The sequence below is a fragment of the Leptopilina heterotoma genome, unplaced genomic scaffold, assembly GCF_015476425.1.
Source record: "Leptopilina heterotoma isolate Lh14 unplaced genomic scaffold, ASM1547642v1 Lhet_276, whole genome shotgun sequence".
In the NCBI taxonomy this organism is placed as follows: domain Eukaryota; kingdom Metazoa; phylum Arthropoda; class Insecta; order Hymenoptera; family Figitidae; genus Leptopilina; species Leptopilina heterotoma.
Genome location: NW_025110985.1, coordinates 88,136 through 160,224, shown reverse-complemented (window position 1 = coordinate 160,224; position 72,089 = coordinate 88,136). Strand labels below are relative to the sequence as shown.

Sequence of the window (72,089 nt, the reverse complement as noted above, 5' to 3'; positions counted from 1 at the left end):
ACATTCTTTCTATTATATCATTCATATGATATAAGAATGAGAATTATCGAATACGTATGTGTGAGATAGTTTTCATGTTTTGAAACACGTGGGTTACAGAATATCACCGTGCAGTGGGCTATTTAATCAAAATAAAGGAAAAATATATAGATATACACTTCCATCGGTCTGTTAACCGATACACTTATGTTTCAAGTATCATAACGTAAAAGAAGTAGTAAATAGTAGGTTTCAGTAGATGAGTGCAAAGCCTGACATACGTAAATCGCAAAAAAATTTTACTGCACACGATTAGAGTTTATTGTTACGAGCTAGAGAGAAGAAAAATAAGTCCTTTTCCGAATAAACCTTAAATAACAAAATTATTTAAATTCTTTTCCAATTTTGGTAAGAATTCCTGAAGTGGGCCCCTATTTTTCATTGGGTCAGTGGATTTTTCTCATTCTTATATGTTTCGATAGCCTACGATAATATAAAAAAAAAATCTGTCCGCGCAAGCGCGGACACATTCTCATCCGCGCTTCGCGCGGGGGCTCGCTTCGCTCGCAAGTTTCAGCGCGCCTCGGGGCGCGCGAATATTGATCGTCGCGCTTCGCGCTCCGGCGATTATTTCGCACGTCGCGCTTCGCGCTCCGTGTGATGTTGCGCGCTTCGCCCGCAAATGGCTCGCTTCGCTCGCGGTGGTCTGCAACTGTTGTGCATTATTTGTGTTCTTGTTATTATTTCCTATTATATGTTTAATAAAACATTTTTTTCTTAAAGTTACTACGACTTTAAGGATTACATTCTCATCACATGTTTTTCTTTGCTGATGATTGCGAGATTAAGTGGATTAAAATGTATATTTTTGGTAGAGATGTGCAAAAAGCTCGAAATGTCGATCCGAGACAAGCCGAAATTTTTTCGAGCCAAGCAAACTCGATGTATCAAGTACTCGACATTTTCGAGTAATTGACTGACTTCAAGTAGTCGAAAAATTCAAGTACTCATGTAAATTCGAGGACTTGATTAAATTTGAGCACTAGAGTGAATTCAAGTACTCGAAATTATTCGAGCTTTTTACACAGCTCGGCTCAGCTCAAACTGATTAGGCCCGGCTCGGCTCGAAAAATGAAATGCTCGAAAAAGCTCGATCAAGCTTCGAGCTTCAAGCTTTTTGCACAACTCTAATTTTTGGTCTCGATGATTAAAATTGTGAAGTTATTTTTAATTACACTAACTCTCTTAGCAGAAACATGATTTGCAGAAGCAGCTAAAATATTTTTAAAGTATTATTATCAAGTTGTTGATAACAACGGATTTTTATAAAAGTTATAACATTTTACAAAATCAATAACAAATTTTTTAACACAGTTAAGGGAGCGTTCACAAATGATGTCACGCAATTTTTCGGGATTTTAGACCCCCCTTCCCTGTCACGCAATTTCATGCAATTTCACATGCAAAAATACAGTAGAGTATATAGTAGAGAACCCCCCCAGCCCCCAAAAACGTGAAATCATTTGAGAACGCTCCCTAAGCTGACTGACCCAAAAACTTAAAAAAAAAAGTAGTTTCTGACGAAAATAGCTGGTTTACGAACTTAGCCTTCATTTTTGCACCAACTTTAAGTGTGTTAAATTTAAAAACGATCGGATAAGTTTTTCAAGAGTTATCGTGGGAACAAAATTTTTGGTCTACAGACAGACAGACAGACGAACAGACAGACACCATCGCCGGACCATGTTTTTTGGGTTCAGGGGACCCCAAAACGTCGAGATTTCATGAAATTAGCGAAAGTCAATTTTCGACCAAAACTAATACTTTCTCATGTGATGAGAATGTAATAAAAATTACTTTTTTTGAAAATAACTCGAAAAGTATAGAGTTTGGCGAAATGGTGTCCACAGCAAAGTTGTAGCTGACGATGATACGAGAAAAAAAGTCTCTGGTAGCTAGTACCCATATGTAATAGATTTGGAGATAATTGAGTCGGAAAATCGATTTTTTGCCAAAAAAATAATAAAATATATATATATATATAGAGTGGTTTTTCGAGAAATTGACAGTTTTATGTCTATAAATATGTTTCATGGGTGTATTTGGGAGAGATTATGTGAAAATCGTTGAACTTACTTTTATTTCTTTGAAAAAATGTTGTTTTTTGCGTTATTTTGAAATTTTTAAGTTTTTTTGACCATTTAAAAGCTTATAACTCTGAAATTTGACTTTTTGACGAAAAAAGTTGTAGAGAAAAGTTGTTTGTATTTTTCTAATCTAAAATAATATAAAGTTAAAAATTTGAAAATTTGAAAAAATTGAATTTTCAAAATTTTGAAATTACTGTAGTTTTTGTAATTTTTGACGAAAATGTCTGGCTAACGAACTTAGCCTTCATTTTTACACCAAGTTTAAGTGAGTTAAATTTAAAAACGATCCGATAAGATTTTCAAAAGTTATCATGGGAACAACATTTTGTGTCTACAGACAGACATACAGACAGACACCATCGCCAAACCATGTTTTTTGGGTTAAGGGGACCCCAAAACGTGAAGATTTCATAAAATTAGCAAAAGTCAAAATTTGCATAAAACTAATACCTTCTCATATGATGAGAATGTAAAAATAAAGTCATCTTTAATTCATATGTAATATTATTTAAATGATTAGAATATAGCGAGAAATTTTACTTTTAAAATTGTTTATTTTAAGAAAATAATATATATTTATTATTGTGATAGAAGAATTCACATGAAATATATAATATTTAGAAATAATTTTATTAATTAAAGGACTCTATTAAATATAAAATAATTTATTCATAGGATCATTTTTCATATTTGAAAGAAAATTACTTATTTTGTTTGTTTATTAATTCCCAGTGGGAAATTTCCAACCGGCGCGGATCCTCGCCTGTACCGACGCCGGAGTAGTGGTACTGGCTGGGAACCGCCTGCCTACCGCCCGAGAACTGGTATTCTACCGAAAGATGACTTGGCCAGGAGCTGGCTGGCCATCCGTCTCGGAACTGGCATTCTACCGCCAGATAACCGGCCGCGAAGAGCCGTTCCGTGTATAATTCAACCGGCTGGGACCCGGCACTGTACCGACTGCGGATCTTTCATTTCCTAGCCAGATGTGCGCTGGCAATGCTGGCATTCTACCGACTGACAACCGGGTCAGATTCAAATGATAATTTCAACAAATATCAATAAAAAAATAATAATTAATTGCAAAAGATAAATACGGATGACAATTCATTGACAGTTCACTTTACACATTTTTTATTTCTTTATACACTTAAACGCAATTTTTTATTACATACACATTTGAAAAATCCTAACGCTTGGGGGTAAGAACCTACGCCTAACCGAATATTTACGCACCGAAATCTCGCACGCTAACCACTATGCTACGCTCGCATGGAACTCTCAAACCTTAAATGCTTTCAAGTCTCACTAGCTGAAATAAAAATTGTAAAATTACTACGCGGCAATAGGCAAATTGGAAATACGAACTGATGTAATACCGGTATATTTTCAATACTTTACTGAATGTGTATTTATGAATATTTCAATATTTCGTTTAAAAAAAATGTTATACTTTTATTATTATGTTTTTTAATATTTCATTACATAATATATCGAATAATATGAAGATAACTTCACTGCAAAACAATTTATAACATATAAGTAATAGTATTAAATTGAATAAAATTTTAATGCACAACACATTTTTTTAATTATTTAATTTGCAGAAAAGAATGAAATCTGCAGGTGGAACAAATCCAGTACCGCGCCAGTACTGACGAAAGTAGAAAGGCGGATCCAAAAGTCGGAGCCTAATCTGTTCCGCGCCGGTTGCATTTTAGGATCCGAATCGGTACAGAACATCGGTGCTGGCGGTCCGTACGGGCGCGGATCCCAGGCGGTTGTATAATCCGACATTCGTCCGACTTTTCCTCCTGGGTTAAATAGTATTTTATACATTTTATCAAATGGGATAGAAATCAATTCAAGTACTTGTAAATTTAAATACCTACTTGTTAATAGTTTTACAATTATAAAATCATATTTAAAAATAACAGATTTGAATATATCAATCATTAAATCGGTTTATCAGATTTGACTCTAAAATATTATTTATTTGTTTCAAAATTGTTAAAAATCATTGAGCAAGTAATTCTAAATGATTTCCGTTCTATTAAAATCAAGTTGTAATTCTTAATATTTACCGAAAAATTTTGTAAAACAGTAAAATAGTCCCATCAGCACTCAATATCACCTTTTTATTACTGTAATTTTACAGTGAAGATTTGTAATATTATACTATAAATCTAGAATGTCCGCCTGATAGTAATAATACAAGTACACCGAAAAAAATAATTCTCAAAATGAGAAGAAAATTACGCTTAACAATTATTTTTAAATTTTATTTTTAATATACGAATATTCATCTACAAAAAAGAGGAATGTTTGTTTATATTTGAAAGTTTTTTAACTAAAAGATGAATTTTAATCTTTCTTTTTTTATTGAAATTATTCCTCTCAAATTGAAACAAATTTATACTAGAAAGAAGATTTTTAAGTTGTTTTTTGTTTGTCTGAACACAACTTCAAACTGTTTAAAAAGTGACATTTAATAGAAAATATAAAAGAGGAAAATCCTCTCAATTAGAAAGAAAAAATTTAGTGCCCATATGTAAGAGGAAAAAATGCTGCAAAAGAAGAGAAATCGTCTAAAATTGAAAATATTTTTTTTCGGTGTAATAATATTTCGGTACTCGTGTAAAAATTTTAATTTTGTCCATAAAATTAGTAATATTACATCTATATTTTGTGGAATTACTCTGTGATTTTAAGTTATAAAATTAAAATTGTAGTTTAATGTGAAATATAAGACCACACAAATTTCCATCAATTTAAAATCTCTATTCATGGAAAAAATAAAATGTTTTAACACTTAATTTTTTTCGAAATTTTTTAGTCTACCATATTTAAATCTAAAGATAAAATTATGACAAGGACTGGTACTCCTGAAGTTTACTATTTTCATTTTTCGAGAATATTTTTAAAGAATATAATTTTAAATCTTTTGAAAATCCATGAGACACCAGATCTTCAAAGGGCAATTTTACCATTCAAAATCAATGCCGTAAGTGCTTTTTTAAGATCCAGAGCCTCAATTTATACAATTTGTATGTAAACTCAACTATTCTAAAATTTAATTAGGTATTTTTTAATTTTTAAGTGAAATTATTCTTTGAATATTTTATAAATACTAACAATTTTATGAAACATTACTTAAAATAAAATCAATTTCATATTCTGTAAAATCCAATTTTATTGTTAGAAATGGAAAAAATTTAAAATTTAAAAGCAGAACATGAAAAATAAAAAAAGAATTGATAAAATATCGAGACTTTGTTCATCTTGACATTTCAAGATGCGACGAAATTAAAAAATATCTCGTCTTGCGGCAACACAAAAAATTTCGATTGTGTTAAGATTTTTTCACTAGAGATTCTTATACGATTATGATCTTAGTTATAACGACAATGGCCATGTACTTTCTTCCTCTAGCGCTCACAGTTTTCCAATGAGAGAACTAAAAATTGGTACACGTATGTATTTTCACGCTTAGATTTCAGGAAAAATATAACGAACATGATTGGAGTTGGTCTGCATAGAGTTTTCCGTGGAAAACATCAAATTTTGATCGATTTTTGTAAAAAAAGGCATATACCCTCCCCCTAGCGCTCACACTTTTTACCTAGAAAGATTAAAATTGGTTTTTTATCTAGAGACTTGAAAATTGGCATACTTATGTATTTTAAAGCGTAGTTTACAGGAAAAACATAGCGGAAATGATTAGAATTTAGGAGTAATTTTTCAAAAATCGATAAATCCATTTTTTAAAAAAATTGAGTTAAACACATATTCAAAATATTAAAATCCTTAAAAAAGACTTATCACTGTTCAATTTAAGAAAAAAATGTATTACAAAAGAATTTTCAATTTAAAAAATATTTTGGCCTAGCGTTGATGAATTTTAATTTTTTTATTAGAAAAAATTATTAAAACCTTTAAGTTCCCTTATTACAATAGACTTTGATTACAAACAGAGCGTTTTAAATAGAAAAATTGTAATTTAATCTGTATTTAAGTTCATTTTAATGGTTATGTAAAAATGGTCTTTTTTTAAATTTCTCGAAATGACAAAATTTGGATTTATCAGATACTCGAAAATACTTTAACTCTTGTTGGTGCTCACAATTCTTAATCTAGTTGACTGGTCTCAGGGTGTCTAACAAGGATTGAGAAAAAAATTATCTAACTTTTCTCTGACTTTCTTGGGACAAAAGTATTGTAACTGACATATTTAACAATAAATTAATATCTAATGATAGAAACAAACGGTAATAAAATTTTTTAAAGTTTTGTTAAATTAAAAAAATGTTAATTTTTATAGAAATTTCCCTGACTTTGAATTAAATTCTCTGACAAAAAAAATTCCTTGACTTTTCCATGACTTCCCTGACCGTTAGACACCCTGGGCGTTATACATTATTATTTATTTTTTGAAATTATTCTTTACACTTTTTGCATCTGCTTTTGAGGTGGTGTAAAAGTGTACCTATTCTAGTGAAGGTAGTGAGTACAGACCTATTACAAATCTTTAATGTAGTTTAACAGTGATATCAACGAAATTATAGGCTTTGTTTGAGAACATAAAAAAAATAATTATAAACATTACAATAATCAAACCAAAATAAAAATTTGTAATATTTAATGAATTTTACATAAGTGAAATTTTTGTTTTAAAACGCGAAATATATATAAAAAAAATATTTATATTTACCACGTTAGTTTTCTGAAATTTTTGTTGTCGACGCTTATATTTTGATTGATTAACAGAATCATAAAGTGGAGGAAAATTTTTATCTTCATACAAAAAACCTTCACGTTTTTCCTGAATCATAAATATAAAAATTTTTATTTTAAGGATTGGTTTATTTTAATGTTATTTTCAATTTACATAATAGAAAAAAAGAAATGGTGCAAATTATTTTTTTTCTGAATACCATACCATTTCATCTGTGTTTAGAAAAACTTACCATTTTGTAACTGTGTTGAAAAACATACAATTTCGGATTCGTGCAATTTTTTAGTTTCCTTTGACGTTGACAACTTTAAAAAAAATTATTAGGTCAAAAACTCATAAAGAAACATGCGAACATTGTTCATATTTTGTTATAGTTATGAAGCTACAATGAAAATTTGCACATCTCTAAAATTGCATGTTTTCAGATTTTACAGTTGAAACGGCATGGTTTATCATCAAAATGACGAATTTGTGTTTTATTTCAAAACTAAAAGTTTCCACTCGAAAGAACAATGAAATTATTTAATACTTAATACTTACTGAGTTAGTTGAGGACATTTTTAAAAAATACTTGTCAATTTTATCCACTTTCTATTTTATTTTCGTTATTAGTCATGAAGTCTGTTATACAAAGAAGATTGGTTTTCATTTAATAAAGCTGCTTCTGCAGTAAAGGTACTTTCATAGCCAGCTGTTGCTTGCGCAGGCAGCCCGCAGCTGGATGTTATAGGAGTAAAGGCCAACGCACAATAGTTTCGCGAAAGTAGTTCGCCAACAAGGTGCATGAGATAGAAAAGGACACAAATATACCTCTGTCCTTTTTTGACTCATATTTTGCGTTCGCGAACAACATTCGCGAAGCAGTTGTACTTAGGGCTTAAGGCGGTGTTTACATAATTGCGTTCGAACGCTGCGTTTTGCGTTGGACAGTGAGTATAACAAGGACAGAAATATATGAACACAAGCATGTAAACACTGCCTTAAGGTACTTTAAACTGTTTTAATTAATACCTATATGTATAATTACAATTCATTTAATTTATAATTCATTTAATTTTAAATTCATTTTAATTTACAATTCATGTAAGTAAATTAAGTTAAACTATTACGAACAGTATATTAAAGTAGGGAATTTTAAGAATTATAGGTTAGGTTTCAAAATTACATACTTTAATATGATTTTCGTAAATAGTTAAGCTTAATTTATTTAAATGAATTGTTAATGAAAATTATTTGTAAATCAAGTGAATTACAAATTAAATGAACTATAAATTATATGAATTGTAAATTAGATAAATTGTAGTTTTATATATAGGTATTAATTCAAACAGTTTAAATCAAAACTGGCTAACTTTTAAAATAAAACATGTTTAGTAACATTATTTTCAAAACAATTTCTAAGATAAAACCATTTTTTAAAATAAATTTATATGCAAAAACCTTTTCAACATTTACTTATTAAAAAATACCCGCCATAAAAGTACATTTTCCGACCTTGAAAATTCATCTAGCCGATTGCTTGACCGATCCGTCGGAGGTATAGAAGCACCTTAAGTTAGTCTCTATTTTCCGTTTTTGAAAAAAATAAGAAAATATACAGTAAAGGAGCATTCAGACCTCTGCAGGCTGCCTGCCTGCGTAGGCAGGAGCAATAAGAGTAAGAGAGAAAGTGCATTAAATTTGAATTCACTTACTCCCTTACTCTTATACGTTACTATGGCAACCTGCAGGCAGGCAGGTTGCAGAGGTCTGAACGCTCCATTAAGGACATGTTATTCAGGGGTTAGATTTTCCAGTTTAAATTTTTTTTTCGAAAATGAAATAAAACTATTTACCAAATTAAAAGAAAACTTATTTTAATTCATTTTATTGAAAAAAAATGAATAAAATCAATTAAAAAACAATATTTTAATTAAAAATCTTCATTCTTGATTTATCCTACGAGTCTCCGATTATGTAAATGAACTGTAGAGTGCGGACTATGTATAGTGCTCGGCTTCTTGTACTGATTCGAGCGCCGCCAACTGGGTCCGTGCGACTGTTTTTAAAACTTCCTCCTTCCTCTTGTAAAATTAAAGTGCGGGAGATTTGAAAATATATCCAAAGGCAAAAAAATTGAGATTGCCTGTCACCATCATATTGTGCAGATAATATTTTTAATTAAAATTTAATATTTATTGTGTATATACCAACAATACACAATAAAGATAATTAACAAATAAAAATTTAACCTTCCAAAGCTAAAAAATCAGAACATTATAAAAACATAAAAATCTTTAATTGATTATAAAAATGGTTTTTACCAAAAAATTTAACAACAAATTAATTCAACTAAGTTTACAATAAATTTTTCAGATGTTTAAAAAAATTATTGTCATCAATTTTTTTCACATTTCTGTAAAACGACGCAGTTTTTTTCTAATTTTGCAATTGATCAAGCGCACCTAAATACAAAAGGAAAAATTAACTTAAAATTATTATAAAAAAAGTTGTTTAAACAATTTATTATAGTTATTTGGCAACTTTTTTCGTATTTCCTGTAGAACGACGCACTTTTTTCTAGTTTTTGATCAAGCTCACCAAAGTAGAATGGAATAAACGGTCTTAAAATTGTGATGAAAAATGTTGTTTAAACAATTTATTATTGTTATTTAGCAACTTTTTTCGCATTTCCGGTAGAACGACACAGTTTTTTTTTCTAATTTTGCAAATTATCAAGCGTACCAAAATACAGAAGGAAAAATTAACTTAAAATTATTATAAAAAAAGTTGTTTAAACAATTTATTGTTGTTATTTAGCAACTTTTTTCGCATTTCCGGTAGAACGACACAGTTTTTTTCTAGTTTTTGATCAAGCTCACCAAAGTAGAATGGAATAAACGGTCTTAAGATTGTGATGAAAGAAGTTGTTTAAACAATTTATTATTGTTATTTAGCAACTTTTTTCGTATTTCTTGTAGAACGACGCAATTTTTTCTAGTTTTTGATCAAGCGTACCAAAATAGAATGGAATAAACGGTTTTAAAATTGTGATGAAAGAAGTTGTTTAAACAATTTATTATTGTTATTTAGCATTTTTTTCGTATTTCCGGTAGAACGACACAGTTTTTTTTCTAATTTTGCAAATTATCAAGCGTACCAAAATAGAATGGAATAAACGGTCTTAAAATTGTGATAAAAAAAGTTGCTTAAACAATTTATTGTTGTTATTTAGCAACTTTTTTCGCATTTCCTGTAGAAAGACGCACTTTTTTCTAGTTTTTGATCAAGCTCACCAAATAGAATGGAATAAACGGTCTTAAAATTGTGATAAAAAAAGTTGTTTAAACAATTTATTATTGTTATTTAGCAACTTTTTTTGCATTTCCTGTAGAAAGACGCACTTTTTTTCTAGTTTTGCAATTTATTAAGCTCAGAAAAATTGAATGGAATAAACGGACATAAACATTTTATAAAACGAGTTTACGTGCCAAAACTGATTCATTTGCGCCTGAATTGACAGTATTGGTATTATTTGTTATTGCTTTAATTTATTAAAATAAGCAATTTTTATAAAGTTTTTATAAATTTTTTATTATCATAATTACACGATCTTACTTTAATAAGCAGTAAATTTATTTATTTTCTTAAAATTATTGCATTTGTTAAGTCAAAGGCGTCTGAAGCAGAATATTTGTTTTATTATCACTTTTATTTTATTTTTAGAAGTTATAATAATTGTTTATCAATGGAAGCCAATAGATTTAAAACTGTTTTTTTCTTCGTGTTTGGTGCTAAACATTATAATGTATCTCAGGCTAAATTTGTAACATTCAAGAAATTGATTGTAACTAACATACATCACAAGTTAATAAATATTGACTTGAATGGAATCATTTTTACATGAATTAGGTCAATTGTTTTCCAACCAATCAACACATTTTTAGAAGCAAAACCATTTAATTTATTGAAATAAAAATTACTGGAATCAAATAAATATTTATATTTGACAATAGACAAGTATTTGGTTATTTTAATAAAATCAATTTTTTTTTGTATTATGTTAAAGTTTTACTTTTGTCATATTAGATGTAAACACATTACTTATAATTATAATAAATTTGTTAAAAATATTTACATTACTACCAAGAGTTATTAATTAAATAAGAAATTAAAGATTAATATTTTTTTAAACATTATAGGATTTTTTAGTTTAGGAAGTTTAAAAAAATTTGTTACAATTATATTTCATCTACAATACACTGTAAAAAAATGGAGTTTAATTTTAACTCTCTATAAAAGTCGCATCCATTAAGAAGTTAATGTCAGTGCTGTATAACGTTAAAACCAGCGTTAGACTTTGAAATTTTAACTGTTACATACAGTTAGAAACTGTATTTAAAGCAAAAGAAATTTAAATTGTCTTTTTTATTGTCTGTTTTTTTCAAAACTCCCTCGCTGCTGGATATCATTATATTGTTATTTTTTATGACAATATATTCTGAAATTTAAAAAAATTGAACACACTTTCAATAGAAAATGTTATTGCCAACAAAGACCACCCTCAACCGCCCTCTTTGTTGTAATTTCCCTAAATAAATGTAGAGAAATAGTATAAAATCTCCCACGCTGCTGTTAAGGTCATGTTATTCAGTGCTTATTTTCTTATAATATATGTAATGAAATTTAAAATAGTAATACAATAAAAATATAAATTAACTCTCTTTTGGAGTTGATTTTTAACTCGAAAAATTTCACTCCCGAATCCGTTAACTCCCTAAATTTTTTACAGTGTACTTTAAGAAAATGATATAAAATATCCCTCGCTGCAGAATATCGTCAAATATTAACTTTTGACGACAATATCTCTTTTTGTTGTAATTTCTGTAAATAAATATACAGAAATAGTAGAAAAAATCTCCCACGTTGCTGTTGAGTGTCAAGAGTAATTATCTTGCTGTTGAATAACATTATATTGTTTTTTTATGACAATATATTCTGAAATTAATAAAAAATTGTACATACTTTCAATAGAAAATATTAATACCAACAAAGACCACCCTCAACCACCCTCTTTGTTGTAATTTCTCTAAATAAATTTAAAGAAATAGTACAAAATTTCCGACGCTGCTGTATAACGTCAAAACCAGCGTTAGACTTTGAAATTTGAACTGTTACATACAGTTAGAAACTGTATTTAAAGCAAAAGAAATTCAAATTGTCTTTTTTATTGTCTGTTTTTTTTCAAAACTCCCTCGTTGCTGAATAACATTATATTGTTATTTTTTATGACAATATATTCTGAAATTTAAAAAAATTGAACACACTTTCAATAGAAAATCTTATTGCCAACAAAGACCACCCTCAACCGCCCTCTTTGTTGTAATTTCCCTAAATAAATGTAGAGAAATAGTATAAAATCTCCCACGCTGCTGTTAAGGTCATGTTATTCAGTGCTTATTTTCTTATAATATATGTAATGAAATTTAAAATAGTAATACAATAAAAATATCACTCGCAACAAAGACCACCCTCATCCACCCTCTTTGTTGTATTTTTTCTACAAAATATTTAGGAAAGTAATGTAAAATATCCCATGCTGCTGTTAACTTTGATGATTTAATCCCTCGCTGTAAACAACTTTTTTAACCGTTGGCTCTGTTGCACTTCCCTGTTTGTTCTCTTATTTCTCTGTTTTAATTTTCCACGCTGCTGTGTAATAATCCAGTGTGCACGTTCTAGAACTGTTGTAGAACAGATAATGGAAATAAAGAACAGTTCTAGAACGCTTCCAGAATTGTTCCAGTACGTGCACACTGGGAATACATACATACTTTATGACTTTAAACTCTGCAATATTTTATTACTCTTCGCTCTTAAGAATTTCTAATTTTTGTTTACTTTTAAATGATTCTTTATTCATCGAGTATTTCAATTCTGTCTTGTAATTCTTCAGAGAAGGGCGTTATTTCTTTATGTTGTATTATGTTAAAATAATATTGACGCATTTGACGTCGGTCGGTAAAGTAGTCTTTAGTACTGGGATCTTCTTTTAAACACAAAGTCATAACAAATGCTCAAGCTGGAGCTTGAACTGATTATGCTCAGCTCGAGAAATGAAAAGCTTAATCGAGCTTCGAGCTGTTTGCTCACTTCTAATTACCAACTTTTTTTAAATTCCTCTTAGAGAAATGCAGTTTTTTCCCAATTTTGCAATTTCACAAGATGAATATAACAAATAAAAATGAATAAGTAAAATTAATTACTTTATTCGTTTTTTAAACTAATAAATATTGTTTATTACCAATAGAGATGTACAAAAAGTTCGAAAGGTCGAGCCGAGCCGAAATTTTTTAGATCCGAGCTTAGTAAAGTCGGCTCCATGTATTGAGTACTCAAAATTTTCGAGCTCTCAAGTGACTTTGAGTACTCAGGTAAATTTAAGCACTTGAGTGAATTCAAGTACTCGAAGTCACTCGAGCACTCGAATGGATTCGAGCTTTTATCTTGCTAAAAAACTATTATTAAGTAAAAAATTTCGAATTTATTTGAATTACTGAATCAATAAAGTAAATAAATCTTTAATTTCAAAGTGTATTTCTATTTGCTAATTACAATATATGCGAAAATTATAAGAATTTTGTTCTAGAACTCGAATTTACTGCAATCGAAACTATTCAAGCTTTTTACACAGCTCGGCTCGAGAAATGAAAAGCTTAATCGAGCTTTGAGCTTTTTTCACACCTCTATTACCAACTTTTTTTAAATTTCTCCTACAGAACTGCAGTTTTTGTCAATTTTGCAATTCCACTAGCTGAACATAACGAATGTAAATGTCAGATTTAAAAATAATATTTAATGAGTTATTTAAACAAATACTTCTTGATTATTATCAATTATTTTTAAATTGCACCTACCACGCTGCTTTGTTTGATAATATTAATTTCCTTGATGCTGTAGAACGTCATAAATAAGTATTTATGTTTTGCATTATAATCTAAAATTAAAAGTATTATTACACATAAAAATTTTTAATGCAAAGATCATTGTCAAGAAACATTTCTGTTAAGTTTTTCTAAATCTATATCAAAAGTATAATATAGATCTTCCCACGCTGCTTTCGTTTATAAAGGTTGAATCCCTCGATGCAGTACAATATTATTTGAGTAAATTTTTGTCTTCGTAATATTGTATCAATACAAAATCTAATAACGTCGATAAACGTTATTAAAAACAGTGGCCACAGTAAAATTTTGTTTTGTGGTATTTTTTTCTAAATCACTAAGAAAGTGATATAAATCTCCCACGCTACTTTTGTTTTTGTTAATATCAATTCCCTCGTTGCTATATAACGTCATGAATAAGTACATTTATGGCGTCAAACTCTGAAATTAAAATTATTAAAACACAAAAAAATAACCAATGCAAAGATCATTGTCAAGCAACGTCTTTGTTTAGTGGGGGGATCCTATTTAGAAGGCCTAAAATACTGTTTTTCAAGAATTTTTTTAAAAAGGAAAGAATTAACTCATACCTCTGGGATTTTTTTTAATGGTTTTTATACGTTTGAGGTATTTTAAATATCACATGTTTGTATTTTATATTTAAATTCTATTTTAATTTCTATTTGAACTAAGAAAGTTCCTAAGAATTGGTAAAATTCTAATATTTTGAGAGACAAATAAAAGAAATCAACTTTTTTGAAAAAATTAATGACTTAAATGGTTTTCAAAATAGTGAAAACAATTTTTTTAAGTTGTTTTACTTCAAACAGAAGAGGGATTAATACTAAGTAAAACAAACAAGCATTCATTAAATTTTGTTAGGCCGTTTTTTGGTAATTCTGCACACCAGTATTTTGCAGTATAAGTTAAATATGGGTGTCAAACACATACGGTTAAAGTTTTGCACTGGGCAAAAAATCAATAAAAAGTTTAAAAATAATTAAGCTTAGTCTTTAAAACTTTAGATACTTGTTGTTGCATCTATTTCTTGCAGATATTAACCAAAAAAAGGACACAGATTTTTTTAACCATGTAAAGTAGGATCCCCCTTAAATTCTTACAAATCAATGTCAAAAATATAATATAGATCCTCCCACGCTGCTTTCATTTATAAAGGTTGAATCCCTCGATGCTGTACAATATTATGTGAGTAAGTTTTTGACTTTGTAATATTGTGTCAATATAAACTCTAAAAACGTTGATAAACGTTATTTAAAACAATGGCCACAGTAAAATTCTGTTTTGTGGTACTTTTTTCTACATCACTAAGAAAGTGATATAAATATCCCACGCTGCTTTTGTTTTTGTAAATATCAATTCCCTCGTTGCTATATAACGTCATGAATAACTACATTTATGGCGTTAAACTCTGAAATTAAAATTATTAAAACACAAAAAAATAACCAATGCAAAGATCATTGTCAAGCAACGTCTTTGTTCAGTGGGGGGATCCTATTTAGAAGGCCTAAAATACTGTTTTCAAGAATGTTTTTAAAAAGGAAAGAAATAACTCAAATACCTCTGAAATTTTTTTTTGAATGGTTTTTATACGTTTGAGGTATTTTAAATATCACATGTTTGTATTTTATATTTAAATTCTATTTTAATTTCTATTTGAACTAAGAAAGTTCCTAAGAATTGGTAAAATTCTAATATTTTGAGAGACAAATAAAAAAATCAACTTTTTTGAAAAAATTAATGACTTAAATGGTTTTCAAAATAGTGAGAACAATTTTTTTTCAGTTGTTTTACTTCAAACAGAAGAGGGATTAATACTAAGTAAAACAAACAAGCAGTCATTAAATTCTGTCAGGCCGTTTTTTGTTAATTCTGCACACCAGTATTTTGCAGTATAAGTTAAATATGGGTGTCAAACACATACGGTTAAAGTTTTGCACTGGGCAAAAAATCAATAAAAAGTTTAAAAATAATTAAGCTTAGTCTTTAAAACTTTAGATACTTGTTGTTGCATCTATTTCTTGCAGATATTAACAAAAAAAGGAAACAGATTTTTTTATCCATGTAAAGTAGGATCCCCCTTAAATTCTTACAAATCAATGTCAAAAATATAATATAGATCCTCCCACGCTGCTTTCATTTATAAAGGTTGAATCCCTCGATGCTGTACAATATTATGTGAGTAAGTTTTTGACTTTGAAATATTTTGTCAATATAAACTCTAAAAACGTTGATAAACGTTATTTAAAACAATGGCCACAGTAAAATTCTGTTTTGTGGTACTTTTTTTCTACATCACTAAGAAAGTGATATAAATCTCCCATGCTGCTTTTGTTTTTGTAAATATCAATTCCCTCGTTGTTATATAACGTCATGAATAACTACATTTGTGACTGTCCACGAGAAAACAGGGCTTAGCTTTCACAGGGCTAGTGATTGAAAGAAGCAGAACGAAGGAATGCATACAATATAACATCTTTAAAACGTTGTATTGTCAAAAGTAATTGACAATTTACAACTTTTGATTTTTGCATTTGAAAAAGCAATATAAAATCTATCGATTAGCATAAAAAACTCAAAATGATTTTTTAGAGCTAAGCCCTGTTTTCTCGTGGACAGTCACATTTATGGCGTTAAACTCTGAAATTAAAATTATTAAAACACAAAAAAATAACCAATGCAAAGATCATTGTCAAGCAACGTCTTTGTTCAGGGGGGGATCCTATTTAGAAGGCCTAAAATACTGTTTTTCAAGAATTTTTTTAAAAAGGAAAGAATTAACTCAAACCTCTGGGATTTTTTTTTGAATGGTTTTTATACGTTTTAGGTATTTTAAATATCATATGTTTGGATTTTATATTAAAATTCTATTTTAATTTCTATTTAAACTAAGAAAGTTTCTAAGAATTGGTGAAATTCTAATATTTTAGGAGATAAATAAAAAAAAAAAATAATTACTTAAATGGTTTTCAAAATAGTAAAAACAATTTTTTTTAAATTGTTTTACTTCAAACAGAAGAGGGATTAATGCTGAGTAAAACAAACAAGCATTCATTACATTTTGTCAAGCCGTTTTTTTGTTAATTCTGCACACCAGTGTTTTGCAGTAAAAGTTAAATATGCGTGTCAAACACCTACGGTTAACGTTTTGCACTGGACAAAAAATCAATAAAAAGCTTAAAAATAATTAAGCTTAGTCTTCAAAACTGTAGATACTTGTTGTTGCATCTATTTCTTGCAGATATTAACAAAAAAAAAAGACACAGATTTTTTTAACCATGTAAAGTAGGATCCCCCTTAAATTCTTACAAATTAATGTCAAAAATATAATATAGATCCTCCCACGCTGCTTTCATTTATAAAGGTTGAATCCCTCGATGCTGTACAATATTATGTGAGTAAGTTTTTGACTTTGTAATATTGTGTCAATATAAACTCTAAAAACGTTGATAAACGTTATTTAAAACAATGGCCACAGTAAAATTCTGTTTTGTGGTACTTTTTTTCTACATTACTAAGAAGGTGATATAATTCTCCCACGCTCCTTTTGGTTTTGTAAATATCAATTCCCTTGTTGCTATATAACGTCATAAATAAGTATATTTATGGCGTCAAACTCTAAAATTAAAAGTATTAAAACACAAAGAAAATAATCGATGAGAAAGATCATCGTCAACAAACATCTTCGTTAACTTTTACTACACTGAGAAAAGTGTTTGTTTCTGACAACAAAATTTGGTTGTGCCAAAATATATTTTATTTCTTTGCTGCTATATAACTATAACATCATTTTTTTGGTGTCGTACCCTGAAATTATAAATATTAAGAACAATACAAAATTTGTTTAAATTCCTCTTTGCTGTAAAAAGACATAGAAAAACATGTTTTTAAAGTTTGTACAACATGTTGTACTGCACACAGTACTTTGTACAACATCTATTTACCGAAAAAAGGAATTTTTATACTTTTCTAATCAATAAATATAGTTTTATGTTGATTATAGTGTATATTATACTGTTTACAAAAAAGTGTGCAGGAAAGTACACTTTCCTGCACAGTGTGCGGAAAAGTAATTAAAAGTGTGCAGAAATTTACCACTTTGTGCTGCATTTATGTTAAAGAAAAGTAGCTCTTTTCCAGCAGGTGTTGCACAAAGATGGTTTTTATACTTTGCGGTCTGATAAGTTGTATTTTCGGTGTATTAGGGCAGAAAAATCCCTTACAGTTGTGTTATTTCATTAAAAATTTACATGTTGATTTACTCTGAAATGGAAAATTTTTTATTCATTAGCAACAAATACCACCCTCAACCACCCTCTTTGTTGCTCTATATTGCTCCTAATATTTGCACATCAACATTTTTCGTACATGGTGTTATGAATTGTGGATTGGAGAGGTTGTGCGTACTTAAAAACTCCAATTCTGGATGGTACGCTTGTAGTACTTTAATAAAGCTGTCTATACATGCATCATCCAACATTTTGTTGTTGTCAAGTATTATTTCCTTCAACTGTTGAAGAGAAGGTTCACTACTTGTTAACATTTGAAAAAACTCTAATTCTTCTTTCGTTGGTGGTAATATGTTATCAACTCTAGAGAAGTCAGGAAGTATCCAATCATCGCAAAGTTTGCTTTTTTTACACTTGTTTCCTCACCGTCTTTAAAATCTTGACTTCTTTTTGATGACTCCAACTTTTCTTTCTTTGGTGTCAGTATGATGTCAACATTAGACACGTCTGCAAGTGTCCAATCATCGCAAGTTTTCCTTTTTTTAACAGTACCTTGTACACCGTCCTTAAAATCTTGCTTTCTTTTTGGTAATTGTTGCAGTTTCTCTTGTGCTTGATGAACTCCTTGAATGTCACTATCAACGATTTTTTCAGTTTCAATACACTTTTGAAGAATAGCATTTAATTTTGCTTGTTTTGCTTTTTCCTTTTCTGCTTTATAGTGTTCTCTTGCCTTTAGAATATACTCTGGCTCTCGAAGTGGATAATGTCTTATATTTCTGCTGTCTATTATTTCAGGACGCATACAATATAAATAAAAGTCTGATAATTTCTTTTCAATATTACTCCACAATTTGTCATCACGTAGAATTACTGTATACTCCATATCTACTAATGTCCACATGACGAAAATGCAGTATTTGCGTCTAGTACAATGAAGTAATCCTTGAACTTGATAGTAATATGGATGTGACGTTTTTATAAACTTCATATCCTTTCTATACATACCTTTAATAGTGGTAATTTTTTTCTTTGCTTCTTCTATCGTCATATTTCTTGCTGTATAGGGACATTTTATTTCAACAATGCCCCCTGGAACAATTTCATATGAAAATTCATTACACTTTCTGTTCATAATTGCATTTAAAGGAATATCTAAATCATATAACTCTTGTGCAATTAATCCATCAGGAGAACCTCCTAAAAATTTGATTATCGGGTCTATGAAAAACCCACAAATTTCAGTTGTTATGCCTAGTTTTTCGTCCAACTGTATTCTAGCATCCTGTTCACGGTCTATTCCATATTGCATCGCATCCGTTAGAACCATGTTAAATAATATTTGTTTGACTAAGCTCGAAGACAACGTAGTTTTCTGTCTTCTAGCGACATAACCAAAGTTTGAAGCTGTAAGCATCTTACTACGTATTCTTTTCCACTCATCAGATAATGATTGGACTTTTGTTCGCTCTATGATTTGATCCCTTTCTTCCCAATTGCTTTGCAATTCATCCATTAGAGCGTCTTCTTCTTTTTTATATATGTCCTCTGGTAAATCGGGTCTCTTTGCATTGGCTCCGTAATCTTGATCCTTGTTCTTCTTAAAGTACCTTTTTGTTCTCCGTTTTTCTTGGGCATACTTTTTATTGTTTTCAACTTTCAATTTCCGCCGATTTTCCATTGATTCTACGACTTGGGGTACTTGTTTTCCCATTCCTTCATACACAGTTGATAAAACTTTTTTTGTTGTAAATTGCATTGCGGGAGCATGACAGCGTACTGTATAACTTTCTTTCATATTGTAGCAGATTCTTTTTCCAGAAATAACTTTGCAAATATTATTATTTGCAGATTCAACCACATTTGTTGTGACTTTATACAACAAACTTTCTGAATATCGTCCTAATAAGCGTAATTCTTCTACAACTTGTGCGTAAGATTGAGTATTTTTTATTAAGGGTATCATATTGTCCTCTCCTAGTAAATTTCTTCCCTTACACGGCCAATTTAACCTTTCACAATTCTTGTGTTCACCTAAACAATGACTTGCTACATTCTGAATGTCTTGATAAAGCAATTCAATTTTTTGGGCAATTGTTAATGTTTCATCTTCTCTGCGCCTGTCGCTAGCTGTGATAATTTCGATTCGCATCTTTAATTTTTTACCTCCCAAGATTCTTCGTGCAGCTGCATTTCCAGGGTTTTTATCTTCATGTTGTGATTTTTCTGAAGTCATAGCATCTATGTGGTTGCAAAAATTCCTAAATTTATGATTATTGCACTCCAATTTTTTCACTACTACATTATGCTTCTCATAGGGATCGATATTCGCAATCAATGCATCTGTACTGCTGTCTCCATCACCAATTCTGTATTTATAAATTAATCCATATTTTTCCTCGCTTGTTGTGAAACCTTCCACAACCATTTCAGACTCCATTCGTGAAGAGCTTTTTCCTTCATCATAGTTTGAAAAGCATTCATGTTCTCTAGGCACTCTTTCTTCTTTCATTGCTCGTTGACATATTGCGCAAGGGATATTTCTCACTAGGACATCTATTATTTGATTTGTTTCATAACCTATAATTAAAACACATCCTCCTAAGGCATCATATGCAGATGTGCAATAAGTTCGTTTCGACCATGCACAGTCAACTATCACTGTTATATAAGGTATGCCGTTGATGACATGTCCTTTAGCTACTGCTATTTCTGCTTCTTTTTTAGCACAAGCTTTCATGACATTTCTACTAATTTCCATAACTTGTAATCCTACTTCCAAACGACATTTTATATAAAATGCAGGACTCATGTAGTGTACATTTATTGCTGCAAGTGCTTCCTCTATTGTAGAATATCCTATTTCTGCTGTAATAGTGCCAAGAGCAGAACCCAAATTTATATCTAAATAATCTTCACTTTCTGGCTCTGACCAAATTGGTACAATTGCACCACAATTTCTACATTGCAGATTGTATTTAGTTTTTAATCCTTTTCTGTATCGGGATACAATTTTCCAGGATTTTTCTTCACAGCCTTTTTTGTGATTGTTTTCTTCTACAACTTTTTTCAAAGTTTCATTTATTACGTGAGTCATCATTGAAATTTCCCTTTCTTGAGTAATAAATTCGTCTAAGATTTTAACATTCTTAAACTTTTTCTTTTCATTGCTTTTTCCCTTTGTTTCTTGTTCTATTTTACTACCTTTATTTTCATATATATCTTCGTTTTCATCTATGCACATTTCTTCATCCACTTCTTCCTCTATTAATTCTTCTATGTTCTCTTCCGTTTCATCTCTTTCTTCCTCTTCTATGTCCTCATCATTATGAGGATTCATTATGCACATTTCTTCATTCACTTCTTCCTCTATAAATTCTTCTATGTTCGCTTCTGTTTCATCTCTTTCTTCCTCTTCTATGTCCTCATCATTATCATCTTCTTCTGCATTCATCATATCTTCTTTTCCATTAATTAATATTTCTTCATAAATTTCTTCTATTTCATTTGATTCCTTATATAAACATTTCATTTCTTGCAATGCTTCATTTTCAATTTCTTTGTTGCTCTCTTGGCCTACTTTTAATATAACTTTTTGCTTTTTCCCTTCTACAAATTTCTCAAGTCCATTACACTGTTTTTCTTCATCTTCTTCATTTTCTTTAATCTCTTCATTCTTCGCGAAGAAGTCTTCCTTTCCTTCTTTTAATTTTATATTTGGCTGCAAATCTATCCCCATATCCTTTTCATCTTCTACCTCTAAAATTTCTATTTCTTCAAATATCTCTTCAATTTCAACTGTTTCTTCTTGCATTGCTTCAAATGCTTCATCCTCTTCTTCGAACTCTGCCTGCAAAACAATTTCATTATCACTTACCTCCTCAACTTTATCTCCTGTAAAATGATTGTTGTTGTTTTCGTTGTTGTTGAACGATATATTTAAGTCTTCATGAAATGTTTTGTCCTGACATTCGTCCATCTCAACTTCAAGCGTAACATTTTCCTCGTTTGCAAAATCCTCCTCCAATTTCCTTTGTTTATTACGTTGACGTCTGTGGGACAAAAATAATGATTTTACAATTTGTTTCAAAACACTGCCTTATTTGAAGAAGAGCACTCATATGGAATTAGTTAAGCCAACCACACTAGTAATGTTTGAATAGGCGAAAATCGGGCACTGACTAGAATGCTCTCTTTTTTAAACCTCTGCTGATGCTAACTTATTCCCTCTCTATCGCCAAAAAATGTAACTACCATATTCCTCACCAGGAGTCCGGAATGACGATTTTTGGCGATAACGGTGGTTAGCATCAGCAGAGAGTTAAATAAGGAAGTATAGCTAGATACAAAGTTGAAGTCCACAACGTTTATCAACGAAAAAAATTTATTTAATGCATTCAAGTATTATTTTTAATTTGATTTTTAATTGTAAAATAATTATTATCAAAATATAAACATCAATCTTTTTTTTCTAAATATTTTTGTGTCAATATTTATGCGTCATTGTTAATTAATTTACTAAGTGAAGAATTTTTTTCGTTGATCAACGTTGTGGACTTCAACTTGGTAGCTAGATCTATTTAGGCCCCTATTAAATATTGGAATCAAGCCTTGACTAGAATGCCCTTTTTCTCTAACTAGGGAAATCTTCAGCGTTAATCACAGTATCAAAATAAAAAACATAAAAGTAATGAAAAACTTTTTAAAACAATTTTTCATATAAATTTATAACAAAATCCCTAAACATAAAAAACATAATCTAAGTTTTTCAAATAGCAACAGTAGGTATAAATAATAAATAAAATAATAAAAAAGTAATACATATTACAAAAAGTAATAAGTAATACATGTTTGTAAGGGTTTCCGATGTCGCTGATTAAAAATATTATGATGTTAAATTAACAATTTGACAGTTGTCAATTAAACTGTAAACTTCCCTAAACAAGTTGTAAATCCAGATGTTCATTACATGAACATTTTGCTTCCTCTTTACGATCAGCAAAAAAAATTTGCTTCTTCGTGGAGGAGCATTAACGATAAGTATATTTCATTTTTAAATCACTTTTAATACAATTTAACATTTATAAAACAAAGTTCATTCGTCTTAATAGAAAGAATAAAATTTTCTTATACAGTAATATGAATCTAAATAAACAAAAAAATTTTAGTAAAACAGTGAATTTTTAAACTTTAATTGTAATTAATTCTATAATTTTCAATAGAATATCTGGTGTATTCCACGTCAGTTCAACACAAAAAATTTTATTAGGTTTTGGGATTCGGTTGAAATTGGGTAGATTATATCCTCTGGTGGTAGTAAATAAAATCCCTAAGCGATTTTAAAAAATTTTAAAAATTGGCGGACATATTGGATTTTTAATTTTTTTGTACTTTTTTTTTGAAAAATATATATCTCTGCTTCTTCTTAACGGATTTTAGTTTATGACCTCTTAAATTGTTCGTATTGAAATATACTTTTATTTAAAAAATTAAAATTAAAAAAATTATTTAAATTTTTTGTTTAAAAAATTAATTTAATTTTTTGAAAAGCCATAGAAAAAATATGCTACCTTCAATTTTGATCATTTTTTTACCATTTGTAGCCATAAATGTGTTGAACTTGTCCTGAAATTTTCATCGTGGGACAGCCAGTAGTTTTTGAGAAAAAAAATAAAACGTAAATCCTCGCATAGCGCTGTAGCGCTCAGTTTTAATGCCGCACGATTGTAAATGGAACTTTAATGAAAGTACGAGTTTTTATTAACCCTAGAACTAAAATATGATTTTTTTATGGACTAAGGAAAAACTGGGGTGGTTTGGTACCCCAGATTTGAAACAATTGTAAAAGGTTACCTTTTTTGTAATTTTTTTAATTTGTCAACAATGTGGCTAATTTGAAAAAATTAAACGGATTTTAAAAGGTAAATAAAGAAAAACTGTACGACCTCGGAAACTCTTCCGTAAAAAATAGAAACCTCCTTTGTAATAAATAATTTTTATTCTATTTTAAAATCATTTAACATTTGTATATATTGTAAATAATATTTAAATTTTCAAGTTGCCTTAATCAAAATAAAATTGTCTCTATTTACCTTTTAAAATCCGTTTAATTTTTTCAAATTAGCCACATTGTTGACAAATTAAAAAAATTACAAAAAAGGTAACCTTTTACAATTGTTTCAAATCTGGGGTACCAAACCACCTCAGTTTTTCGTTAGTCTATAAAAAAATCATATTTTAGTTCTAGGGTTAATAAAAACTCGTACTTTCATTAAAATTCCATTTACAATCGTGAGGCATTAAAACTGAGCGCTACAGCGCTATGCGAGGATTTACGTTTTATTTTTTTTCTCAAAAACTACTGGCTGTCCCACGATGAAAATTTCAGGACAAGTTCAACACATTTATGGCTACAAATGGTAAAAAAATGATCAAAATTGAAGGTAGCATATTTTTTCTATGGCTTTTCAAAAAATTAAATTAATTTTTTAAACAAAAAATTTAAATAATTTTTTTAATTTTAATTTTTTAAATAAAAGTATATTTCAATACGAACAATTTAAGAGGTCATAAACTAAAATCCGTTAAGAAGAAGCAGAGATATATATTTTTCAAAAAAAAAGTACAAAAAAATTAAAAATCCAATATGTCCGCCAATTTTTAAAATTTTTTAAAATCGCTTAGGGATTTTATTTACTACCACCAGAGGATATAATCTACCTAATTTCAACCGAATCCCAAAACCTAATAAAATTTTTTGTGTTGAACTGACGTGGAATACATCATCTACTTTATATACATCAATCGATTCGTCTTGATGCAAAGAATAAGATTTTTTATTTATTTTCAAATAAGTAATAACATTTTATTATACAGCAACATGATTTTTAAGAAAAAAAGAATTTTTTTAAAAGTGCAAATTTTTAGCCAAATTCGTTAAAACCTCTTCGAGTTATCGTGTTCACAAAAATCGGCATCAACACACATACACACACACATACATACATCCGGACAATTGTTCAGGGTCTTATATAACATAGTCCTATATAGAAAAAAATTTGTTAAAAGGATTTTTAAAAATTTTGTAAATTGAACGACTACAAAGCTTCCTTACGAGGAAGCAAAAGTGATCATTTCTAATAAAAAAAAGACAGTAATAAGGTTTTCGAGGTCGCTGATTATGAATATGACATCAAATTTAAGTTGTGATAGTTGACAGCTACTGTAAAAGAAACTGTTAACTTTTCTAAATAATTACAAATTATAGTCTTCGTTGTTTTAATTTGTATGATAACAAAGCAAATCAGTTTTTTCATATTTGTACTCTTCTTTCTTTTGACTTTAAACAAACTTTTAAAAAACTTCTAAACAAATTATGACCATTTGGTTTTTACCAGCTTAAAGAGAGTTTTACACTCTTATCAGAATCAACAAAAAAGTGAAAAATTATTTTTTGACGCGTTAGGTTTCTTTTCATAGACCAGGTCACATATAAGGACGATGAAAATAAAGATTTTCTGAAGGTGAGAACTTTACGACGTAGTAGTCCGCAACGTTTATCAACGAAAAATTTTTTTCTTAAAATGGAAGATTTAACTTACAGATATCAAAAGAAAAGTCACAAACACAACAGAAAGCAAATATCAAAACTCAAAATTCAAAAAAATTACTTTTTATTAAAACTTTAGAATAACAACTATATGTATACAAACCACACCAAAACGACAACAACATATGTCAGATCCACAATTAAAATTTGACCAAGGATTTTATTTTTGATAATCGCTCCTATTGAGTCTCCTAACATTCCTACACAATTTAAAAAAAATCGCTGCCCGGAAACTCTCAATTTTTTGCCCTCAAAAATCAAAAAATTTGTAAAAAATAAAGAAAAAAAATTATGAAAATCGGATATATCAATTGACCAAGGAGTTTATTTTTGGTAATGGCTCCTTGTGAGTCTCCTAACATTCCTACACAATTTCGAAAAAATCGCTGCCCAGAAACTCTCAATTTTTTGCCCTCAAAAATCAAAAAATCAGTAAAACATAAAGAAAAAAATTGTGAAATATAGAGTTATTATTTGACCAAGGATTTTATTTTTGGTAATGGCTCCTAGTGAGTCTCCTAACATTCCTACACAATTTCAAAAAAATCGTTGCCCGTAAACTCTCAATTTTTTGCCCTCAAAAATCAAAAAATTAATAAAAAATAATGAAAAAAAATTGTGAAAATTAGAGTTATTATTTGCCAAGGATTTAATTTTTAGTAATGGCTCCTAGTGAGTCTCCTAACAATCCTGCACAATTTCAAAAAAATCGCTGCCCAGAAACTCTCAATTTTTTGCCCTCAAAAATCAAAAAATCAGTAAAACATAAAGAAAAAAATTGTGAAATATAGAGTTATTATTTGACCAAGGATTTTATTTTTGGTAATGGCTCCTAGTGAGTCTCCTAACATTCCTACACAATTTCAAAAAAATCGTTGCCCGTAAACTCTCAATTTTTTGCCCTCAAAAATCGAAAAATTAGTAAAAAATAAAGAAAAAAATTGTGAAAATTAGAGTTATTATTTGACCAAGGATTTTATTTTTGGTAATCGCTTCTAGTAAGTCTCCTAACATTCCTACACAATTTCAAAAAAATCATTGCCCGTAAGCTCTCAATTTTTTGCCCTCAAAAATCAAAAAATTAGTAAAAAATAAAGAACAAAAATTGTGAAAATTGGAGATATCAATTGACCAAGGATGTTATTTTTGGTAATGGCTCCTAGTGAGTCTTCAAACATTCCTAATAATTCTAAAAAAATCGCTGCCCGAAAACTCTAAATTATTTGCCTTCAAAAATCGAAAAATCAGTAAAACATAAAGAAAAAAATTGTGAAATATAGAGTTATTATTTGACCAAGGATTTTATTTTTGATAATCGCTCCTTGTGAGTCTCCTTACATTCCTACACAATTTCGAAAAAATCGCTGCCCGGAAACTCTCAATTTTTTGCCCTCAAAAATCAAAAAATTAGTAAAAAATAAAGAAAAAAAATTGTGAAAATTAGAGTTATTATTTGACCAAGGATTTTATTGTTGGTAATGGCTCTTAGTGAGTCTCCTAACATTTCTACACAATTAAAAAAAATCGTTGCCCGGAAATTCTCAATTTTTTGCCCTCAAAAATCAAAAAATTAGTAAAAAATAAAGAAAAAAATTGTGAAAATTAGAGTTATTATTTGACCAAGGATTTTATTTTTGGTAATCGCTTCTAGTAAGTCTCCTAACATTCCTACACAATTTCAAAAAAATCATTGCCCGTAAGCTCTCAATTTTTTGCCCTCAAAAATCAAAAAATTAGTAAAAAATAAAGAACAAAAATTGTGAAAATTGGAGATATCAATTGACCAAGGATGTTATTTTTGGTAATGGCTCCTAGTGAGTCTTCAAACATTCCTAATAATTCTAAAAAAATCGCTGCCCGAAAACTCTAAATTATTTGCCTTCAAAAATCGAAAAATCAGTAAAACATAAAGAAAAAAATTGTGAAATATAGAGTTATTATTTGACCAAGGATTTTATTTTTGATAATCGCTCCTTGTGAGTCTCCTTACATTCCTACACAATTTCGAAAAAATCGCTGCCCGGAAACTCTCAATTTTTTGCCCTCAAAAATCAAAAAATTAGTAAAAAATAAAGAAAAAAAATTGTGAAAATTGGAGATATCAATTGACCAAGGATGTTATTTTTGGTAATGGCTCCTTGTGAGTCTCCTAACATTCCTACACAATTTAAAAAAAATCGCTGCCCAGAAACTCTCAATTTTTTGCCCTCAAAAATCAAAAAATTAGTAAAAAATAAAGAACAAAAATTGTGAAAATTGGAGATATCAATTGACCAAGGATGTTATTTTTGGTAATGGCTTCTAGTGAGTCTTCAAACATTCCTAATAATTCCAAAAAAATCGCTGCCCGAAAACTCTAAATTGTTTGCCTTCAAAAATCGAAAAATTAGTAAAAAATAAAGAAAAAAATTGTGAAATATAGAGTTATTATTTGACCAAGGATTTTATTTTCGATAAACGCTCCTATTGAGTCTCCTAACATTCCTACACAATTTCAAAAAAATCGTTGCCCGTAAACTCTCAATTTTTTGCCCTCAAAAATTGAAAAATTAGTAAAAAATAAAGAAAAAAATTGTGAAAATTAGAGTTATTATTTGACCAAGGATTTTATTTTTGGTAATCGCTTCTAGTGAGTCTCCTAACATTCCTACACAATTTCAAAAAAATCGTTGCCCGTAAACTCTCAATTTTTTGCCCTCAAAAATCGAAAAATTAGTAAAAAATTAAGAAAAAAAATTGTGAAAATTAGAGTTATTATTTAACCAAGGATTTTATTTTTGGTAATCGCTTCTAGTGAGTCTCCTAACATTCCTACACAATTTCAAAAAAATCGTTGCCCGTAAACTCTCAATTTTTTGCCCTCAAAAATCAAAAAATTAGTAAAAAATAAAGCAAAAAAATTGTGAAAATTGGAGATATCAATTGACCAAGGATGTTATTTTTGGTAAAGGCTCCTAGTGAGTCTCCTAACATTCCTACACAATTCAAAGAAAATCGCTGCCTGGAAACTCTCAATTTTTTGCCCTCAAAAATCAAAAAATTAATAAAAAATAATGAAAAAAAATTGTGAAAATTAGAGTTATTATTTGACCAAGGATTTAATTTTTAGTAATGGCTCCTAGTGAGTCTCCTAACAATCCTGCACAATTTCAAAAAAATCGCTGCCCAGAAACTCTCAATTTTTTGCCCTTAAAAATCGAAAAATTAGTAAAAAATAAAGAAAAAAATTGTGAAATATAGAGTTATTATTTGACCAAGGATTTTATTTTTGGTAATGGCTCCTAGTGAGTCTCCTAACAATCCTGCACAATTTCAAAAAAATCGCTGCCCTGAAACTCTCAATTTTTTGTCCTCAAAAATCAAAAAATCAGTAAAACATAAAGAAAAAAATTTTGAAATATAGAGTTATTATTTGACCAAGGATTTTATTTTTGGTAATGGCTCCTAGTGAGTCTCCTAACATTCCTACACAATTTCAAAAAAATCGTTGCCCGTAAACTCTCAATTTTTTGCCCTCAAGAATTGAAAAATTAGTAAAAAATAAAGAAAAAAATTGTGAAAATTAGAGTTATTATTTGACCAAGGATTTTATTTTTGGTAATCGCTTCTAGTGAGTCTCCTAACATTCCTACACAATTCAAAAAAAATCGCTGCCGGGAAACTCTCAATTTTTTGCCCTCAAAAATCAAAAAATTAGTAAAAAATAAAGAAAAAAAATTGTGAAAATTGGAGATATCAATTGACCAAGGATGTTATTTTTGGGTAATGGCTCCTTGTGAGTCTCCTAACATTCCTACACAATTTCGAAAAAATCGCTGCCCGGAAACTCTAAATTTTTTGCCCTCAAAAATCGAAAAATTAGTAAAAAATAAAAAAAAAAATTGTGAAATATAGAGTTATTATTTGACCAAGGATTTTATTTTTGATAATCGCTCCTATTAAGTCTCCTAACATTCCTACACAATTTCAAAAAAATCGTTGCCCGTAAACTCTCAATTTTTTGCCCTCAAAAATCGAAAAATTAGTAAAAAATAAAGAAAAAAATTGTGAAAATTAGAGTTATTATTTGACCAAGGATTTTATTTTTGGTAATCGCTTCTAGTGAGTCTCCTAACATTCCTACACAATTTCAAAAAAATCATTGCCCGTAAGCTCTCAATTTTTTGCCCTCAAAAATCAAAAAATTAGTAAAAAATAAAGAACAAAAATTGTGAAAATTGGAGATATCAATTGACCAAGGATGTTATTTTTGGTAATGGCTCCTAGTGAGTCTCCTAACAATCCTGCACAATTTCAAAAAAATCGCTGCCCAGAAACTCTCAATTTTTTGCCCTTAAAAATCGAAAAATTAGTAAAAAATAAAGAAAAAAATTGTGAAATATAGAGTTATTATTTGACCAAGGATTTTATTTTTGGTAATGGCTCCTAGTGAGTCTCCTAACAATCCTGCACAATTTCAAAAAAATCGCTGCCCTGAAACTCTCAATTTTTTGTCCTCAAAAATCAAAAAATCAGTAAAACATAAAGAAAAAAATTTTGAAATATAGAGTTATTATTTGACCAAGGATTTTATTTTTGGTAATGGCTCCTAGTGAGTCTCCTAACATTCCTACACAATTTAAAAAAAATCGCTGCCCAGAAACTCTCAATTTTTTGCCCTCAAAAATCAAAAAATTAGTAAAAAATAAAGAACAAAAATTGTGAAAATTGGAGATATCAATTGACCAAGGATGTTATTTTTGGTAATGGCTTCTAGTGAGTCTTCAAACATTCCTAATAATTCCAAAAAAATCGCTGCCCGAAAACTCTAAATTGTTTGCCTTCAAAAATCGAAAAATTAGTAAAAAATAAAGAAAAAAATTGTGAAATATAGAGTTATTATTTGACCAAGGATTTTATTTTCGATAAACGCTCCTATTGAGTCTCCTAACATTCCTACACAATTTCAAAAAAATCGTTGCCCGTAAACTCTCAATTTTTTGCCCTCAAAAATTGAAAAATTAGTAAAAAATAAAGAAAAAAATTGTGAAAATTAGAGTTATTATTTGACCAAGGATTTTATTTTTGGTTATCGCTTCTAGTGAGTCTCCTAACATTCCTACACAATTTCAAAAAAATCGTTGCCCGTAAACTCTCAATTTTTTGCCCTCAAAAATCGAAAAATTAGTAAAAAATTAAGAAAAAAAATTGTGAAAATTAGAGTTATTATTTAACCAAGGATTTTATTTTTGGTAATCGCTTCTAGTGAGTCTCCTAACATTCCTACACAATTTCAAAAAAATCGTTGCCCGTAAACTCTCAATTTTTTGCCCTCAAAAATCAAAAAATTAGTAAAAAATAAAGAAAAAAAATTGTGAAAATTGGAGATATCAATTGACCAAGGATGTTATTTTTGGTAAAGGCTCCTAGTGAGTCTCCTAACATTCCTACACAATTCAAAGAAAATCGCTGCCTGGAAACTCTCAATTTTTTGCCCTCAAAAATCAAAAAATTAATAAAAAATAATGAAAAAAAATTGTGAAAATTAGAGTTATTATTTGACCAAGGATTTAATTTTTAGTAATGGCTCCTAGTGAGTCTCCTAACAATCCTGCACAATTTCAAAAAAATCGCTGCCCAGAAACTCTCAATTTTTTGCCCTTAAAAATCGAAAAATTAGTAAAAAATAAAGAAAAAAATTGTGAAATATAGAGTTATTATTTGACCAAGGATTTTATTTTTGGTAATGGCTCCTAGTGAGTCTCCTAACAATCCTGCACAATTTCAAAAAAATCGCTGCCCTGAAACTCTCAATTTTTTGTCCTCAAAAATCAAAAAATCAGTAAAACATAAAGAAAAAAATTTTGAAATATAGAGTTATTATTTGACCAAGGATTTTATTTTTGGTAATGGCTCCTAGTGAGTCTCCTAACATTCCTACACAATTTCAAAAAAATCGTTGCCCGTAAACTCTCAATTTTTTGCCCTCAAAAATTGAAAAATTAGTAAAAAATAAAGAAAAAAATTGTGAAAATTAGAGTTATTATTTGACCAAGGATTTTATTTTTGGTAATCGCTTCTAGTGAGTCTCCTAACATTCCTACACAATTCAAAAAAAATCGCTGCCGGGAAACTCTTAATTTTTTGCCCTCAAAAATCAAAAAATTAGTAAAAAATAAAGAAAAAAAATTGTGAAAATTGGAGATATCAATTGACCAAGGATGTTATTTTTGGGTAATGGCTCCTTGTGAGTCTCCTAACATTCCTACACAATTTCGAAAAAATCGCTGCCCGGAAACTCTAAATTTTATGCCCTCAAAAATCGAAAAATTAGTAAAAAATAAAAAAAAAAATTGTGAAATATAGAGTTATTATTTGACCAAGGATTTTATTTTTGATAATCGCTCCTATTGAGTCTCCTAACATTCCTACACAATTTCAAAAAAATCGTTGCCCGTAAACTCTCAATTTTTTGCCCTCAAAAATCGAAAAATTAGTAAAAAATAAAGAAAAAAATTGTGAAAATTAGAGTTATTATTTGACCAAGGATTTTATTTTTGGTAATCGCTTCTAGTGAGTCTCCTAACATTCCTTCACAATTCAAAAAAAATCGCTGCCGGGAAACTCTCAATTTTTTGCCCTCAAAAATCAAAAAATTAGTAAAAAATAAAGAAAAAAAATTGTGACAATTGGAGATATCAATTGACCAAGGATGTTATTTTTGGTAATGGCTCCTTGTAAGTCTCCTAACATTCCTACACAATTTCGAAAAAATCGCTGCCCGGAAACTCTAAATTTTTTGCCCTCAAAAATCGAAAAATTAGTAAAAAATAAAAAAAAAAATTGTGAAATATAGAGTTATTATTTGACCAAGGATTTTATTTTTGATAATCGCTCCTATTGAGTCTCCTAACATTCCTACACAATTTCAAAAAAATCGTTGCCCGTAAACTCTCAATTTTTTGCCCTCAAAAATCGAAAAATTAGTAAAAAATAAAGAAAAAAATTGTGAAAATTAGAGTTATTATTTGACCAAGGATTTTATTTTTGGTAATCGCTTCTAGTGAGTCTCCTAACATTCCTACACAATTCAAAAAAAATCGCTGCCGGGAAACTCTCAATTTTTTGCCCTCAAAAATCAAAAAATTAGTAAAAAATAAAGAAAAAAAATTGTGACAATTGGAGATATCAATTGACCAAGGATGTTATTTTTGGTAATGGCTCCTTGTGAGTCTCCTAACATTCCTACACAATTTCGAAAAAATCGCTGCCCGGAAACTCTAAATTTTTTGCCCTCAAAAATCGAAAAATTAGTAAAAAATAAAAAAAAAATTGTGAAATATAGAGTTATTATTTGACCAAGGATTTTATTTTTGATAATCGCTCCTATTGAGTCTCCTAACATTCCTACACAATTTCAAAAAAATCGTTGCCCGTAAACTCTCAATTTTTTGCCCTCAAAAATCGAAAAATTAGTAAAAAATAAAGAAAAAAATTGTGAAAATTAGAGTTATTATTTGACCAAGGATTTTATTTTTGGTAATCGCTTCTAGTGAGTCTCCTAACATTCCTACACAATTCAAAAAAAGTCGCTGCCGGGAAACTCTCAATTTTTTGCCCTCAAAAATCAAAAAATTAGTAAAAAATAAAGAAAAAAAATTGTGACAATTGGAGATATCAATTGACCAAGGATGTTATTTTTGGTAATGGCTCCTATTGAGTCTCCTAACATTCCTACACAATTTTAAAAAAATCGTTGCCCGTAAACTCTCAATTTTTTGCCCTCAAAAATCGAAAAATTAGGAAAAAATAAAGAAAAAAATTGTGAAAATTAGAGTTATTATTTGACCAAGGATTTTATTTTTGGTAATCGCTTCTAGTGAGTCTCCTAACATTCCTACAGAATTTCAAAAAAATTGCAGTCCCGAAACTCTTAATTTTTTACCCTTAAAAGTCGAAAAATCAGGTAAAGATAGAGAAAAAAGTTTGTGAAAATTAGCATTGTTATTTTCCACCTCTAAAAATGAAGAAAATACTTAAAAATCAGAAAAAATGAGTTTTTCTTTAAATTGACGGTTCAAAAATGTAGTTTATTTTGTACAGTATTAGCATATAAATTTTATTTTGTATTTTTTTGACCCTTCATCAATAATTGAATTAAATTAAATTGAAATAAATTTACTGTATAAAAAGATAAGATATTTATTTTTTCTAAATCATTAAAACTTTAAATTTCCAAATAATTGTTTCTTAAAATTACAACTGCAATTTTTCTGAGATTTAATTATGTTTCTATTCTAATTATTCTAACTATTTTAACTATTCTAATTCAATTATTTTCACAAACAGTTAATTTTCCCAATAATTGTAGGTAACTAATGATTTGCTTTTTTATAAAAGTGAATGTTTGGAAATATGTGAAATTGGTATTTTTAAAAACTATTAAATCGAAATTAAATTGTTTTTAATGATTTAGAAAAAATAAATGTTTTATTTTTTTATGTTCGTAAAATTATTACATTTTCGAATAATTCAATTATTAGTGAATGGTCAAAAAAATACAAAATAAATTTTTTGTACTAATACTGTATAAAATATAGTACTTTTTTGAGCCGTCAATTCCATCCAAGGGCTGCAATTGTAAATTATATTTTAATTGCAACAATTTCTTTATGAAAATTTACTTAAAAATTTAAATAAGTGATTTTATAAATATAATTTATTCAATTAAAAAAATAGACGAAATAAGCGAAATATTTTTTCAGCATATCGCGCTATCAGTGTAAGGGCTGATGTTCCAAAATATCATTTCGTTGTACTATTTCGATTTTCGTTCGTTGTGCTGATCGTGCTGAGCAATGCAGTGAGGCTTTAAATCCCACGGGGAGACGAGGTTATCCGAATACACCCGAAGTAGGTCTCCAACACAAGCTCTTAAGGCCTAAGCACAATAGGTTCGCGAAAGTCGTTCGCGAACGCAAAGCATGAGTTAGAAAAGGACAGAGATATATTTGTGTCCTTGTCTATCTCATGTGTCTCGTTCGCGAACGACTTTTGCGAACCTATTGTGCGTTGGACTTTAACGTCGCCTGTTCTCTCCGCGAACTTGAGTGTGTGCCTGTTGGGTCCTAGCTCGGGTGCGTTCGGAAATTCTCGGCTTACCTTGAGATTTAAAGACTCGCTACGTTGCTCTCCACGTTCAGCACAACGAACGAAAATCGAATAGAGACTACGAAATGATATTTTGGACCACCACACAGTGGGATTTTTTTTACAATGTACTGTTCAAAAATGTCTACAGCCTACAATTTTTAAACAATTTGAGTGTTCTTGGATTTAAATTAAAGGGGAATTTTTTTGTGAAAAAAAATTTTTTTAAGTATACATAATAATAATAAAATATTAAATGCTATGATCCGCGTAATATTTGCTAGTTATTTTTAAAAAATGGAAGCACAATTTTGTAAAATTGAATTAATTTCTTAATTTTAGAAGTACATTTTTTGAAAAACAATTTATAAACAATAATTTTTCGATAGTTTTCGAAAAATTAAATTATTAAAATAGATTCAATATTTAAAAAAAAGTTTCTATTTCGCCCGACAACGGGTGAATTAAGAAGAATTATTTATTTTATACAACTCAGGCGTATTATGGTCACTTTATCTACCTGTACAGGCGCATACTAAGTTCTCCCTTATAATCCAGCAGACAATAGAGTAACCATTATAGCCCTAGGGAGATAAAGGGTATATTATTGACCGCTCCCAGGTCAATAAAGTACCCTTTATCTCCCTAGGGCAATAATGGTTACTTTATTGACCAGCTGGGTTATATAGGAGAACTTAGCATACACCGGTACAGGTAGCATAGATAACCATAATACGCCTTTGTTGTATAAAGCAAAGTATGGAACAAGGGAGGTACGTCCGAGTTTTTCAATATTGTGCTCGGTACATAAACTCGGACGTACCTCCCTTGTTGCATAATGTACTATTGCCCGTTGCGAAAATACACAGTGACGGGCGAAATAAGAAAAATAGTTTATTTTTTAATAGACTAAATAAACTATTTTTCTTATTTTGCCCGTCACTGTATATTTTCGCAACGGGCGAAATAAATAATTATTTATTTCGCCCGTTGTCTGGCGAAATCCCGTGTAGAAATTGCCCTACTTCGCCTTATTTGAAAAAGGGCACTGATGAGGATTTAGTGAGGCCAACCACACTAGTAATGTCTAGATAGGTGATAATAGGGCACAGACTAGAATGCCTTCTTTTTCCAAATAGGAAAATCTAGCGGGATCTATTTATGCCCCTATTAAATATTTCAATCAGGCTCTGACTAGAATGCGCTTTTTGTCTAAACAGGGAAATCTACCTGGTATCTATTTATGCCCCTATTAGGTATTTAAATTAATTTTCAATTTCATTGAAAAATCCTAATTTCTAAATAATAAGCAATGAAATTAATCAGAAAAATAGTTCTAAACGCATATTAAAATACTATTTAAAATATAAAAACTATTTAAGCAAAAATATTTGCTATTTTTAAATTTCAAAATATTGCACTTTTTCTCACAAGCGGTAAAGAAATGTTCTGTTTAGTATATAAGGACGATGAGAAAGTACACGGAAAAAATAAATTCTGTAAGAATTCCTGAATTTGTTCCATAATTGAGGATTTGTGCAAAGTTCCAGAAATTTTTAGAAATTCAATGTAACTATATCTGAATCGTTCCGAACTAATTACGAAACGGTTTTTGTGAGACTTTCAAAATCAGCATTGTAAATAAATTCCTGGAGAAATACAGGACTGGTCTATAATATTATCGAAATTTTGTCGTAGAAATTATATTTCTTCTAAAATAGTATTTACAAGCGTCTAATCAAGGAGAACTCCAGTTTAAATTTCCTAATAATTCCCGAACTTCATCGAAAGAAAAGATGTGCCGACCCCGTTTCTCACAAGCGCTGAATAAAAGTAAAGTCTAGTATATAAGAGACTTCCCAGGTCCCTACAACCAGCGTGCGATTAAATGCGTAGTGTATTTGCGTTTATTTGTGTATAAATTATGTGTGCGTTAGAATATATGTAGGTAGCTATAAGTGTATTATGTATGTATGTATGTGTGTGTATCCTCCTCAACCAATCACAGTTCGCCTTGCTTGACGAATGTCGATCAAGTATATACGCGTATACACAACTTCTTTTTTTTATTTTCTTTGCTACGGAATTGTTCCGGAACTATTCTGTAGCCCTTACAAGAGCTTCTTCATATATGAAGCGACCCTCTGAATTTTTCCCGAACTCATCGGAAGTTCTACCGTCCAGACTATCTGAAATACTCAGCCGCTACATTTCGTAAAAACTATCACATAAATACCGAGTTCTTACCATATAATTCCTGAATATCTATTTTGAAAGTTCGACATTTCTTCCAAATAACAGCTCTATAATAATTACCGACTTTTGCTCATATCCTCAATTTCGGAACGAATTCAGGAACTATTTCCGAATTATTTTTTTCCGTGTAGATTCATAGCGTGCGAGTTAGTGTTAGGTATGCGTTAGTGTTAGTGTTAAGTTAGTGTTAGGTTGATTGGTCGAAACACTGTTGTTTACATTGTGTTTGTTCAGTAACTTGTTTAGTATTACTGGCGCAATATTACGCCTGTCGTAAATTTTTGCTTTGGTATTTAGAAAAACTAATGAGGCGCTAAAGAGGCCCTCTAGTTAAATCCCCACATTCTGCTTTTCTATTCAGGCAGTGACAAGGCAATCTAGTTAGAACCTCTCTATCTTTCCACATTATCACCTGATATTTCAAACATGACGAAATTAGACGGGTTCTGACTAATTTTCCTAGTTTGCGCCTTACTAAACGAAAGGACGTCTATTCAGGGCCTTACTAAGTCCTATTTTCAATTTCTACACGGGATAGCCACTTCCTTCGTATTTAAAATCTGTAAATTTCAATCAATATTTCGAAATAGAAGTTTTTATATGAAGATAAGTATTTGCAATATTTTTAAAGGATTATTAATTACAAAATTTATAATGTTTTCATAAATTTTAGGAATTGAATAATTTTCCAGGGTGCGTGAAGCTAGCAAATCCGGCCCGCCATCCGCCAGACAAATCCATAGGCGTCGCAACTGAATAATACGAAATGTTGCATTCTTCGTTCCTTCTTTTTCGTGATAATTTCTGTCACTATAGAGTTGAATATAAATATTCTAGTAACATAATTTAACATAAAAATCATTTGTTTAATAACAATTGAATTTTTTAAACCTCTTAGCTTTGTAAAACTCGAAAATTCGATTGTCTGCTGATTGGCGGATGGAGTGTCCTGACTAGTAATTTTACCAAAATTATTTTACTAAAGTAAATGCTTGTAAATAAACATCTGATGAACAATACACAACATAAAAATGAATTGTTTATTAACAATTGATTTTTTAAAAGACATTAATGATAGATCGTCCAACGTCCTTCCGGCAGGACGAAAAAGACTCAGGTGAGTCCCTCCGAAATCACTAAAGAAAACTATCATGGATTTAGATAAATAAAAAATGAAATATATCATTGGAAAGGTAACGAATCAAGCTTTCAGCGCATATAAATATCGAGCTTGTAAGTTCAAAACTAAGGGCTGGGTAGTTTGAAGAAGTTACATGTTCCAAAAATTCACATAATTTTTAGTCACAGAATGACGAAGCCCGGTCCTGCCGGCAGGACGCTTTTCGCTTTATTTAAGAGACTACCTAGCCCAGGTTTATAAATTTAAAGACTCGATATTTACATCATTTGAAAGCTTGTTTCATTACCTTTCCAACGATATATTTAGTTTTATATTTATCTGCTTCCATATTAATTTTATAGAGCAATTTCTAAGGGACTCGCGCCTGAGTCTATACTCAAATATACTGAACAATATTAAAAATGAATTTTTTTTAATTGAACAATTAGGTTTCATTCTTTGAACGTTTCTGAAGAGAAAGAGACTTGTCCGGTCAAAAAATATTGATTTTTGGGGATTTTACATTAAATTTACGAAAAAATGTTTTTTTCACTGTTTAAAAACATAGCATGTTTGAAGGCTTTGAAAAATGGTTTAATATTATTATTTTAAAAAGTCAAAAATATGTATTTTTCCGTCTTATCGTCTACATTAACCCCAAAGAGTGCCAGAAAAGAAAAGTTGAATTCCCTTTTTTTAAACGCCTTTTTTTCGGAACGTCCTTCCGGCAGGATGGGCGCTTGGACGATTTATCATTAACTTCGCAAAACTCCAATTAGCAGACAATAGAATTTTTGAGTTTTACTAATCTAAGAGCTTTTAGAAAATTCAATTACTAATAAGCAATGCATTTTTATGTTGTCTATTGTTTATTAAATGTTTATTTACAAGAATTTACTTTTGTAAAATAATTTTGGCAAAATTACTAGTCAGAAAACCCCATCCGCCAATCAGCAGCCAATCGAATTTTCGAGTTTTACAAAGCTAGGAACTTTTAAAAAATTAAATTGTTAATAAACAATTGATTTTTAAGTTGTCTATTGTTTATTACATGTTTATTTACAAGAATTTACTTTTGTAAAATAATTTTGGCAAAATAATTAGTAGGGAATTCCATCTGCCAATTACCCAAGCAAAAATTTCTGTCAAATGCCAGTATTCACAACAGGCGCAGTATTGTACCAGTACTGGCATGCCAGCAGTTGGCTTGCTAGTACTGATTCAGTACTGACTTCATTAAAATTTCTATACCACGCCAGTACTAAGCCAAGTATGCCAGTACTATGCCAGTACTGTGCCAGTATTGCTAGTACGGTAAACTGACAATAGTCAGTTAGGAACTAATTAATGGAAATTTATGCAGTAATTTATATAAATTATCGCAATAATTCATAAAAATATGTTCCACATAAGTTACAATTAAAAATTTTTATTTTAGCAATTTATGGAAATTTTCGCGGTAATTTATGGAAATTTATAAAAATTTTCTTAATAATTTGTAAAGATATGTAAAGCAAAAATTATCATTAAAATTTTGGATTTCAGTCATTTATGGAAATTTATGCGGTAATTTATAAACATTTTGACGATAAATTTTTAACTAAAAAAATTAACATCGGTAATTTATGGAAATTTATGCAATAATTTATAAACATTTTGACGATAGTTTAATAAAATATGTAAAACACAAATTAGCCCTAAAAACTTTAACGTCGGTAATTTATGGTTATTTTAGAGGTAATTTATGGAAATTTATTAGATAATTTACTAATTTGATTTTTTTGAATTTAGTTCAGTTAAATAATAATTTAACAACATTACACAGTTAAACGCTCTTTATTAATTGTAAGTGTAAAAGGTAGCGAAAAATAAAATTTATTTTCCTATAGCTTCGATAGGGTCGTGGTTCGATTCCTCGCAGTGTCAAATTTTATTTCGTTATATGTTTGCGTTTCTTTTGCTTTGTAAACATTAATTTAATTAAAAGTTAAAATTTGGGGATTATTACATGTTTGCAAATATAAATTAATTTTTTTTATTATATTAACATTGAATTTAAATACATTTTCCACACTAAATCAGTACTGAACCAGTACTGCGCCAGTAGCATCAAACCAGTACTGAAAAGCGTTATCATTTCGGTCAAATGCCAGTACTGGTTCAACCATGGCAGCCAATACTCCGCCAGTATTGGCGCAGTACTGCGCCAGTTGTCAATTTTTGCTTGGGTATCAGACAATCGAATTATCGAGTTTTACGAAACGTAATAGCTTTTAAAAATTCATTTGTTAATAAACAGTTAATTTTTAAGTTGTCTGTTGTTTGTTAGATGTTTATTTATAAGAATGTAGTTTTGTAAAACAATTGTGGAAAAGATATTAGTCAGGAAACTCCATCCTCCAATTAGTCCAATTAGAAGACAATCGAATTTTCACAAAGTTGAAGTCCACAACGTTGATCAACGAAAAAAATTTATTTAATGCAATCAAGTATTATTTTTAATTTAATATTTGATTTTAAAATAATTATTATCAAAACATAAACATCAATCTTTTTTTCTAAATATTTTTGTGTCAATATTGCTGCGTAATTTTTAATTAATTTACTTAGTGAAAAATTTTTTTTCGTTGATCAACGTTGTGGACTTCAACTTGATGAATTTTCGAGTTTTACAAAGCTAGGTGCTTTTAAAATATTAAATTGTTAATAAGCAATTGATTTTTAGGTTGCCTATTGTTTATTAGATGTTTATTTACAAGAATTTACTTTAGTAAAATAATTTTGGAAAAATTACTAGTCAGAAAACTCCATCCGCCAATCAGCAGACAATCGAATTTTCCAATTTTACAAAGCTATAAGCGTTTAAAAAATTAAATTGTTAATAAACAATTGATTTTTAAGTTGTCTATTGTTTATTAGATGTTTATTTACAAGAATTTACTTTAGTAAAATAATTTTGGCAAAATTACTAGTCAGGACACTCCATCCGCCAATCAGCAGACAATCGAATTTTCGAGTTTTACAAAGCTAAGAGGTTTAAAAAATTCAATTGTTATTAAACAAATGATTTTTATGTTAAATTATGTTCCTAGAATATTTATATCCAACTCTATAGTGACAGAAATTATCACGAAAAAGAAGGAACGAAGAATGCAACATTTCGTATTATTCAGTTGCGACGCCTACGGATTTGTCTGGCGGATGGCTTGCCGCTAGCTTCACGGCACCATTTCCCATTACTTTTAATAAAAATACCGACTTTTACAATTTCTCTGATGTATGGCAACTGTGATTTAACTAACCGTTAATGACAAATAATAAATAAACATTTAAATTAATTAAAAAGTAATTAATTTTTTCAATTTGAAATCTTTAAAATTGTCATATAATTAATTATCACCTATAGGCAAATAATTAGATTGATTAATATTTTATTATTCCTCCCCTTAATTTTTGTTAAATATTTTTTGATACAATATTACACATGTGGAAGAGTTGCGGAAAATTTCCGGAAGAAGAGGTTTCTGAAAAATTTCCAGAAATTGGATTTTTTTAATGGAAATCACTTCTGAAACTTTCCGAAAATTAATTTTTTTTACGTTAATTTTTTTCTGGAAATAGATGTTTCTGCCGGAAAACACTTCGGAAACTTTCCGGAAATTTATTTTTTTCGACGTTAGATATTTCCTGGAAGTCGATTTTTCTTCCAGAAATTTTCCCTAAATTGATTTTTTTAAGTTATTTTTTCTTAGGCCTGTGCGGTATTAAAAATCCATAACCGGTTTTCGGTTTTTGAAAAAACCGGTTCTTCAGTCGATTTTCGGTATTAAAAAATACCGGTTTTTTTAAATACCAGTATTTTTTTTAAACCGGTTTCTTTCTAAATACCGGTATTTTTTTTAAACCGGTTTTTTTCTAAATACCGATATTTTTTTTTAAACCAGTTTTTTTTAAATAGAAGTATTTTAAAAAAAATAGTTTTTTTAAAATACCGGTATTTTAAAAAAAAACCGTTTAAAAAAAAAGCATTTAAAAACGGTTTTTCAAATACCATTTTGTTTAAAAAGAAAACTGGTTTAAGAAAATTTGGTTTATTACAAAAATTAGGTTGTTTTTCAAAAACAAAATTTTTTAATTGATCTGTTAAGTAAAAAAAGTCACTGTATGTCTAATAAAAACAAAAAAGATTAATCTTTCTCAATAATCTGTTGTTGTTCTGGCGTTATGTCACTTTTGCGCAGGCATAATGCGCAAGTCGGTTAGATTCGGTATTGCGTTCGAAAAACCGGTTTAAAAAATAAAACCGGTATTTCTTGCAAAACCTATTAAAAAAACAAAACCTTAAACCGGGAATTCATAACCGGAAACCGGTTTCCAGTAATACCGAAAAAAAACCGGTATACCACTTTACCGCACAGTCCTATTTTTTCTGGAAGTCGATTTTTTTCCGGATATCATTTCGGAAGCTCTCCAGAAATTGATTTTTTATTTTTTTTTACGTTAAATTTTTGCTGGAAGTCGATTTTTCTTCCGGAAATTGATTTTTTTGACATTAAATTTTTTCTGAAAGTCGATTTTTCTTCTGGAAATTTATTTCTTTTTTGACGTTAATTTTTTTTCTATGGAAGTAGATTTTTCTTCTGTAAATTTTTAGGAAATTGATTTTTTTTAACATCAAAATTTTTTTCTAGAAGTCGGTTTAATTTCTTGTAATTTATATATTAATAAATACCAATGATAACCCTTTTTTAAAAAACTGACTATAAAGAATATATTTTTTAAATGAATGTATAGTTTTTATTTCGCTCCAACTTTTTAAAATTTAACGATTTCATGAAAATGTTTAACTCTTTGCCGTACATAAGTTTTCCCCACCTCAGAAACAAGCAGTTTGACAGTTGAATCACGTAGACAATATCAGGGCCGGATGTTAGTTTGATTTTGAGGTTATGTTTACATAGGATATTTATGTTTGATAAAAGTCTTTAACAATCAAATTTGTCATTTTTAAATTGTAATAAATTGCAAATATACATTTACACTTTACACAAAAAATCGTATTTTTAGTAATCAATTAGTATAATTAAATATAATTTATTGTAAAATATAAATGGGTTCCAATTTTGAGAAGGTACGATCCTGCAAGTTTAGACACTTACATTCTCACACATAACTAACTTATCAACACAAGCATAAACGCCTCTTCTCATTGGCTGTTCCCCCAAAAAGGACTCTAGACGACATTTCGTAACATATCAACGGCAAAGGGTTAAAGTTTAAATTAAATATGTTACATTTTCAATATTTTTTATTCTATAATAAATTTACAGTACAAACCAAAATTGTCAATAATATTTAATTTTCTAAATAATAATTTCATTCCTGATTCAAAACACCCCGGGCCGAGGCATAATGGTTCACTTTGCATTTTTTCAAAAAAAATGTTGTAGAAAAAAGAGTGTGAGCAAGAATAATTAAATTAAACAACAAAAACTAATAAGTGAACCATTACGCCCCGGTCTCTCCTACTTATGATAATCGAATATTCCGTCTGTAATATATTTTTTATAATTTCTGTATCTATATAATTATTGCATGAAATTCACATCAAAATTGTTTCAAAACGTCACACAAATTTTTTGTCAAAAATATATTTTCTGAAAATTTTCTAAGTGATTTACTGAATATTTCCGCAAGAAAAATCGACTTCCAGAAAAAAATTAACGTCAAAAAAAAAAAACTTTCGGAAAATTGTTGAAGTGATTTAATAAAAAATTTCCGGAAGAAAAATCAATTTCCAGAAAAAAATAACGTCAAAAAAAATAAATTTCCGAAAAGTTTCTGGAAGATAAAATCGGCTTCCAGAAAAAAAGTAAAAAAAACAATTTCTGGTAAATTTTCGGAAGAAAAATCCACTTCCACGAAAAATGTAATGTCAGAATAAATCTATTTCCGGAAAATTTTCGGAAGAAAAATCTACTTCTATTAAAAGATTAACATAAAAAAAACAATTTCCGAAAAATTTCTGGACAATAAAATCGGCTTCCAGAAAAAAAAGTAAAAAAAAACAATTTCCGGTAAATTTCCGGAAGAAAAATTAACTTCCAGAAAAAAAATAACGTCAAAAAAAAATCAATGTCCAGCAAATTTCTGGTAAAAAAATCTACTTCCCGAAAAAAATGAACGTCAAAAAAAATTATTTTCGAAAAATGTCTGTAAGATAAAATCGGCTTCCAGAAAAAAACGTCAAAAAAATCAATTTCAGGAAAATTTCCTGAAAAAAATCCAATTCCACGAAAAATTTAATGCCAAAAAAAATAAATTTCCGGAAAATTTTTGGAAGAAAAATCTACTTCCATTAAAAAATTAACGTCAAAAAATAGTCAATTTCCTTAATGTTTCCTAAAAATTTCTAGAAGAAAAATCGATTTCCAGGGAAAAATGAACTTAAAAAACCAATTTCCGGAAATTTAGCGAAATGATATCCGGAAGAAAAATCAACTTCCCGAAAAAAATAATGTCATAAAGAAATAAATTTTCGAAATATTTCCGGAAGTAAAAACTACTTCGATTAAAAAATTAACGTCAAAAAGAAATAAATTTACGGAAAATTTACCGAAGATAAATCGACTTCTATTAACAGATTAACATAAAAAAAACAATTTCCGAAAAATTTGTGAACAATAAAATCGGCTTTCAGAAAAAAAAAGTCAAAAATATAATCAATTTCTGGAAAGTTTCCGAAGTCATTTCCAAAAAATTTCTAGAAGATAATCGACTTCCAGGAAAAAATTAATTTAAAAAAACAATTTCCGGAAGAAAAATCAACTTCCAGAAAAAAATAACGTCAAAAAAAATCAATTTCCGGAAGAAAAATCGACTTCCAGGAAAAATTTATCGTAAAAAAAAACAATTTCCGGAAAATTTTCGGAAGAAAAATCTATTTCCATTAAAAAATTAACGTCAAAAAAAATATTTCCGAAAAATGTCTGGAAGATAAAATCGGCTTCCAGAAAGAAAACGTCAAAAAAATCAATTTCCGGAAAATTTCTTGAAAAAAATTCCACTTCCACGAAAAATTTAATGCAAAAAAAATTAATTTTCGGAAAATTTTTGGAAGAAAAATCTACTTCCATTAAAAAATTTACGTCAAAAAGAAATAAATGTCAGGAAGAAAAATCGACTTCCAGAAAAAAATTAACGTCAGAAAAATAATCAATTTCCTGAAAGTTTCTATGAGACAAATCTACTTCAAGGGAAAAATGAACTTAAAAAACCAATTTCCGGAAATTTAGCGAAATGATGTCCGGAAGAAAAATCAACTTCCGGAAAAAATAACGTCATAAAGAAATAAATTTCCGGAAGTAAAAAGTACTTCCATTAAAAAATTAACGTCAAAAAGAAATAAATTTCCGGAAAATTTTCTGAAGAAAAATCCACTTCCACAAAAAAGTTATGGTACAAAATGAATTAATTTTCGGAAGAAAAATCGACTTCCAGAAGACCAAGTTGAAGTCCACAACGTTGATCAACAAAAAAAATTGTTCACTAAATAAATTAATTAAAAATTACGCAGTAATATTGACACTAAAATATTTAGAAAAAAAAGATTGATGTTTATGTTTTGATAATAATTATTTTACAATTAAATATTAAATTAAAAATAATACTTGATTGCATTAAATAAATTTTTTTCGTTGATCAACGTTGTGGACTTTAACTTCGTTCCAGAAGTTTTTTTTTCCAGAAAAAAATTAACGTAAAAAAAATCAATTTCTGGAAAATTTTCGGAAGAAAAATTCACTTCCACAAAAAAATTAACGTACAAAATAAATCAATTTCCAGAAGAAAAATTCAGTCCTACGAAAAATGTTACGTAAATTATCAATTTCCGGAAAATTTTCGGAAACCTCTTCCGGAAAGTTTCCGTAAATTTTCCGCAACTCTTCCACATGGGTTATTATAATAAAAGGATGTGTGTATGAAATTAAAATTATTTCATTTAAATGTTTAAAACTTCAAAGATATGACACAAAGTAAATAATTTTCTAAAAGTTTAAAAAATTATTGAACAATGTAATGAAAAAATTATAAAAAATCTTACCTTGCTCTAGCTGCTTTTGATTTTGAGAGTCTCCTGCCGCTGGTACGGTAATTTCCACTTTTCCGCTTGTAGCACTTGTTTAAAATTTCAGCCTTCCTATTTTGTTTGTCCTTTTTGTCCTTGCTGTTGTCCTCTTGTTCCTGGCGTTCGCTACCTTTTTTGTTGTTCTCCTCCATTGTTTTATACACTTAAATCACTAAACCACTTTAAAAAAAATCTCCTGTCCACTTGCACTTTCACAATTCACCAAAAGTAATAGTTATTTACAAAATTTTGCGTTTCTGTAATAATAGTTTTTAAAAATAAAAAATTTACTTTAAACTACAATAAAAATGAAATATTAGACAAAATATTATCCAATATTATCTCCTGTCCTTTTAAACGTTCACACTTCACAAAAATAAGTTTTTTAGATGCAAATTCACTTTCAGGTCTAATAAATTGTCTGTATTAGACAAAATATTAAACACTTAATCGCAATTGATATTAATGATTCTACAGGTTTGAGCAGGCAACTTTACGTTAAAAACAAATGAGCGATCATCGCTTTACGCATTCAATAGGCAGCAACCTGCACACTGAATCGATTTACATAATCACCTTATTTCCTTCTTCCGCGCCGCGCCGTTTGACATGTGTTTGGAATAGGAAGGAAATACATTTGTAACGTGTGATACACATATAGGACGAGAACACATGTCAAACGGCGCGGCGCGTCGTTGCACTGCGTGATTTTTTAATCTGGATATATTTTTGTTAATTTTTAAACAATCGGTTTAAAACCTGTTTAGAAAACTTCCTTGATTCATAATGAAAAACTTTGTCACTGAAAGTTTATTAAACTCAAAAGTTCCCCGCAGACTTTTTGTCGTCTAAATATAGAATGCGTCGTTACCGACACTCCCCTATTTATAATTAAATATTGTTTAAAAAAAGTCACTTTTCAAAATTTCATTATTTTATCAACATCAGTAGACCTTAACAGGATTGCATATTAATTTTAGGCGAAATCCGTCAATATTTGTCCGAGTTATGACGATTTATGTTTTAAAATTCAATAAAATTTTGTAACAAAAAATTTCTAGTTTTTTGTCTCTACTGTCAACAATATTCTCTTTACAAAAAAATTGTAAAGAGAAAAAAGTTGCGCATTTTCATTTTATAAAAGAAAGTGTTTTTAAAAATATTTATTTTTAACTTTTAATTTTTTTCATACTTTGGCCCAACAGACTATTTTAAATATCTTCTAATTTCATAAGATTTCGAAAAAGAATTGAATTATTTAAAAAAATAGTTGATAAAAATCATTCAAAATTTAATTATTATGTATATTATTTATACAATTCTAAGCAAGAATTCAATAACTTTTATAAATAATAAAACTCTACGAAAAATTTCAATTATTTTTAATACTATTTTAAATTAATTAATCGAAAAATTAATTATTTTCACGAATAAAATTTCACACAAGAATTCAATTATTTAAAATAAAATTTTTATAATATTTATTATATTTCGAAAAAGTTAATTATTTATAACAATTTTTATAAAATTTTTATAAAGAATTCAATTATTTTCATAAATAACAAAATTATTCACTGAAATTCAATTCTTTTTAAACAGTTTAATAAAATTTTTGGCAATAATTCAATTATTTACATAAATACTAAATTTCTTTTCAATAACAGGCTTCACAGTCTGTCCCCTATTTCCCTAAAAGTCCCCTTTTTCAATTTTGGCCCCTAAACGTACCCTATTTTGAAAATTTCCCCTATTTTTCTCGTCGCAGGAAATTAATTTTTTTTTAATAATTTTTAAGTAATTCTGCAAAAGAATTCAATTATCTTGATAACCAACCAAATTCTCCGCATAAAATCAATTATTTTAAGGATTTTTAATTATAAATTCTTTTCCAAAATTCAATTATTTTGATAAATATCAAAATTTTTCTCAAGAATTCAATTATTTTAAAAATTTTTAATTAAATTCTTAGAAAAATTTCAATTACTTAAACAAAATTTAATAAAATACTTTGCACGAATTTAATTATTTTTATAAATTTTAATGAATATCTCCTCAAGAATTCAATTATTTTTAAAAATTTTAATTAAATTCTTTGCAAAACTTCAATTATTTTCAAAAGTTTTAGGCAATTCAATGTTTTTAAATATATACTATTTTCATAAAATTTATCAACAAATTTAATTATAGACAAAAATTTGTTGATACAATTCTACGAAAAGATTAAATTATTTTTATAAATAATAAAATTTCATTTACGAATTTAATTATTTTCATCGCATAATTTCAAATATTTTTAATACAATTTTAAAAAAATTCCATGAAAAATGCAATTATTATTAAAAATTTTATTAAAACTTAAGGAAAGAATTGAATTTTAAGAAACATTCAATTATTCAATAAAATAATAAAATTCGTTGTAATAATTCAATTATTTTCAAAAATTTAAATAAAATTCTTTGCCACATTTCAATTATTTTTAAAAGTTTTTTCCAATTCAATTGTTTTAAATATTTAGTATTTTCATAAAATTTATCAACAAATTTAATTATAGACAAAAATTTGTTGATAAAATTCTACGAAAAGATTCAATTATTTTCATAAATAATAAAATTTCATTTACGAATTTAATTATTTTCATCGTATAATTTCAAATATTTTTAATACAATTTTAAATAAATTCCTTGAAAAATGCAATTATTATTACAAATTTGATTAAAACTTGAGCAAAGAATTCAATTTTAAGAAACATTTAAATATTTAATAAAACAATAAAATTCGTTGCAATAATTCAAATATTTTCATAAATAACATTTAATTCGCCGCAGAAAATCTATTATTTTCAAAAAAATTTAAATAATTTTGCAAAAGAATTCAAATAGCTTGATAAACAATAAAATTGCACAAATTCTTCCCATAAAATCAATTATTTTGAGGAATTTTAATAAAATTCTTTTCCAAAATTCAATTATTTTGATAAATATTAATATTCATCACAAGAATTCAATTCTTTTGAAAAATAATAAAATACTTTGCAGAAATTAAATTATTTTCAAGATTTTTTGAAAATTCTCGTCAAGAATTGAATTATTTTCATAAATAGATAGGGAAATTCTTCTCAAGAATTAAATTATTGTAAAAAATTTTAATAAAATTCTTTTTATGAATTCAATTATTTTCAAAAAATATTATTTAAATTATTTTTAGGAATTCAATTAATTTTAATCAATTTAATGAAATTTTACAAAAAGTTTTTAATTATTTTCAAAAATTGTTATAAAATTCTTTAATATAATAAATTTCATTAAAATTTTAATTAAATTCCTGAAAGAAATTAAATATTTTCAATAGTTGTTAATACAATTCTTCGTAAAAATTAAATTTTAAGAAACATTCAATATTATTTATTTTTGTAAATTAAAATAATTGATTTCTCGTAAAATTAAATTATTGTTTTTCGTACTTTTAACTAACAAATTCTGAAGAATTAATTTTTTTTGAAAAAGTTTAATTCAATAATAATAATTGATGTTATTGATTTAAAGTAAAATTTTAGTTAAAAATTCTAGAAAATTTTAATTGAATTGAAATGATACAAATAATTTTGAAGAAATTTTAGTAACAATATCACAATATATTCTGTTACGTCCGTAACTTCTTGTTAATATACCTAATTTAACTTCGATACTTATGAATGTATTTCCTATTTTTTATATTGTATTTTTCTTATATGTTATATTATTATTCTATGTATTTCATACCATTGCATTATAATTAGCATATTTTATATATCTCATTTGTATCTAAACAATTTGCAAGTATAATGAATTCAAGAAAGATGAGTAATATTTTAAATCATGTAAAAAGAATAACGATAGTGCATCAGTTAAACGACCTTCAAATAATCTTCGCCACATGAAGAAAAACAAACAAGGCAACGAGCGACTCGCCCCTCAACCCAACTAAAAAACAGAAGAAGAGTCAACAGTCGCCCCGTATAGCAGCAGCAATGCCGTCGCCCAACACCCCCACTTAAAATCCGACCAATATCGACACGTGCGACAGAAGAAGAGTCAACAGTCGCCCCGTATAGCAGCAGCAATGCCGTCGCCCAACACCCTCACTTAAAATCCGACCAATATCGACACGTGCGACAGAAGAAGAGTCAACAGTCGCCCCGTCTAGCAGCAGCAATGCCGTCGCCCAACACCCCCACTTAATCTGACCAATATCGACACGTGAAACTTAAATTCCACACTTGAATGATTCCAAAGCATTACATTAATGAAGACAGTTTCGTATAAAAGGGATACAATTTCTGCAGATAACAGAGAGTAATTTTTTGGGAATCAACCAGTACACATCGCTCAGTCAACAAGTAAACATCACATAGTTTACAAGTGAATTCAAAGTACAACTTTGAAAGTGAAACGTATAACCCCAAGTATTATTTTGAACGTACATTGTCAAAAGTGAATAATTTCCCCAAGTATTAAATAAGAAGTGAACTTTAAACAACCTCTTATAATACATTTGCAAAGTATAAATTTTAAACAATTTCCAAAAATATTAAATTGGAAATAATCTCATCCATCAACGAATACCTAATATTGAAACAACACATTCCAAATTTCGAACTATCGAAATTTGCTCAAGAGGCGACAACCGTCTGGAAGGAACCAGATATTTTAACAATACAATACACTATCTCATTAGTGTAAACAAGAGGTCTAATACCCAACCACTGAGGACAACAAACAAAAGGCCCCTTTTCGTCTACCGCTCAACACCATTGAGATCGGACAACAGATTATCATCACACCACCAGTAATCGTTATTCTTTAAGTAAGATTTATAATTTTTGTACTCATTGTAATTTTGTCAACTCTTTTCTTTCTTGTTGGTTTTTAAATAAATTATTCTCTCAATACATTTAGTAGGCTCATTGACTTATCCTCATCCCAAATTAGATTCATTTATGAAACTAATTTAAAACGAGGAACGATAGGTATATTTAAAAAGGTTTCTCGTTATTTTTGACGTAACAGAAGCCCTTTTAAATTTTGGTGCATCGGCCCGGGAAAATTATAAAGTCGATCAGCCATATAATTTTGTCAAATTTTTAATAACATTCGAAAATTTTAATGAATATAATTTTTAAATTAATGAAATAATTCAATAAAAATAAATAAATCAATGAGTATACCAATTGTTTAAAAAAAGGGGAAATTTTTTTTTTGTAACAAATAATAATAACAAATAATATTAACATACAATAATTGAAATTAATCAGTAACATTTAAAAAAAAGAGATTTTTTTGCTAATTGATAACATTATACAAGATTTAAGTCGCAAGGTGCATTCATAAATATACATCTTATATTGGTATTGATGAATAGAGGTTCGAGTCCTCTTAACTTATAAATTTTTCTTTAATGTGCATGGTGCATTTATTAATGCAATTCTTTATTAATAAATAGAGGTTCGAGTCCTCTCAACTTATAATTTTTAAAGTTGCAAGGTGCATTCATCAAATTAAATCCTTTGTTATATTACTGAATAGGGGTTCAAGTCCTCTAGACTTATGGAATTTTTTGTCTTGTATATGAATCAATTTTGATATTTAATTTGTGCTAAAACAAATTTTATTTTGTTCATTTAATTGTGATTTGTTATTGTTATTACATGTTTAAAAATATTCTATTATACTGAAGCAAGATCAAAATATTTACTATAAAAGAAAAGTGTATTTTATATTCAAGAGACAAGATTGACAATTTTACAATTAACACTATGCTAGTTTTTAATGTCTTCTTCGAATAAAAATACTACCGATTCCTCACATTTAACTCGTTTACAAATAAAGAATAATCCAGAATTAGCATTGAATTCGGGAATTCCTAATTATAAAATAAAACCAACAACAAGTACACCCAGATATTCTAAAGAAAGCCCTAATCCCTTAGAATTACAGGAACAGTTTGACTCAGGGTATATTAAGTCTCAACTTTTTGATACTGACGATAATTCATTTGACAGTGACATTAACGATAGTGAAAATACCATAACTGAAAAAACCTTAGTGGATCAGAATTCAAATAAAAGCTTAAATAAGTCTTTAACTGACGAAATTAAAACAAACGATAACTCTGAAAATAATTCTCTTGACAACACTAGAGATAGTAACAATTTTGAGGAAAACATGGCTCTTCCAAATAATCAGCAAGTGTCTTTACGCGATGCTTTAGAAACAATACCAATGTTTGACGGAAAAAACATATCACTATCTATATTTATTGAAAGTTGTTTAGAAGCAAAATCTATGCTTCCTGATAATGCACAAGTACAAACAAATTTAGTAAAATTAATTAGGAGTCGAATTTCGGGTGAAGCAAGAAGAATTATAATAGGAAATAATTTTAATACAGTAGAACAGTTAACAGAAAGATTAAAACAAATTTACGCGCCAGCAAAATCTGTATATCAGCTACAAGGAGAACTAGGAGCAATATATATGTGGGAACACGAAAATGTAATTTCTTATGGGTCAAGAATCGCAGAAGCAGCAGAAAGAATATTAGACGCGCATAGGATTAGCAATGAAAATAGAGTAGATGAACCATTTAAAGCAAGTTTAGATAAAACAACTGTTGATTGTTTTTCGCGAGGACTTAGACCAGAAATTGAAATAAGAATTGGAACAGCAGATACATTTCAAGATATAGTTAACAAAGCAGTAGAAATAGAAAGAAAATTGTTATCACACCGCGAACTAAGAAAAAATGAGCATAATACTGAATATAATTCTCATCTTAAAAATAATAAAGACTTTGCTAAGACAACAAAAATTAATGTCGCTCAAGATAATATGATAACTTGTCTAGTTTGTGGAAAAAAAGGTCATTTTGCAGTAAACTGTTTTCAACTTAATAAATTAATAGGACCAAGACGAGAAAACTCTTCTTATCCAGGACCACGACAAACTTTTTCAAACCAAAATCAGAATCGATTTAACAATCAAAATCCAATGTTTAATAGATTTCAAAGTCAAAACTTTTACAAAAATCCTCAACAAAATCAGTTTCAAAATCAATTTAGAAACACATCACAAAATCAGTTTAGAAACATACCACAAAATCAATTCCGAACTCTATACCAAAATCAAGGACAAAATCAACAACACAATTTTTTCCAAAATCAACAAAGAAATTTTTCTCAAGAACCAAGAACTAACAATACTACAAACTTTGCGAATAGAAATCAAAGTATAGCGTGTAATTATTGCAAAAAATTAGGTCACATTTCCACCAATTGTAGGAAAAAGATGTGGGATGATAACAATAGACAACAACAAACAAATTCACAAACACAAAATCAGGGAAACTCCAAAATTCCTCTTCAGTAGGGTGCTCTGAGGAAGAATTAAGAAGAAATTACTATGCATCCAGAAACATTAATTTAGCAAAAACAAATGCAATTCCATACATTCGAATTGATACTGAAAAGTTAAAAGTTCCAATAACAATGATGATTGACACAGGAGCAGGACCAAATTTATTAAAAATTCGTGCATTAAATCCTGATATTAAAATTGATGAAAATAAATGTCTTAAATTAACAGGAATTAACGATCACGCAGTTTATACTTTAGGACAAGTAGAAATTAATATTTTCGGAATTCCAACAATTTTTAATTTATTACCCAATGAAGTTCCAATCGAACATGACGGTATTTTGGGAACAGAATTTTTTGTCCAGAACAAAGCAAAAATTAATTATGAAGAAGGACATCTAGAAATAAATAAACAAAAATTTAATTTTGATTCAAAAAATTATTTTACAATACCACCAAGGTCCATCTGTAACATTCATGTAAAGATTTTAAATAAAAATAAAAAAGAGGGTTTTATTCCAAGATTAGAAGTAAAAGATGGTGTTTACTTAGGTGATGCAGTAGTTTCAAACATAGAAGGCATAGCTTATTTAAAGGCAATCAACACACTGAATGAATCAATTGACATTCCAATTTTTGAAATAAATTTAGAAGATTTTGATGAAATACAACAAGAAACTCCAGTAAACAAATATGATATTAAACATGAAGACACATCAATTAAACAAATAATTGATGTATTTTCAAAAAATATTAAATCAGAAAATGTTTTCAACATTACAGGCAACGATAGAGTTGAAGAAATTAAAAAATTACTTCGTCTTGAACACTTAAACAAAGAAGAATTAGAACACATCATGAACTTAGTAAAAAATAATTCAGACAGATTTCATATACCTGGAGAATATTTAGAAGGAACAGATCTCATAAAACATAGAATCATAACGACAGATGATACACCAATTGTAACCAAACAATACCGATTTCAGCCTGTTCACAAAGAAGAAATGACACGCCAAGTAAACGAATTATTAAAGCAAAAAATTATTAAAGATTCGGACTCACCGTACAATACACCAATATGGATTGTACCAAAGAAAGATGACTCACAAGGAAATAAAAAATGGAGATTAGTTTTAGATTTCAGGAAACTTAATGAACGCACGGTAGGTCAATTTTACCCACTACCTAATATTACGGACCTACTGGATCAACTCGGAAATGCTCAATATTTTTCAGTTTTTGACTTGGCGTCAGGTTTTCATCAAATCAAAATGGATCCTAGAGATTCTTATAAAACAGCATTTTCAACGCCATTTGGACACTATGAATTCGACAGAATGCCTTTCGGACTGAAAAATTCGCCAAGTACATTCCAAAAGCTTATTGATCAGGTATTATTGGGTTTACAAGGATCAGAACTATTTGTTTACTTAGATGATATTGTGATTTATGCAGACACCTTGGAGGAACATGAAGAAAAATTTTCTAAACTTATGGAACGATTACGTTTTGCTAATTTAAAATTACAGCCAGACAAATGTGAATTTTTGAGATTAGAGGTAGGATACTTAGGACACATAATAGATAAAAACGGGGTAAGACCCGACCCGAAAAAAGTAGAAGCGGTAAAGAAATTTCCAAAACCAAAAAATGTAAAAAATATAAAACAATTTTTAGGATTGGCAGGTTACTATCGAAAATTTATAGACGGATTTTCAAAAATCGCTAATCCTTTAAATCAACTTTTAAGAAAAGATATTCCTTTTCTTTGGACTGATAAACAACAGACAGCTTTTGATACATTGAAAAGTAAATTATGTGAGGAACCACTATTGAGAAGACCCGACTTCTCGCAACCATTTATACTAACAACAGACGCTTCAGGTTTCGCAATAGGAGGGATTTTATCGCAAGGAGTGATTGGAAAAGACCAACCAATCGCTTACACGTCAAGAACTTTAAATGAATGCGAAAGAAAATACGACACGTATGAAAAAGAAGCCTTGGCCATCATATATAGTGTGCAACATTTTCGTCCATACCTTTATGGTAGAAAATTTACGCTAGTTACGGATCACAAACCATTAGTTTGGTTTCAAAACTCTAAAGATCCCTGCTCCAGAGTAACAAGATGGAAGCTAAAACTAGCGGAATATGATTTTAATGTAGTCTACAAGGCAGGCAAAACAAATGTCAATGCTGATGCCTTATCCAGAAATCCAGTTGAAGATATTATTGAAGAAAAAGTACAAGGAATAAAAGAAGAAAAAATGGAAGAAACTCAGGAAATACAAGAAAATATATTGATATGTGTGCAAGAAAAAATTGAAAAATATATACATTGTGTAGCAAATGAAACGAAATATTACTTGAATTCGGAGATAATAAGAAATCTCCATGATATGGAAAAAATATTTAAGGACAATGAATCCTATGAAAACTCGGAAATATTAAGAATTCTTCGATCTATTAAAAAATTATTTGAGGACAATGAATCCTACATGAATTTGGAGATAAGGAAAAGTATCCAATCTATTGAAAGAATATTTAAGGACAATGAATCCTATCTGAATTTGGAGATGAGAAAAAGTCTTCCACATATTGAAAAAATAATTAATGAATGCTACACGAATTTGGAGATAAGAAAAAGTCTCCCACATATTGAAAAAATAATTAATGAATGCTACATGAATTTGGAGATAAGAAAAAGTCTCCCATCTATTGAAAAAATATTGAAGGACAATGAATCCTACATGAATTCGAAGATAAGGAAAAATCTCCCATCTATTGAAAGAAAATATTGTACAAGTAAAGAAACTTGTAATGTCATAACAAGAAATCAAAGGAAAATACAAGAAAATGATAATCATGAAAAGAATATACAAGAAAAGAAAAATGAAGAAATCGAAGAAATTGAAAATGAAGAAATAAAAGCACACAAAACAAAGAAACGAGGTAGACCGAAGAAACATAGCACTCGTTTGAATACCTCCTTTTCCAAGAAGAGAAGGGGAAGACCGAAAAAGGTATGCAATACAAATAATAAAAGAAAAGAAAAATTTTATAATGAAGTTATTCCTGACGAAATTGAATCAGATCCTGAGTACATTAAAGAAAAATCAACATTGAAGAAACACGAAGAAATTGACCAAGGCTACGAAAATTCGAATTCTGAAGAATCATCTGATGAAGAAGATAATTTAGTGGAAAATGAAGATTGTGAAAATTTAAATAATAAACAAGAAAAATATATTATTGATTGTAGAGATCAATTACCAATGAGAAGAGACAATCTAACCTATTTTATTTCAGTTAATGGAGATCCTCGAGATAACGGCTCCAGATCATTAGCTAAACGCGAAAAATTACCAAATTTTGGTAAACTTCAACTAGGTATAGCAGAAAAAATAAAGAGAGGTATATATTATCACATTGCTCTTCCAATAGAAAATGAAATAAAAGAAAATTTATCTGATACAATAAAAAGAATTAAATCTACAATTATTTCAATGAAAAACTTATGTGAAGAATTAAAATTGAAAAGTATCAGTATTGCAAAAACAGCCAAAATAAACAATGTAACTTGGGACGAAATCCTATCAATGATAAAATTAATTTTTGAAAATTCAGTTGTAAAAGTTGTTGTATGTAATGGATATACAAAATATCCTACTAAAGAAGAATATATGCAGTTAATCGAAGAAGCTCATTCAAGCTCAGTTGGAGGACATAAAGGTGTAACCAAAACTTATGGTCGAATTCGTCAAAATTATTATTGGGAAAACATGAAAAATAATATTCAAAAATATATTCAAAGTTGTCTACAATGTCAATTAAAAAAGTTAGTTAGAGTTAAAACAAAAGATCCAATGATTATTACAGATACACCAGGTACAGCATTTGAAAAAATCGCAATGGACATCGTTGGCCCATTACCAAAAACTAAAAACGGAAGTGAATATATACTAACAATACAAGATAATCTTACTAAATATTCTTTAGCAATCGCACTTCCAAATCATCAAGCTAGTACAATAGCTGATGCATTTATTAAAAAATTTATTTGTATTTTTGGATCACCCAAAGGAGTGTTAACAGATCAGGGAACAGATTTTTTAAGTAATTTAATGAGAAGATTAGCAAAAAGATTTAGAATTCGACAATTTAAAACAACCGCTTTTCACCCTCAGTCTAATGGATCAATTGAAAGATCTCACCACGTTTTAGGAGAATATTTAAAACAATTTATTAATAAAAATGAAGAATGGGATGATTGGTTAGAATTAGCCATGTTTTCATATAATACAAGCATTCATGAAGGTACAAAGTGTACTCCGTACGAGTTAATTTTTGGAAAATTGGCCCGATTACCGTCAAGCGATCCGCCACTTGAACACGAGAAATTAGAAACTTACGACCATTATTTAACAAATTTAATAACAAGACTTCATGAAATGAGAAACATCGCTAGAGAAAATTTAATTTTAGCAAAAGAAAAGTCAAAATTTTATTATGACAAAAATTGTAATCCACAAAATCTTAAGCTCGGAGACGAAGTATTTTTATTACACGGGGGAAAAATTCATAAATTTGCTAATCAATATACAGGTCCACACAAAATACTAGAAATTTTAAACAAAGGAAACGTTAAAATACAAGTTAAAAATAAACAAAAGATAGTACATGTAAATAGACTTAAACTTTCACATATTAGGCAAGAAGAATAAAAAGAAGTTATACTAAATAAGTATAATCTGTTTCCAGATATGGAAACCGGAATAAGGAAAATACTACAACTATGCTTATTATTTATCATAATAAGTCTATCCAACGCATTTATAGGATTCGACTGTGGTTCAACAGAACCTAATATAACGACTCTATCATTAAAACAAGTAGGAGATTGCGATATTTAAAAAAAACCTGTAACAACTGAACAGAGTTACGTACAATTAATACAACTAAGTGGTACTACAAAAACTAAAGTTATTCAGTGTAAAATCAAAATCAGCCGTCATATTGAACACTGTGGAATGTTTTCACACACGACACCTGTTAGTAACGGGCAAGGAGTATATATTCATGAAGTATCTTATGATGTATGCAACACAATTCATATAACAGGAATTTTTACGCCTACTATTAGCACAAAATTTGCAGATTTAAAAATGAATTCTACTAATTACCGTAGTATTACCCTAGCAGGATCATTAAATCAAGATGGAGATTGTGATGGAGAATCTTATACTGACGTCTATGGCTCATGGAAAGATGTAGTAGTACAAGCATCGTATGAGATAACCTTACAAGAATATTTTGCGACAGTCAATCTAGAAACGGACAAAATTCATTTACAATCAGGAACAGTTTGTAGTTTATCAGAATCAAAATGTATAGATAGGGAAAATGGAAATACATTTTGGAGTGCTATACCAGAAGATGTTTGTAACCTCAGAAAATACGAAGTAATTTATGAAGGAATAGCAAATAAAACATATGAAATAGGCAGCAATGAAAAAAATAAAGAAATATTATACTCTTTAGTGAGTCAAGACATAACATTTGCATTAGCTGAAAAATCAAGGGAAATGATTTGTGGATATATATATATAAGAACTGAACATCCAAAATTAATTATTCTAGAAACAAGGGCAGGTGGATCACCTTTAAGTAACAAAAAACCGTTAGTTCAAAACATGGATATGTTTTCTTATGTAAATACGAAATTTATTTACGTTGAACGCCATATAAGAAAAGAAATGTATGAATTGTATTACGACGTACTAACAAAAAGATGCCTATTAGAACAAGAAGTGTTAAGAAATGCTTTAGTGCTAGCAACTCAAGCTCCCGATTTATTTGCATACCATTTAATGAAAAAAGAAGGGTACATGTCAGTCTTAGCAGGCGAAGTTATTCATATGATCAAATGTATACCAGTTGAAATTAACTTAAGGGAAACAAAAGAATGTTATATGCAATTACCTGTTACAAAAGATAATAAAACGTACTTTCTAACCCCTATAACTCACATTTTGACTAAAATAGGAACACCAGTAGAATGCAATACATTTTTACCATCAATGTTTATGATAGGAAATTCTTGGTTCCAAATGTTGCCTAAATTAGTAACAGTAGTACAGCCAGCAATTATAAAACCAGACAAGCAAGAAACCTGGAAATATAATGTTCCTCCATACCTAGCTACTAGTGGGTTATATTCACAAAAGGACCTAGAAAAATTAAGAAATCATATTATGCTACCAGCAGAGAAGCCTATAATTTTAAATACCCTCGCAAGAGGAATAATGGGACAAACTATACCTAACACAGGCTTTAAATTTTCAAATGTACTAGACGAAGAAACAATAAATAAAATAGCAGAATCAGCATGGGGAAAAATCTGGGTTACATTTACTAGTTTCGGAACTGTAAGCGCAGGATTTATAGGCATAATAATAGTAATGAAAACAATCAAATTTATCGCTGACACCTTTATACATGGATATGCATTATATAGTGTGTTTGGATGGTCCCTACACCTTTTAGGTTCCATATGGGACTCAGTAACTAATGTATTATTACATTTAGGAACGGCCCCCAAGACTCCACCAACGCAAAATCAAAACAACCAAGAAGGAAACGAAGCTTCAGCCCCTATAGAAGAAATTAACCTGCTGCAGAAAAAAGAAGGTAATAAAAACAACGAAGAAGTAATTCAATTGTACCCACAACTGCATAACAATTCAACAACCTTCCGATTATAAGATGGCAACTACCTTTCTAAATATACTAAATACCTTATTAAAAGAAAACACGAAAGACGACCTCCTAATTAATTCAAATTATCAAGCACCGGCGGACGCCATTAATCAACCTCAATATGTTACAGAAATAAAATATAAACATTTTATAATTTGTAGTACAAGTGACAATCTAGAGTTATCGAGAGAAAATGCAGCGTATCGTTTGATTGAAAAATTAACCAATGGAGAAAATGCATTTTTGAAAAAAGCAACAGTGACATTTAAAATAAGACTTATTCAAAAACTAAATGATTACTGTTATAAAAAAGAAATGGGTATTCCGAAATTTTCATTATTTAAAACAAACGTATCAGAAACTACAATAAATTGGTTAGCAATTTGCACTGCAGGAAAAATAAAAAAAACAGCTATATCAAGTGACATCTTAACAGCAAAAGCTATATCAGCATTAATAACTTTAGCAACTTTACATAATATAGAAAATTACAGTAATTCCCTTGAACATGTAATAACTAAATCTTTTGAAAAAATGACAGTCGTGAATGAAAAGAAAAATTCTTTTGAAAGTACAAATTTTCCTTCGACTTCCTCATCCTACAAAAATAAAAAAAAGAAAAGTTTTAAAAAATGTACTTTTTGCGGACATCGCAAACAGAACATTTATCATGATATATAAAAATAATTATACTTGATTCTGTTTCAGAAATGGAGATTAAAAATAAAATGATCTTATTAATCTTTGCCTTTTTGATAGGAATAAACAAAGGCACATTTCAAATCATACCACAAGATGTTCAATTTACGCAATCACCAGGATTATATTATGAACCTCTTAAAAATATAAATTTTCCTATTGGTGAAGTAAAATTTATTTATTATGTTAACCACAAACAATTATTTAGCAAATTAGAAAAATTTAAAAATTTATATGAAAACAGTAAGAAAAATTGCATATTATTCTGCATTTCAATAAGAAATCAACTTGAATATAAAATAAAAGAATTCGAAGCAATAATTTACGAAACAAAGAAAATTATAACTGAAACAACAGAACCAGCACAAAAAACGGGCATATTTAACTTCATAGAAAAAAAGGAAACAATTAATAATATCACAATGAAAACTACAAATAAAAATACGTTTATGCAACAAATTTTTATTTTAGATCCTCCTAGTCCAAACGACATATATGAACAATTATATTCAATTGAAAAATACATTAGAACGTTACAAAATATACAAGAAATTCTTGTAGCTTCAATAAATAATAAATGGCATCAATCCATTCCAGTTGAAAAAGATTTGCTAAACTATACCATAGATACTAAAACTCTTTTGAAATTTTTAAAAGTCGAACCTTTCCATTCAAATAAAAATTTATTTATTGTATACTCATTTCCAAAACAAATATCAGAAAGCTTTAAATTATTTAAAATTTATTCATATCCAAGGTTTTATAATGAATCTTTTATTTCTATAAAAGTAGACTCTCAAATAATAGGTCTTTCCGAAGACAATAAAAGGTACTTCTTAACCTCAAATCTTAAAGAAAAATTTACACCATTTATTAATCACGTTAAATTAAACCCAACTTGTGAATCCAATATATTAATTAATTCAAAGTACCACAACTGCAAGTTTACTATTTCAAATGAATTCCCATTTTTAACACCATTACTAAAACATAACTCTTGGATATATACTACTAAAGAATTAAAACAAATTGACATACAATGTTTTAAAAAATCGTTTACTAAATTATTGAAAAATAATGGAATTCTAATATTACCATCAGATTGTTCAATAAGAATAAATAATCAAACTTTAGCCATAGAAATAGAAGAAATGACTAACTTACCTTTAAAAACACCAATTGTTATACAGGATAATGTATTTGTTCAAAGCCCTAACAAAGAAATTTTAAATATCGATACTCTTACTTTTAAAAATTCTACTAAAATTATCAATGCAGAAAAATATGAAATTAAAAATTATTTATATTTAATTGTTATAACAATAACAGTAATTAATTTAATTGCTATAATAATATTATATTTAAAGACAAAAAAGACTGGAATTACAGAAACAAATGAATTACTGAGTGATTACGTAAAAAACGAGGTTTGCACAGAATTAATGGAGAAAGAAGTAAAAGGAAACAGAAACACAGAACAATAAAAGAAAATGAATATTATAATTTGATTTATTTTTCTTTTCATTAAAAACTTTTTTTTTTCTATTATTATATATACAATAATTATAATAAGACATGTCACTATCAAGGTCCAAAATACTGAAACAAACAAACACAAGTTTTTTTTTTAGTTAAATGCAAATAATAAATAAGAAAATAAATTTTACACACTTACACGATTCACCTGATGACCATTTATCATCCATTTCACACCTCCAGCAAAGAAGGGAGTCCCCAAAGGATCTGTCGATTCCAACACGTGCCTTTTTAGACTAGAAAATCCTTCATCTATTGAACAATAAAAATTCAGTTTCCACTCCATAGGAAGTTCCATGCGCATACGAAAAGTTTTCAACGAAGTTCTCTTCTGCTTATAACCTAACGGCTGAAATTGCTCATTAAACCATTGATCATATTCGCACACCTGTAAAGAAATTAAAATAATAATAATTCAAACAATAGAAGAATACATTTGACACAATAATAAAATACGTACTCGAATCATTGAGTCACCAACAAATTTAACTTTTCGGTTATATAAAACAAAGGTTTCTCCAGTATCAAAACATTTGTCCAACAAAGATTTATGATCGTTAATAATCGAATTCTTTTTCGCAGCAAACTCAGCAGGCAAAATGATTGTTACACCTTCGTATTCAATTGTCGGCAACTTGTTAAGAATTCTTTTATTTCCCTCCCAGGATATAAGTTCTTTATCAACCTAAGTTATAAACAAGATACCAAGTATGTAAACAAATAGAAATTATATTTTAATAGTAAATAAATAAAAATAAGTAACTTACAATTTTAATCCTGTTGGACTCAAAAATGAAATATCTTCCCTCCAAATAAAATATGCCATCAGGTCCATGAACATTTATCTGTAGCATTATGGCAAATTTTATTAAATCAGCACAAGGTAGTAAAGTCCACCAGTCTCTTCCTATATAATGTTTTCCATCATGAAAAACGACAAACGGAGCGGAACATCCCTCTCTTGGATTCCAAATGTCAAACTCCTTCAGTGGTAGAATCAGTCCTTCAAAAACAGCCATAGAATTACAAGAATCCTTTGAATTGAATAATGAAAACCAAATGCTTCCCAATTTCAATTTATTGGTCATAACATAATTTTCGATCTTAACAGGAGGTATATATTCAATGTTAATATTGTCCTCCTCTTTTGTGACATCATTGTCATCGCTTAAAATTTCCACAGACACACTATCCGAATCAATCTGTTCCTCTACACTTACAACAGCTACATTCACAACATTAGCCTCTAAATGTGTAGTAGGTACATTTTCAGCTTCACTATTTTCTTCTGAGTCAACACTGTTTTTTAAATTTTTTCCAAGAACAATTTCAACTTCAGTATTTTCCACTATCTCAATAATGTTATTTAAATCCTTTACAGGCACATTTGCAGCCTCACTGTTTTCTTCTGCATCAAGAATAATTAAACTTTTAGCAGGTAGTTTTCCAACTTCACTATTTTCTTCTAATTTTAATTTCTTGTCCGGCACGTCAAAATTGTCATCTAATTTCCTCTTAACACTTGTAGAAGATACCATATTTCTAGACGTACACTCCTCATCTAGTTCCATGTCACAAATTTCAAAAACACTAGCAACATCCGCATCAGTAAGATCTTTTAAAATTTCTAAATAATTTACATCTTTGAATTCTGAATCCAAAAAGTTGTTTAAATCAGAAGCACAATTAGAACGAGACATTTTTCTTTCCCGAAATTTTTTCCTTAGCGTATCACGAACGTAAAAGAAAAAGACCAATTAAGGAAAACAGACTGTACGAAACTGAATTTTAGACATAGAAGGAACAGTAAAGTCCTACCCAACATCCCTACCATTTTCCATTTTCCAAAACTTAGGAAACCAATTGAAATTCAGATAGTTATGTGGGTTGTACCTCAGAGTGATAACGAAGATCAAACAAACAAGGGATGCTAGATTTGAGGCAGGTAGACCTGCAAATTCTGTAACTTGCAATAAAAAATTAGTTTTGGATTCTGCCTAAACTATAATAGCTAGAAAGAATCTGAATACAGTTTTGGATTCAGCGTGAAAAAACACGTTAAAAAACATAAAGAATGGATGGAATGCGTGCACATTAATAAAAAAAACATACACTAATAACAAATATAATTATTGTAATAAAAATCTAGTGCTCTACAATAAGGTTTGAATGAATACTTCTTCAAGAATGCAAGAATGGATGGAATACAATATTTCAAAAAAATAAATTAATAAGGAAAATAATTATTATAATTCAGATAAAAATAAAGCGAAATAAAAAAAAGGTTTGAATAAAAATTCTTATTTGAATGCATAGAATACATGCATGAACAAGTAATAGCATCTACTCTACAATATCAATGTAACAATAGTTTGAGCATGTTTCGTTTCTCTCCCATGCTCAATCTAAGGGGGTAGGTGTTACGTCCGTAACTTCTTGTTAATATACCTAATTTAACTTCGATACTTATGAATGTATTTCCTATTTTTTATATTGTATTTTTCTTATATGTTATATTATTATTCTATGTATTTCATACCATTGCATTATAATTAGCATATTTTATATATCTCATTTGTATCTAAACAATTTGCAAGTATAATGAATTCAAGAAAGATGAGTAATATTTTAAATCATGTAAAAAGAATAACGATAGTGCATCAGTTAAACGACCTTCAAATAATCTTCGCCACATGAAGAAAAACAAACAAGGCAACGAGCGACTCGCCCCTCAACCCAACTAAAAAACAGAAGAAGAGTCAACAGTCGCCCCGTATAGCAGCAGCAATGCCGTCGCCCAACACCCCCACTTAAAATCCGACCAATATCGACACGTGCGACAGAAGAAGAGTCAACAGTCGCCCCGTCTAGCAGCAGCAATGCCGTCGCCCAACACCCCCACTTAATCTGACCAATATCGACACGTGCAACTTAAATTCCACACTTGAATGATTCCAAAGCATTACATTAATGAAGACAGTTTCGTATAAAAGGGATACAATTTCTGCAGATAACAGAGAGTAATTTTTTGGGAATCAACCAGTACACATCGCTCAGTCAACAAGTAAACATCACATAGTTTACAAGTGAATTCAAAGTACAACTTTGAAAGTGAAACGTATAACCCCAAGTATTATTTTGAACGTACATTGTCAAAAGTGAATAATTTCCCCAAGTATTAAATAAGAAGTGAACTTTAAACAACCTCTTATAATACATTTGCAAAGTATAAATTTTAAACAATTTCCAAAAATATTAAATTGGAAATAATCTCATCCATCAACGAATACCTAATATTGAAACAACACATTCCAAATTTCGAACTATCGAAATTTGCTCAAGAGGCGACAACCGTCTGGAAGGAACCAGATATTTTAACAATACAATACACTATCTCATTAGTGTAAACAAGAGGTCTAATACCCAACCACTGAGGACAACAAACAAAAGGCCCCTTTTCGTCTACCGCTCAACACCATTGAGATCGGACAACAGATTATCATCACACCACCAGTAATCGTTATTCTTTAAGTAAGATTTATAATTTTTGTACTCATTGTAATTTTGACAACTCTTTTCTTTCTTGTTGGTTTTTAAATAAATTATTCTCTCAATACATTTAGTAGGCTCATTGACTTATCCTCATCCCAAATTAGATTCATTTATGAAACTAATTTAAAACGAGGAACGATAGGTATATTTAAAAAGGTTTCTCGTTATTTTTGACGTAACAATTCTTATAATAAGAAACTAATGATTTTGTTTGTCGGTCATCTTTAATTATTATAAAACACAAAGAAATGGATAATTCCGAGTCTTCGACTCGGAGTGATCCATTTCTTTATATGCTTTATAATAATATTCTTATGAGTTGTTCAATTTGAAATTTTGGAACATCTTAATTCCAATGAAAAAAAGTTATTATTAAATATTTATTTTAAATAAAACTATTGATGTTTTCGAATAATTTTACTTTTGAAGAAATTTGTACAAAATTATTTTGAGTAGGGGAGAGTGGGGCAAAATGGGGTACCTTTTTGAAATTGGCTGTTTACAGAGAACCAAACGAATAAATCGATTCAGCTAAACTTCAGAATTCTTCTTTGTACACTTAGCTTTGAGGAAATTATGATTATAGCGGAGAAAAAAATTTTTGAAAGAACTTATATCGTATTTTCTAAGAAAGTGCTAAAATCCCATTTTGCCCCACCCGTGGGGCAAAATGGGGTGGCATCAAATAACTATACAAAACATTGAGTATTTTTTCAAAATTCATTCAATTCTTGTTGTATGAGATTATAAATACAAACAAAAAGTAGGATTCTTTATTACTATGAAAAAACAAGTAATATTTATTAGAATTTAACAAAAAAAACATGGATATTGCAAAATATCGATATATCGGTAATGAAACATCGATAGTATAAATGCCTCAAAGCAAAAATATCGATTCTTCTGCAGGAAACCTTTAAATATGCATAATATAATGTTTTTAAATAGTTTTAATGAAACGGCGTAGCTTCCGGCATGCCCCACACTTAGGTACCCCATTCTGCCCCACACTGCATATTAAAACAAAATGCAATGTTTACAAGTTATTGTAAACAATTAAACAATCTATTCTATTGAAAATTACTCTAGAATAAGTACTGAAAAAGATCCCACACTTGCCAAATTAAATGCATTATCCCAAAAAGTTTGGAGAGCACTTTAATTTTGAAAAAAATTCATATTTTTTTTGCTTAAAACTTAAAAGTTGTATAACTTTCAAAAAAAAAATTTCTTTGGAGTGTCTTCATAATTAATAACAGTTTCTTATCAACATGAATGATATATGTCGAGGGAAAAAAAATTAAAAGTACCTATCATGGAAAAACAGAGGTACCCCATTTGACCCGCCTACCCCATTTTGCCCCACTCTCCCCTATCTAATAATTTTTAGAGTGAATCAGAATATTCTTTAGGATCAGGAAAATAGTTAAAGTTGTGCTTGGAAATCAGGGAACAGTCAAGGAAAAATAAAATAAAATTTTTGTGGCAACCCTGTATAAATAAATTATATTTTTATCTTTATTTAACCAATTTTTATTGTCCCCTATTTTATAATTTTTATTCCTCTATTTCCCCTAAAATACTTTTTAGGGGCACTGTGAAGCCTGCAATAATTTAATTATTTTTAAAAATTTTATTAAAACTCTCAACAACTATTCAATTATTTTCATAAATAATTAAATTTATCGCAGGATTTCAATTATTTTTAATATGATTTTACAGGAATTGCTCAAAAAGTGTAATTATTCTTAAAAATTTAATTTCAATTGCTCAAAAAAATCAATTATTTAAAAAAATGTTTTTTTTTTAATTCTTTGGAAGAATACAAATATTTACAAAAACATTAGAATTTCTCGCATGAATTTAATTATTATCTAATGTTTTAATAAAATTGTTCGAAAGAAATCAATGATTAAAAATACACCCACATGAAAATGTTCCCGGGATAGACCGAGAAATTCCCGGGATTCATTCAAAAGACTCTCCTTGGAGTAAAAAAAACAAATGAATAAAAAAAATTTCTTTTGGTTTTTTCATTCCCGAAAGATTCTAGGGAGAGTCCGAAGAATTTCTGGAGTGTGACTCCCGGGAATTTCTCGGTCTAATTCCCAGGGAACTTTTTTACCTGGGCAATTGTAATTCAATTTGTTTAAAATAATCCAATTATTCTTTTAGATCTTAAAAAATTCTTGAAAGGAATACAATTATTTATAAAAAAGAATTCCTCGAAAGAATTAAATTATGTCGATAAATAACAAAATTATTCCCGAAAATTTAATTTTTTTCAGGCATTTTAATAACATTCTTTGCAAAATATAATTACTGTCGCAAACAACGATATTTATCACGAGAATCCATATATTTTCAAAAGTAATAAAATTCTTTGCAGAAATTCAATATTATTTCTAAATTTTTTTTTTCAATTTTTACAAAGATTTCAATTATCTAAGTAACTATAGTAAAATAATTAGTAGAAATTGAATTGTTTAATAAATTCTTTATAAAAGTTCCATTATTTTCAAAAAGAATAAAAAATTCACATGAATTCAAGGTTTTTTAATAAAATTACTGAAAAAAAATGCAATTGCTTTATTTTCAAAATTGTGTCAAAAAGATTCTAAATAAAAACTCAATTACTATTAATAAGATAATATAATTCTTCGCAGGAATTCAATTAATTTTAATAAAATTCTTTGTAAAATTAAAATTATTTTTATAAAACATATAATTTCTTAAAGGGATTCAATTATTTCCATAAATTTTAGGAATTCAATTTTAACTATTTTTAATACAATTTTAATCGCATTCCTCTAAAAATGTAATTATTTTTGAAAATCTTATTACAATTCATCAAAAGAATTCAATAATTTAAAAATTTTTTAATTGAATTCTTTATGAGAATTCAGTTTAAAAAAAATTAATTGCAATTCTTCCAAAAAATCAATTTAAAATTCTTTCAAAGAATTCAATTATTTATATAAATTATTCTTCGAAAGAATTCAAATTATATGTCGATAAATAACACAGTATTTCATTATTGTTAAACATTTTAATACAATTCTTTGTAAAATTTAATCATTTTTAAGAACTTTGCGTAATTCAATAATTTTTAATATCTACTATTTTCATAACATTTCCAAACATAATTCTATAGGGGAGGGTGGTCCAATACCGACCCCTCGTACCATACCGACCCCCCCATGTTTCTTAAAGATGGTACCACTAAAAAATTCGTCAGTACCATCAGTCGAACACTTTCACAACACCAACAACTGGGCCACAGGTTTTATCAATGCGTTTGATTTTATTTTGAAGATTCTAGCAATATTAGATTTTAGCATTGTTTAAATTAATTTTTGACCTATACGGAATTCGAGCTAACAGTGTTTTTTGAATACAGGAAAATTTTTACGAAATTAATTTTGATTGTGTATGACCTTAACTTCAACGCACAACATTTAAATTAAATTGATTCCATTGATATAAGTGATTGGCAAAACATTTTGTGAAAATAGTGGGGGTGGTCCCAACCCGACCCCCCTATTTTTACATTGTAATTGTTTATTCTCTTCTTCCTTATTGTTCACATGAAGTGAGGATAGGTTTTGCATATTTACTTTTATTTTTTAGGAATTTATAAAATATTTTACTAACAATCACAGCACCTATTACTTAACTTTAATTCTCTTTTGGTTAAATATTTTATTCATTGTCAGTTCTGAAATGTTCTCGACAAGGCGATATGAATTAAGAAAAGTTGTGCTTTTCGACATCTTTGAAAGCAGTTAAGTACGAAAACGAAAAAGAATTAATAAAAAAATTCGTATATATTTTACTAGAAATAGGGCGAAAATTAAAACAGGCAAAACCATTGCTGCTATTATATTGGAAATTTAGACACTGTTTAACATTTAATATTTATTATCATTTCAAAAAAGGCATTAAAATTTATTTAAATAAAGTAATAATATTAATTCAAGTTTAACTATGTCAACATAACTTAAAGACATAAATAATGTCAGAGTAAAGTTACTAATGATTCATTTATTTACCTTTTTGTTCAGAAAAAGGTCCAAAAATGTATTTAAATGAAGTCAAAATAATTTAACAGTTCATTACAGACTGTTGAATTTTATTTTAATTACTATCAAAATTTTATATCTTGATTATTCTTGAGATTTTCCCCAAAAAAATGGGGGGTCGGTTTCAGACCATGGGGGGGTCGGTTTCGGACCACCCATTTTGAAAAAGTTAAAAATGCAAATTTTCGCTTTTTCTTTAAATCTTTTATTAATGACAATCAGAAACATCGGCAATTGTCAGAAAACATTGAAAAATAGTTCCTTTACTCAAAAAAATTTTGACGAAGACAAAGAAACACATTTTTGGCACATTTCTAGCCTTTGCACTTTAGGGGGTCGGTATGGGACCACCCTCCCCTAATTTAAATTTTTTTTTGTAAAAACAGAAATTGGAGGTTATGTAAAAGTAAACAAATTCAAAGCAGGAGAAACGAAACAACAAGTGTATTACGTTCAGTGGTTGGCAGGTGTGTGTGCAATTGCCAACCACTGAAAGTAAAATACTTGTTGGCTGGTTCTGCATTTCTTTAAATTTGTTTATACTTTTGCATAACCTCCAATTGCTGTTTTCCAAAGAATTCTAATAAAATATTTGACAATAATTTAATTAAAATTTAAAAGCAATTGGATTCTTGTGATGAATATTTTTTTATGAAAATAACTTAATTATATAAAATTGACTCAAAAAATTGAATTTTCGGGAATAATTTTCTTACTTATCAACATAATTTAATTCTTTCGAAGAATTATTTTTGTAAGATTAAATTATTGGGAAGAATTTTATTAAAAACTAAAAGAATAATTTAATTATTTCAAAGGAATTAAATTTAAATTGTATTTAAAATAATTGAATTCTTTCGAATAATTTTTTTTAAATAGGTATTTAAAAATAATTAAAATTGTCTGACAGATTTTAATATTTTTGTAAATAAACGAATTCTTCGAAAAGATTTTTAAAAATTTTTGAAATAACTATTTATCTCGAGGAATTGAAATTCAAATTTTAATAATAATTAATTTCTCGATAATTTCCTTTAAAATTCTACTAAAAATAATTGAAATCTTGCGATGAATTTTATATTTTTTACGAAAGTAATTGAATAGTTTCAAAGAATTTTATGTAATACAATATTACAATTTACTAAAATAATTGAATTCTTGCGAATGATTTTATTAGAATTTTTTGAAAAGCCTCAAGAAAATTGAATTTTGGGAATAATTTTGTTTATATATCGAAACAATTGAATTCTTTTGACGAATTTTAATAAAATTTTTAAAAATAATTACAATTTACGAAAAATTCGATTAAAATTGTATAAAAAATAATTGATATTAAATTTCTATAACGAATTTTGATATTTATGAAAATACTTGAACCCCTTTAAGAAATTATATAATTTATAAAAATAATGAAATTGAAGCGAAGAATTTTATAGAATATGTTTGAATAATTGATTTTTTTCATAACAATATTAATGCCAATTACTTTGTAAATAATTGAATTCTTGTAAAATTTTTATTATATATGGAAATAATTTAACTTTTTCACAACAATTTTAAAAAATAATTGCAATTGTATTACCAAGAATTTTATATTACTTCTAAAAAGAGATGAATTTGTTTGAGAAATTTTTTATTGAAATTGATTGAATTCTTGCGAAGAATTTTATTATCTTTATACTAATTGAATTTTTTTTAGAATCTATTGAATTTCTGTGAAATTTTTACTATTTTTGGGAATAATGGTACTTTTAAGAAGAATTTATTAAACAATTGAATTTCTACGAA

General features: G+C 28.6%; 2 protein-coding genes across 2 annotated transcripts; both read right to left on the bottom strand.

Moving 5' to 3' along the window:
- Positions 1 to 18,132: 18,132 nt before the first annotated feature.
- LOC122504047 lies at positions 18,133 to 46,518 on the bottom strand. Its single transcript, XM_043614928.1, has 3 exons — positions 46,253 to 46,518; positions 18,447 to 22,086; positions 18,133 to 18,315 (listed from the first exon to the last, which is right to left on the bottom strand). The coding sequence occupies exons 1-3, from the start codon at positions 46,426 to 46,428 to the stop codon at positions 18,133 to 18,135; spliced, it is 3,999 nt and encodes a 1,332-aa protein (XP_043470863.1). The 5' UTR covers positions 46,429 to 46,518.
- A 16,230-nt stretch (positions 46,519 to 62,748) lies between these two features.
- On the bottom strand, positions 62,749 to 64,367 carry LOC122504046. The gene is made up of 3 exons (XM_043614927.1): positions 63,435 to 64,367; positions 63,128 to 63,352; positions 62,749 to 63,055 (listed from the first exon to the last, which is right to left on the bottom strand). The coding sequence occupies exons 1-3, from the start codon at positions 64,365 to 64,367 to the stop codon at positions 62,795 to 62,797; spliced, it is 1,419 nt and encodes a 472-aa protein (XP_043470862.1). The 3' UTR covers positions 62,749 to 62,794.
- Positions 64,368 to 72,089: the final 7,722 nt, after the last annotated feature.

Coding starts and splice junctions, on each gene's coding strand:
- LOC122504047 (XM_043614928.1), bottom strand. CDS start 46,428: ATGGAGGAGAACAACAAAAAAGGTAGCGAACGCCAGGAACAAGAGGAC. Junction 22,087..46,252: donor TCAAAAGCAGCTAGAGCAAG/GTAAGATTTTTT, acceptor TTTGTCCCACAG/ACGTCAACGTAATAAACAAA. Junction 18,316..18,446: donor AAGACGGTGAGGAAACAAGT/GTAAAAAAAGCA, acceptor TCTCTTCAACAG/TTGAAGGAAATAATACTTGA.
- LOC122504046 (XM_043614927.1), bottom strand. CDS start 64,367: ATGTCTCGTTCTAATTGTGCTTCTGATTTAAACAACTTTTTGGATTCA. Junction 63,353..63,434: donor AGTCCAACAGGATTAAAATT/GTAAGTTACTTA, acceptor TTTATAACTTAG/GTTGATAAAGAACTTATATC. Junction 63,056..63,127: donor TTGGTGACTCAATGATTCGA/GTACGTATTTTA, acceptor ATTTCTTTACAG/GTGTGCGAATATGATCAATG.